A 72,089-nucleotide genomic window follows, 5' to 3' on the forward strand; every position below is an offset into this window, starting at 1 on the left:
TAATAATGTAAGCAGCAATGCATAGAATCATGTACACAAGTTTGACTGCAATGCTAGCTAGCTAGCTAGTTCAGGAGTCTTTTAATGTGAACGTAAAGTTATAAATCAATGGAATAATGCCAGATAAAGTGATATCTTAATAACTCTAAATATTACAATATTGGCTGATCGGGTCCTCACCGAATTTTACTACTGCAGATTGATAATAACAATGGCCGGAGATTTACCATCAAAATCAGGTGGCTGAAAACGAGAATGAGGTCGGTATAATTATGTACAAAACTTGGTCGTATTACCCTCGACTGGCATTTTTGCGATGAGGATTAGAAAGTTTTAGAGAGAGGGCGACCTAATAATGGGTCTAAGCACCGATACTATCATAACTTAACCAAGTACAAGCTCAACATATGTGAAGTTAAGGTCTGGATGCTTATTTGGAAATTGAATGTGATATTTCACCTTAACTTTGTCTCTTACCATGACAAAATGGGGGAGAAAAATTTTAGGTGTGTTCATACATTGCAAGCTTTTTACCCATGATAGATTTCACTTGTTCTTGTCAAGATTTGTTGTTTTGCAGGATCCGTTCCTTCGTTCATCTCTTGAGTATGGGTAAGTAAAATTAGTTTTAGGCTTGGGGTATTTTGTCAAGGAAAGCCAAAGGGGGAGATTGTGAACTCTAGAATTTTAGTTTTGGTTTTCCTTGTCAATAATGTAATATGTACCACACATGCTCAGGTTAGTATAAGGACATACTTTGCACTAAGGGCCGCCATTGTTGGAAATATTCACTCAAGGGTTTGACTTCTCACATCAATGGTTTATTCATGCATATGCATTCCATGCTTATATTTCCAGTTCATTCTGTCTAGTAGTTCTGTCTTGTCAAAACTTCTCGCTGCTTTCCAGTTTGCTGGGCGGGCACACATTTTAAGATAACTCACATGGGTTGATTGACATCTTTTTTCCAAGTGTGGTTTTCTAACCCTTGATATGAAACAATTGCTTTGGCTTTGACACGTGTCTCCTTACTCCCTTTATTTGAAATATCCATGCCTCTCTTTAAAAGGGCAGCTAGGGCTCATTTGGTTTTTGGGGGGCTAAGATTGGAAAATTTTTTAGAGCTTTATTTTTCATCTCCATCTCAGATCTCTTAGGAGCATCAAGCATATTTTATGGTTAATGTTCTTCATCGAATATTTCTAAATCTATCTTTGAAATTGCTTGCTTAAATTTGTTTTATATGCTCATTTGTTTTGGCTAGGAGTTTTACATTTTCAAAAAAGTGTTGTTTTAGCTTTGAGCTACCTCTTTGAGTTCCTCATCAGAAACCCTAGCCACAAAATCACACTCATGCACTAAACACCTAAACCGTTGCATATTAGGGTAGCATTGTCATTGTGATTTGTTTTAAGTTTATGGTCAAGTCTTTCAAGTTTTAAACTGACCTTTTTTTGGATTCGCTTTAGTTTCATCTTTCAAGTGTTTGACTGGTGAAACTGACTAGACATTTTAATCCAAATCTGCATATGATTTTCATATCATCATATGCATAGTTTGTGTGTTGGTCTTGGTGTCACAAGGTGAAAAGTTCAGAAGGAGTTGCCATCTTGTGAAGACTGGAGACGACATCATTTCGGTGCCACAAGGTGAAGAGCTCAGGAGAAGCTGTCACTTCATGAAGACCAAAATCTGTCTCGTGTAAGGTAAGGTTGCACAAAGGTAAAGTTGCTCTATAGATTAGGTCTAGCAATTAAGCTATGCTGGTACTTTGTAAGAATCTTATTTACATTAGTGGATTGGACTCAGTGGAAAGTCCCCGATTTTTTAACCTAGAGGTGAATTTTTTCAGCCAAAAACTTCTTGCGTTCTTTGTCTCTTAAGTTTGTCCACATATCTTATTTACTTTCATATGTTTCATGCATCTTATGAATTGTTATTTTATATGTGTTAGAGATTAAGTTTACACTACATATTATGAGCAATGAACTAAATTGTTGTTGACTATGATAACTTGTAGTGATCTAAGTTTAATTCATAGATTTCTGTTTGATTAACTGACGAATATGTACTTAGTTGACTGGTAAGCTTGACTAGTCAATCCAGCATACTTTAATTCATAATTGCTTTGTCATTGCTATTTGCATACTGGTATGTAAACGTGTTCAAGTTTATGAAGTATTGTTGTGAAACTAATCTGGCATACTCTGATTAGTTGGACGTATTGGTCAGTTAGGTTTTGTTCTTGCAACCACACTTTATATCACTGACCAACTTGTAATTAGTTGACTAGCTCATTTGACTAGTCTACTGTGCAAAGTTAATTTTTCTTTGCAGGATATTCCGCCTAGTACCCAATTTCACATCTTTTACACTTAAATTAGTATAACTTGAATTAGGACCACAAATAGAAAACCCCAAAGTCAAATCTTGAGTTAAGGACAACTGCAGCCCCAAAGTTCGAAGTCCCAAGTTGTGTCCTTGAAATATTTAAAGGTTACATGATATGGTGTTGCCTTCACATGTGGCTCACTAATTAAAAAGTGATCTTAGGTAAGGGTTACATTGAAGCATATGTTACACGTAGAAAACCTCATGAAGTTAAATCCCCCTTATATTGAATGATTCCCCTACTCAGTGCACTAAGGCCTTTATATTAAACCTCACACTATAGTAAAGTTAGGGGCATTATCGATATTGATAAATAATGGTTCATTCAACCATCTTTGAAACTTTAAAGAATTGCTACTTTAATTATTTATGTTTGTGATATGGTGGTTACATGGGGTCATCATGGTCATGAGGTATTAAAATGGTTTTCAATAATACCTTGCAACTAAGTTTGAAATGAAAGAGTTGGGAAGTATTTTCTTGGAATATAAGTTGCTAGATTAAAGCATGCCTTCTTTCTATCTCAAAAAGGAAAAAAAAAATTGGGTCTCATGACTGAATAATATGCTATGTACGTTGGATTGTATTCTATTGAGTATTGACACTCTCATATAGCAAGTTCCACTTGTATCCAAATCGAGTCTCTGCCAATGCGGAGAGATCCTAGGCTTGTGGAATGATTGATGTATTTGTCTCATATGCAACACCACAATTTATGGAGTTAATGTAGTGAGTCAGTTTATGCATGCTTTGAATGTGTTGAGGTAGTTGAAATCTGGTCCTGGTAAAAGATTGATGTTTTCTAATCATTTATATGGGAACGGACACACGTGATGCAATATCAATTATTGACATAGTTTGTATTGTCATATATCGGAGTTGAAGCTTAAAAAGCCAGTTTGTATGATGATAATAAGGTTATAATTGATAGTGCAATGAATCTGATTTAACATTATTGCAAGCTGAATTGGCTTTTCTTTTTTGAAGACTTGAGAGTAAATGGATGATGTACTTACTAAGATAGCCTCAAGTAGAGTGTTTTACATCTCGCTTGACAGGTTGGATATGCGTGATAATTTTGCACCAAGTTGAAGATGGTTGCTGGTCGCACAAGTTTCCTTCATATTTAAAATTGTACTTATATCCTAAAGTTTGATTAAGATTAAAGTATATATAATTACCTCTCTCAATGTAAGATTGTATATATACCACTACTTTAGAGACATATCATATTAGATCTATTGAGCATTGCCTTTACCATTCTCTTCAGTTCTTTTCATTCTTATGTTAATCTCTTAATAGTCTTTCCCACCCGTTATCATCAATTAAATAGAAACAATAGCAAAAATAGAATTTAGAGAGAGAGAGAGAGAGAGGAGACAAACAAATTTACTCGAACCCAAAGCTATGGAGATCCGTCTCATAAAGCCGGACTAGAAGGGTGCAGTGGTTGAGGGATCTTTTGGGTTTTAGAGGGATATGGAGAGAGTGGGACAGACGGAGAAAAAGAGAGATGAAGATGCTTCAAAACTAAGTAAAAAAGAAAATTAATAATAAAATGATATTGTTTTTTTATTATTTATTCATTTATCTAGAAAAAAAATTAATACCAATTGATCGGGCAATTTATTTAACAGGATGCACTCGGACAATTACTATTGACTAAGCTAGTAATTGTCTATTGCCCAATTGTTTAGGCAATTATTATCCGAAGGAGTAGAACTGCAGCTAGTAATTGTCTATTGCCTAATTGTTTAGGCAATTATTATCCGAAGGAGTAGAACTGCTCTTATGTGTAGTGTTTAAAATTTCTTCGACATGGTTGATATTTGTATGGAAATATCCAAAAAACTAAATAAAGGGTGAGGTCTAAACTTCACCTCATATCGGAGAAACAAGTTCAGGATAAAATCAACATAGACACATATTGACACACCCCGACCTAGATCGAGGCATGCTGGCCGTCACGTGGGAGTGACGTAACAATGTGCACAGTGCGGAAGCAATAAAGATATAAGAGGAAAATGCAAAGGAATAAAAACCAAATTACTAGCAGAACTAGCTAAGATAAAGTGCTAATGTGAGATTAAATGTGAAATACACAACCAGAACATAAATATCTTAGATGCAGTCAAGCAGGACAAGTACTAATTATACAACACCCAAAGGGGTGATCCTACATTTATGATGTTTTGTTAGAACCCCTGTCGAAATCCTCGTGATCCACCAAAGCACTTCTACCTAAAACATGGAGGGGCACAAAATAGAAAGTGTGAGTGGGCAAAAACAAAGCTTTTCAAAATCATTTCATTTCTCAAAAGTTCTAACCACTCGCCGTAAAACCTGTATAATTTTCCCAGAAAAATATAATATATGCTATATCAGAAATCATGCTTAGGATGAAAATCCATAGAAATATATCATGCCAAAGTATCACAATGAAATGCCAAAGTAATCCAGTAAAAATATAACAATGCCAGACATCATATCAGCCAGATCCACCTGACGTGACCTGCATGGTTGAATCTATAACTCATAACCAATCTCAATCGTATCAAATCAAATCAAATCTTGCATACGAGTCAGAACCACCTAAAGTGGTCTGTACGACAGGACTAGGTGTAAAATAAATATGTTCTAGTGCTACGATCACGTGAAGACTGTGCGAATAATCGCGGGTCACCTACGAGTCGGAACCACCTAAAGTGGTCTGTACGACAAGCCTGTGCACCTAACTTGGATCCAAGGTGAGCATATGGTGCGGGAGGTGAACATCATGTGAAGGACTGTGCCCTAACTCTGGGCAGGAACACTAACACCGGGGTGCAGGTTTATGAGCTCTCAATACATCACATCATATCTCACATAACTGAAGCAATCTCATACCTTTAATTATGAACTTACCTGGCACTTACCTGTATGTCCGCAGCACCAATCATAATTATATGTAACTACTAATGCATAATGAAATAGACAGATACTTTGCATGGCATTTCAAAAACCTATAATCATTCAAATTCATTTTCTGGGAAAAATCTCCCGTATATAGGTATATACGGTAAACCAAAAGCCCACTCACTAATATGTCGAAGGGTTGTAGCCCTCGAGCCTTGATTGATGGCACTCATCCTCGGAATAGGTCTCACCTATATGCGAAATAACTGAATAAACGTTATTTAAAGCACATTCACAAAACTAGGAAATAACTTCTCATACATTGCTCAAATAGGGTATTTGAGTATACCACCATGATCTACTCAACCTCAGGAACATCCTAATATTTTTAGAAAAAAAATTTGTGACCCACGCGCCCTCACGCGCCGGCCAAGGCACGGCCAGACGCATGGCTCACGCGCAGGCATGTGCCTGGCACACCAAACGGATTCCCTAACGCCGTTAGGGAATATTCCGTTAAAAAGTAGCATATGCCGTTAAAGTTACCTGACGGCGTTAGAATATTCCTTCAACTTTGATGGAATATTCTTCTCCTTCTTCCTTGGTTTGCCGGAGTCCTGCGCTGGTCACCGCTGCGATCACCAAAAACTGGGAAAATTTAAAACTTCAATATCTTTTTCATTTCTTAACCAAAATCATGAAATTTGAATCAAATTGAAGCTTAAGATGAGAAGAACATATTCATACCGCTTTCAAGCCCTAAAATCCACGGAATCTCACTGGAGAACCATCGATAATCCAACCAAAATTTGAAACTCACGAACTGGGAATTCCGGCGTCCAAAACACTCCAACTTTCTCCCGCAAGCTTCATGAAGATGATTTAATGCTTCCTATAACCTTAAACTCCATGAAAACTTCAAAATCACGAGTTCATGAACAGTACACAAAATCGGGGTTCTTGGGTTTTCGAAGGTTTCACGTCCAACCAAAGGTATAGATGAGTTCCTGGACTTGCAAGGAACACAAAGATAGCTTCCAAAACCTCGATCCGTGACTAGAAGTAAAGGTTCAAAGGTTGTCCGTACGGTTGTACGGAAATGGAAGGAAATATGAGATAGGGAGGAGAGAGAAAGTCAACGGGAGTTTGGATGTGTGAGTGTGTGATCCAGTTTTGGGTCACTAATCACAACCAAAACCATCAACTTTAAGTTCCAAAAACTTAGGAACTAACTAAATTAGTTTAAAACCCAAACTCAAGCCATAACACCACATAACGTACTCGACGTCCAAGGGCAAATTAGTCATTTCACGCCGTCGATAACAATAATTCGGGACGGGCTGTGACACATATGCTAAATATCAGATAAACTTTTATATTTCATTCAAATCAATGTTGGATAATCCCTAAAGTTTCATTTTAAATTTTCATCATTTCCAGGGTTAGCCTTGGCCCAGTGCAAGTTGGGCCACAGTCCAGGCAAAAAAATTGGGGGCACCAGAATTATAAGGGTGGTATATTTATATATGTTTTCATAAGTGTATAAATTTAGAAAATTTGGCTAAATGATTAAAATGTTTAACTAGAACTAGTGTTTTCATGTGTGTTTACTTTTCAATTTTTACGAATTTATTTTCATAAGAGTATAAATTTATAAATTTCTTTAAATGATAAAAAAGTTTAACCATAAGTGGTGCTTTATGCTGTTTAAAATTAACGAGGAAGTTCGGGTTCAAAACACTATGCGTGTTTTTTTTTATTTTTCAATTTTTACAAATTTCATTTTATAAGAATTTAATTTATAAAATTTGGTTAATTGAGAAGATTAATCAGAAGCAATGATTTTTGTTGCTTAAAATTAATGAGAGGTCTTGAGTTCGAAATTCTATGTGCATGTTTATTTTTTTTCAATTTTTTTAATTTCTATTTGGTTGTTAATTTCTTTTTAATTACTAGTGAATAGTTACGTAGGTTGCAGTTTTTAAACATTCATTCCAATTTAAGTCTAATCTTCAACAAAGAGTAATGTGTAGACAAAAATTTTGGACCAAATTTGCAAATCATATGAAGTGTCACCAATATGTTTAATTTAGTGCAATTAAGACTCAAAAATATGATTAAGTTCCATTTTGACAAGATTAGTAAATAAGAAAAAACACATCACGATTTGTATAAAAACTTTAAAATTTAGATATAATTGAAACAAAACCATCATCTATCTAATTGTAAATGGTTCCCTTCTCTCAATACAAAAAAAATTAGTTTTTCCGTGTTTGTAATTATTGAGTTTGAAGTTTTTTTTTTAAGTACAATTTTATCGAAGTCTTACGTGTGAAAACAAATAATTTTTCTTATATGAAGTTAGGGTACTTTTTTTGTCATCGTCCTGTGCCTCAAAAATTTCAGGATGGATTCTGATTATTTTCATCGAAAGCAATCAATATCAATATTTGATATATTCGTTAGTATTTTCACAAATTTATATATTGATATTTTCATTGATTTCGATTTCTTAAACACATCCAACCTAATATAATATGTTGAAAAACAAGCCAATAGAAGGCTAAGGCCAATGTTCAGGTGCTGACCACCAGCAATGCAGCGCATATGGCTTGGTGATTGAACCACCCAACCATCATATTTTATTTATTAATTCACACCACTCACCATCTTACATACATACAATGGGAAGGGATCCGGGGGAAGGGATCATCCGGATCCTTTCCTACAAATTCACCAAATCAGATAATCCGTGTCATTGAAATTTGATCCAACGATTAAAGGTGTTATACTTTTTAAAGTGGCCTCCTGTTTGTAGCCGTTAGATCAAATTTCAATAACATAAATTTCTTGATTTGATGGATTAGGAGAAAGGAATCCGAAGAGGATCCCTTTCCACGTACAATGGCCAAAACATATATAAAAAGAATCACAGAACAGGGACAAACACCAATAATGGAGAATAATAAAATATATTACTCTTACATATCATCTGAATTGTTACTCTAGTTCAAATTGATTCTTAATTTCTTTTTTAGTAAATTAATACTTTGAATTATTTAAAATTAGTTAATTAACCCATCACTGTAAGATTCAATAAAATTTCATCTATTTGACATCAAATATTGACACGCGACTAGCATATAATTCAATTTTAAGGGTAAACTCGTGTCAGTATTTAACAGTATGTAAAGTGGATGAAATTTCATCAAATCATACAATGAAGGGTTAACTAGCAGATTTCAAATAGTTCAGGTGAGTTAATTTACTAAAAACATAATTTAGAGGGTCAATTTCAACTGAAGAGTTATTCATGGGGGCAGTTTAATAATTGTAACATAAAAGCCCAGGACCACATTGCGATGTTTTGGACCACGATAGTTTACTGAAAACATAATTTAAAAAATATAATTTAAGGGGTCAATTTCATTCGATCGTCACGGCCGACGGCTCAAAGACAAAATTAATAACTCTTCTTCTTCTTCTTCTTCTTCTTCTTCTTCTCAAACGGCTTCACTTCTAGGTAGTTGCCCTTTTTTACTCACTTCCCAATCCTAAATACAACCAAACCACCGCTTCCATTCCCTTCACTTTTCAAATCCCACATAACAATCCCATTCTCTAGTTCCTCCAAACCGCAGACTTCCAATCCAAGTCCCATGGAATCCTATTCCTCTTCCTCCACAACCTCCTCCACCACCACATACTTGTCCCAAACCACGCAACCCACAAAGGATCCACTCCACTCTGTCCGAAAATCTTCGTCGAAGCCAAGGAAGAAGCCTGCAGTTGCACCACTTCCACCAACCCTACCAAGAGTCTACAAAGTCGACCCCATTAACTTCAGGGAGCTTGTCCACAGCCTCACCACCGCGCCAGAGTTTTTAGAGCCTCGGTCTCTCCAAAGCGTTGCGCCTCCGCCTATCGATACCAATATGTCCTCTCTACCAATTAATGTCCCTTCTTCTTCGCAGATCGAAAATGTGTCCTCTGCTCCAAACCATGTTTCTTCTTGTTGTTCTTCAGCTGCAACTGAAATCAGTTCACCATTTTCCATGATATACAAGGAACTGTCGGATACATTGGAGCTGAGTCCGATGCCTCGCCATGAGAAAGTGCAAGATAGCACGGAGGACTCGAGTTGTCTGAGACTGAATTTGCAGTCGCCGTCTTCCAATCATTGGGTTTCTTGGGAATCTGTCCACCCTGGAAGATAGCAGTGTGGTTTAAGACTAGTTTAAAATCCCAAACTGTATTATTATGTGAGCCCAATTTCTTAAAATTGTGGCATTTTTAATTAATTTTTGTTTTGGTTTTTATCATCCTAGACTCCTAGTATAATAAGAACACAGCTATAGGCTGTATGTGATAACGTGAGTGGCTTTGCATTATTGCAGACAAGCTTGGCCAAATTCCTGTTATTGTTAATGTAAAATTAATTATGAAATCAAGGAAATAATTAATTGAGCATACATTTCTGAATCCTTTATGCAGAATTTGATGAACTTCCACGCAAATGCTTAACTCACACTTCACTTAAGCAAGATCTGTTCATGTGTTAAGTGTGTTAAGAGTGTTTCACATGATACCATTTTAGTTGAGAAATTAATGTGTAAATTCTTATGTTGTCCTAACTTTTATACAATATTTGGACGACGAACTTTAGATCCAACCGTTGAATATGCACTATAAGATCACTACTGATGAATTACTCAAGCACTTTGTTTTTTTTTAATTTTTTATTATTATTTTTTTTTGTGACAAAAGTTTAGGAGAGGATTGGTTATTCTTACCACTAGCGCCAAGGCATACCGACAACCTCGAGCTGAAAGGGTTTCGCGCGTCACCTAACTGTCAGCTATCACTGGTATGAATTTTCGTGAGAATTTACAGATTGCTCACCAACAAAGACTGCTGGCAACGGAAATCAAACCTTGGTGGAGTGACATATAAGACAAAGGTCTTACCAACGGAGCCAACCCTTATTGGTAATTACTCAAGCACTTAAAAACTAGTACTAAAACAATTATAAATGCATAAAACTAATGTCTCATTTGGTGTCTAAAATTGAATTGAAATTAGATAACCCACTATATTTAAGACATACTGAAAGGAGAAATGAAAAAATCGATCTAACTTGAAGGTAGAAGATGGATTACCCATTAAAGAGAGTTATTATCCAAATCCCTACCATAGTAGATTATAAGGGATAAACTTTGAATTTTTTAAGTTACTGAATTCATTCAAATCCTGTCTAATTCCCTCAAAAAAAAAAAAAAAATCACATCTACTTTCAATAAACCTTGAATTTTATGAGTTATTGAATTCATTCAAATCTTAGACGCCAAATGAGTTCTAAGCAAAGGACTTTCAAATGATAGCTTTTCAATTTGTTGTTTGAATGTTCTCCTAAATGTTTTACTTCTAGTCATTTTCGAGTCTCTCTATTCAACTTTTTGTAATGCATCCTGTTGGTACCACGCATATTAGGCCTCAAACTTTGATACATTGGGCCTCATTACCCAGCCCATATGATTATGTAAAAGGAGGAGCCCCTTATTCTATAAAAGGGGACTCATCCCCCCTTACAAAGAGGACCCAGGGAACCCAACAGAGGGCAATACCCTCACAAACTCTCCTAAACTCTCTCTTTCTCTAGGGGACTCCCCATCAACTTTGTAACCCATACATACAGTTAGAGAGAAATACAATCAACATCAATGTGGACGTAGCCCAAACATTGGGGTGAACCACGATACATCTTGTGTTATTTACATCTCTTGCAAATTCACGATCTGATTTACGTTGTTTCAAGACCTCCGGTTTTGTGCATCAACATTTGGCGCCGTCTGTGGGAACGACACTTATTCCCATTCTCTACAACTTTGTTAAGCTGGTTTCCACCATTCATACACTTTCTTTTTATTAGGCATCCCTCTCCAACATGGGGAGCGAAGGAAGCCACAACACACAGAATGACACCCCTCTTGCACCTAGTGCGAAGCAACGAAAGAAGGAAGGAAAGAGGGTTGCTCTTCAAGCTAAAGTCGATGAGCTAGAATCTCAAAACAACAAGATAGCAATGAAGAATGAGGTCATCCAAGAGCAGTATGAGAAGCTCTTTGAGATGCTCCACGAAACTAGGCGTATTCAAACACGCGAACTCGTTACCCTTGTGGACATCAACCATCATCTGGATGTCTCCCAACAAGGAGGGTCACCGTCCTTCGACATGGGTATCCCTGATGAGGAGCGAGCTAATCATCAAAACATTGATCAACATGAGACTTCTCTGAACCCAGCTACTTCGACCCGAAGCAGGAGAAGTGGAGGAAGACACCTTCTTGCAGAAAGGTTGGAAGGATCGAAAGCCATTTATCATGACTGCCGAGACTTCCTAAAGCAACGTCGAGAGAATCCCCTCTACATAAGCTCGAAGATCAATGACCCAAGGGTTTCTAAAAGACTCGGTCCCCTCCCACGTCCCAGGCCGGCTACCAATTTGGGGAAAGGGCAACAAGTCCTAGAGAAACACGAAGGTATATGGGACTCAGAGATGTTTCGACAGACATACCTTAAAAGTCAGTACAGCGAGTCCAAGGAAAAATCACATGCTCTTGATCAAACCTTCCTACTTCCAAGAGAAGATGGAGATTTACAAAAGAAAGCTCCAATGGTACATGACTCCACTCAGGACCCTCTTGTCGTACCGCTTCTTAAGGAAGTAAACAAGTTGAAGGCCAAACGACAAGCTGAGATACCTGATTAGAACCAACCTAGGTCTGGCCTTATTACAAGGAGGATCCTCGACACCCACCCTCAGAGACATACCCATTCAATTTACAGAGAGAAAGAGAAACTCAAGCACAAAAAAGAGCCCCAAAGAGCCTTAAAGATTCTTTCTTTTTTACAGCAAGTTCGCACTGCTCTCTGACTTTCACTGTCCTCCTTCACTCAGACCTCACAGCAACGCCTAGTTGAAACCAAAGCCAAGCAAACACACACACACACACACACACACACACACACATATATATATATATATATATATATATATATATATATATATATCTGCATCCATCCATGGCGACGATCTAAAGCCTCAAGGCTAGGCAGATATTCGACAGCCGTGGCAATCCCACCATCGAGGATTGATGTGATTTGGACTTCAGATGATTACACCATTGAGGACTTGGTTATTATTCTTGGTGAAAAGGATTTGACGACTGTGAGACTTCTCAGTGAGAAGACGAAGGAACTAGTTGACGTGGCATATGCAAACGCCGTTGAAGGCTGTATAGTTACTTTAGCAGCTTTGCTTACAGTAGCTGCGGAGAAGGTGAATGAAGCGGTGTTGGCATATCCAAAGAGAAAGTGATAATATACGAATGCGTTATACGGGAAGCTCTATCCTTGGCCCCTTCAAATACGCCGTTGAGGGCAGCCAAATGCACCTCGACCGCCACAGAGAGCGACGATGCCGAGAAAATGAGGATTTTGCTTCACGCGATAGAGCTGTTTCTCACGCGAGAAAAGAAGGTGATGTCACCACTCATCCGAGCAGCCTAGGAAAACACCAATGATAACAAAGCCTCGTCTCTTCACTCTCTCCTTGCTCGCATTTTGTCCTCGGAGCGGTTTCTATCTTCATTTTCTCACTGGTTTCCTCGAGTTGTTGGATTTGGGACCTCACTCACTGGACTCCACAACGTTTTCCAATGGGACGGCCCTAACTTGCACACAGCTGCTGCTGCTTCTCTTGTTACGTGGTCACTCACCCTTCTTGCTGGCGGTGGGTTTGGCTGGTGAAGTGGTGGAGATGGAAGTCCTCAGTATTCGAAAATGAAAAGCATACCAGAAGATACCCACCAACTGGAGTGTATGTTCCCATTTTGCTGAAAAAGCCTTCACTAAAAGCATGATTACGACTGTGATCACATGCGTTGCCATCCCCACTGTCTGGAGGAAAACCAATAAAGAAGAAGATAAGTTTTTCTAATTCCTCAACTTGTTCATTTTTTAATATTTTATCATTATCAGATACTCTCAACTCTTATAATCTTGACATCGAGCCTTGAAATTGCTTAATGTCGTTTACATGCCAACCTCTGCTTTAACTAGCTAGCTACCATCTAGCCACATAAACTATGCATTAAAACAACTTGCGATTTAGCGTCGTTTATATCGATATTAAAAACAGGTTGTCATCCTAAGTGGAAAAAGGAGCACTCACAAAACTATATATATATCTATATTAGTTGTATACCCTATTGTCATTATAATAAGGTTACATGATTACATTTATGTGCTCATTATGTCGGGTCACATGGCCTTAAACTCTTACTGTTACTACTTTATTATTATTATTATTGTTTGTAACGGTCATCATTACTTTGGTCACTTTATGACCATTATCATAAAACGTGATAAAAGTCTATACATCCACTACATTATTTATATTATGTAATGATTTTATCACATGCTCACTATCAAAAACATTACAAAGCACATCACATAAAGTTATATCTATATATACACACACACACACACATTTAGGCAGTACCTAATATATTGTTGATATATGATACAAATCATTTACCACACGACTAAATAAATTATTTATTTATAGAAGCCACATAGTACAATATTTTGCCTTGCCAAACTTTGTCAATTTGATTTATTCATTATGCGGTCGTACTTATACTGTCATTTATTGTCAGGAATTATTGAGCAACTAGGTCCACTGATCAACATTGTTGCTGATTAACGAAGTCTACCAACTTATAGACTGATAAGCCACGTGCTCATGGTGATCTCTTGTCTGACCGGACACCCACTTGCTCGGACATTCGCTTATTGGGACACCTATGTGCTCGGACCCAACTCGATGACCCTACAGATAGCCCCAACTTGATGACCCTACGTATGGCCCCGACTCAAAGACCGGACTTGCGGACCCAATCCGCGGATCTAACACATAGACCCAATATGCGAACCCGATAAGCGGACCCGAGTTATGTCCAGAATCAACACATACTGAGTGTATGTCGACATAAAGTAGATACTTGCAATGAGGAATACCACGAGCCAAGCCGCCTCGCAGCGAGCATAGCCTCTAGCTGAGCCACCTCGCAACAAGCCTCGCCTCCAGCCGAGCAAACGCCCCGCCGCGAGCATAGCCTCTAGTCGAGCAGCCTCGCAACGAGCATCGCCTCCAGCCGAGCAATCTCGTAATGTGTGATACCTCTAGCCGAGTATTGCTTTATGTTGAGCATTGCCTTGGGTTGAGTACTGGTTCAAGACATCTAGCCCTTCGGCCCGTACATGGATTGGATTTGAAGTCTCCAGCCAAAAGACTCTCTTGACTGAAGACTTAGGGGACTACTGTTGGTACCACACATATTGGGTCTTAGACTTTGATACATTGGACCTCATTGCCCAGCCCATATGATTATGTAAAAGGAGGAGCCCCTTATTCTATAAAAAGGGACTCCTCCCCCTTACAAAGGGGACTCAGGGAACCCAACAGAGGGTAATACCCTCACAAACTCTCTCTTTCTCTGGGGGACTCCCCTTCAACTTTGTAACCCATACATACAATTAGAGAGAAATACAATCAACATCAGTGTGGACGTAGCCCAAACATTAGGGTGAACCACGATACATCTTGTGTTATTTACATTTCTTGTAGATTCACGGTCGGATTTACGTTGTTCCAAGACCTCCAGTTTTGTGCATCAACACATCCCTAACAAATTAATCCTTCTAAATTCTAACTTAACTACACCCTTAGGGCCCATTTGGTATCTTACTTGAGAGCTTAACTCAAAAATTTTATTTTCTCTAAAAACTCATGTTTTGATTTAAAAAATTTAAATCCAAAACCTTGTTTGGTATGCAATTTCTGCGTCTCAAACTAATCAAAATTTCTACCATGCTCTTTCAAAAAAGAAACAAATTTGAACACCTAGGTCCAACATTGATGAACTCATTGTTATCATCTCTCTCACTCCAACCTTCGTTCATATATGAAATTTTGATCTAAAAGCTGGGTTATTTCGTACTAAAATTGATTTACTGAGAAGAAACATAGGACCTGCTGTTTTCGAGCGAAATCTTCCAAGTGGGTTCGGAAAGTGGTAAGATGCTCCTTCATGAGATCGATTATGATCTTGGCAACATTCTCGCCCAATAGACGATATTGGTCCTACAAATAAAGGATGGCTTTGGGTTGGATTCCAGGACTTGGTAGTCAAAATCAATGATTCTTCGTGCAGGTTTCGACGTTCGATGTGGATGCGCCAATTGAGACGACATATCAGACAGAGGATCTAAGAGGCAAGAAGGAAAAGTGGGGATTAGGAGAGAGACGTGAGAGAAGATCCAAAAAGTCTAAAAACACACTTTTTGTGTTTTCAACAAAAGGCTTTGTTTTGAAAAAAATTTGAGTTGTGGTTTTGAGAATTGGATCCAAATCAAATACCAAACAAGAACTTTAAAATTGTGACTCAAAACTTGTTTTTGAGTTAAAAAATTGGATCCAAGTCAAATACCAAACAGACCCTTAACTTTTATAAAGCTTTAAAGTTTCTCATTCACATGTCTATGTGAACCTTTTGAAATTCTTTTAGGTTTCTACCTAAGGTTATCTTCTTCCTCTTTTAAGACTCATAACCACTGACCACATGTATTTCTTTATTATTGTCGAAAGTTTATTTATCATGATCCCACTATTACAAAATCTTGACTCCATCACTATTTATTAAAACGCGGTATTATGGTCAGCATTCACCTTGATGTTACCACATTGGCCGGTGGGGTACAAATGTACAGTATAGTCGCAGTCTTGCAGATCGGTAACCACAACTGCCACACGCAACAATGATTGAAATTTGCCGCCACAAAAGTTTTTCAAAGGACCAGCCGCTGCAAACAAGTGGATGTGAGTCTATCCTACATGGTCACTGAAAAGTCCTTTGGTTTTTTTGGTCTGTGTTTTGTGTGTATTTTTGTTACGAAGATGCAAAATGTTCAGACATTTTACCTCCAATGAGAAAAATGTAAACAACCTATCTTGGCTGAAAGATGTAAAAAAACATGTAGATTACATCTTTTTTACATCTTTTGAAGGTGGACTGCACCATTCAAAAAACAGAAAAATAAATAGTAGCCCAATTTACATCTCTCACTTGAGATGCTGTCAGGGTATTAGATGATGAATTCAAAAAAACTTCTGAAAAGAAACTCGAAACTTTCAGCAACTCAACCTCATTGGGAAGGACAAAAAGCCTGAATTTGATTAGATAAATTGGAATTGAATTTCACACTCATCTTTTACTTCTGATCATCAAATTGAATAAATCAAACAAAAACAACTGATAAAATTAAACAGAGGTGTATAAGATGCTTATCAATTCCATATAGATAAGAGCACAGATGAAACTGAATATGTTCTGCATAATCTAAGAACACCATTCATCTATATATACACAAAGAATAGTACATCTTTTCACAGCCAAAATTACAAATCTGAATTACTTTTATCCTAGGACTTCTTCCTGAAAGTTTACGGTAACCAGTAACTGTTAGCACCAAAAAGTGAAAAACTATCGCAGACGAGTAGAAGTTCCTTGTTTCTTCGTGTCCCTCCTGAAGTTGAGGAGAAATCAGACAGTGTTATGGTCATGCAGAGCTATTGATCCCAGTAGTCTCTAAGTTGTGACCTATGAAGCAAAAGTTCATGATCCACGGGGAGGTGAGTACGCGGTAGTTTTCTTTGATAAACTGCTGAAAATCCCTGAGGTTCTCATCTGCCCTTTTACCTTTGCCGGCCCTTATTTTGTCACATTTGGTGAAGACAAAAGTCATTGGTATCTAAAAGCCGAAAGAGCACACGAATTATGAGCAATTTATGATGAGGGCTAACAGAAAGGTATTTCATATCGGAGAGCAGTGTACATTGTTACGTCCAAGCAAATGAGCGCAGTCTAGGTCGGTTTTCTGAGGCGGAACACTAGCATCAACAAGGAGCAGGACGGTAACAAGATTATGTCTGTTCCAAAAGAAACCTTTGCTGAATGCAGACCAATCCATTCGAGCAGCTTCTGGAGCTTTAGCGAACCTACAAACAAAGCAAATCACTAGACATAAGAAAATAAAAAAGAAGAGAAGGCAAAGGTATTCTATTCAATTACTGTATATCGTTAGTGAAATTACTTGTAAGTTAGAGGTTTTAAGTTCGATTCTCGCAAAAAACAAATATGAACCATATTATTGTTAATCCATTGTGAGGCTAACCCCACCCTCTCCCCATGTAGATAATATTGTTCGTTCATAAAAAAAGTAAATAATATTGTTTGTTAATAAAAAATAAAATATAAAAAGAAAAGGTTTTTTTTTGTTTTGTGAGGTTATAGAAAAGGCTATCTGTCTAATAAGGCCATTTGGTTACAAAGCTTGGATTTTTGCTGAGTTTGAGCTTAAGGATCTTTAATTATTTTTCTTTTTCAAAGATTGAGCTTAATTATTAGTATCATTATTACACATATAATTTTGTTTGTTTTTCTATTAGTTTAATATTTTAATAATCGAATTTGAACTACAAAGATGGAGATTGAGCTGAATTATTAAGAGAAGTTATGACAGTGGTCACAAAATTAGCCTCCCTCAACGCATGATTTTTGTATGGAAAGAGAGAGAGAAACCAACAAGATAACGAGGGTCAACTTCTTATGTTCCTAGGAGTTGTAATCAAATTGCTCATGAGCTAGCTGAATTTACAATGTTGTGCGATGATGTTGTAGTTTGGGATGGTAGAGGATTTGAGTTCGAAAAGCAATGAGTTAAAGAGGAAAGCCTTAGCCATCAGGACAATCCACTACTTGAAAAGATATCAATCACTTAATTTCATCTTTTACAAAGTTTGGTTTTATACTTGATAAAGATTAATTTTGTCGTTGATGCGTTTACTTATTTAGAAGATTCTAAAACTAAAGTTGGTGATCTTGATTCATTTAATTCTTCTTTTGTAGTTGATGCGTTTGCTTATTTAGAATATTCTAAAGCTAAAATTGATGATCTTGAATCATTTTATTCCTTTGGTAGAATTCGTGATTTTTTGTGACAATATAATTGGGCCAAGTTACATTGAAAGTTTGTTAATGTAATTTTATTTTTCAACACAATAAGATGAATTTAAGACGTTTAACTTATATGTAGAAAAACTAAATTTAAAATTTTAAGAGACGAACTACAATACTTAAAATATACCCTAAAATAAATAAAAACAAAGATTACTTATTAAGATGAATGAAAACGACGACGTAAGAGAAACTTTATATCGCAGTTATAGAAGGCCGGCTGTGCAAGTCAGTAGGAACACCATCATTAGCCTTTGGGCTCACACAACTTCGGAATCGCCGATCATCTCTTCCGTCCACAATGTCATGGCTGGCAAAATCCATCGCCAACTCACTCAAGCTCGACGACGACGACGACGACGATTACCACGGCCCAAACCCTAGCTCCAACAATGACACAGACCCAAATTCAACCCGACCCGAATCCGGTTCACCATCAGCTCCCACCGTCAAAGGTGACATCTCCGAGCTCACCAATACCCTAACCCGCCAGTTCTGGGGCGTCGCGTCCTTCCTCGCCCCGCCTCCTGATCCCACCACCCCTCCTGCTCCCAAACCGTCCGACCCTGCCCATCCCTCCGATCCAGAACCCTCCGACGAGGACGTGATCGCCGGAATCCGCAGCGACTTCGCGGAGATCGGCGGGAAGTTCAAGACCGGCATCTCGAAGCTGTCGAGTAACATAGGGGTTTCGGAGTTCACTAAGATCGCGTCGAATTTGCTGCAGTTTGGATCGGAAGAGGAAGCGGAGGCAGCTGGCGCTGCTCTTGGTGTGACCCAGGAAGTTCTTGCGTTCGTCAGGAATATCTCTTTGCATCCGGAGACTTGGCTCGATTTCCCCCTCTCCGATGACGACGAAGATTCAGTTGGTATGTTCTGCTTCGATTTTACCTTTTTTTTGGTAATTCAATTCAATGTGCTTTGTTTTCATGAATCATTTGGCTATCTTGTTGTAAATTAATGTTAATTTTCGGTCAATGGAGTGTTCGTAAATGTTCAATTTGAGGTATTTGTGTTGCCCATGTGGAGTTTCCGATTCGTATTTGTTTCAATTGCAGCTTTGAATTTAATGCGTTGTATAGTGAGGTAAATCTCAGTTCAGATTGTGATTTAATGGCTTAAAACTATAATTTTTTGGGTGAATATCGAAAATCGTCTTTTTCTTGATGTGTTTGATCAATAATTGAGAACTTGTATAGAGCCGAAATAAGAACATTGTGAGTTTTGGTTTTCCAGATTTTGAATTGTCTGATGTTCAACAAGAGCATGCGCTGGCTGTTGAACGGCTTGCGCCATCGTTGGCTGCTCTCAGAATTGAACTGTGCCCTGAGCATATGAGTGAGGCTCACTTTTGGATGATTTACTTCGTGCTCTTGCATCCTAGACTCAGTAAACATGACGCCGAGCTTTTGTCTACACCCAAGGTGAGTTGATTCTTTGCAGTATTGACCAAACACTTCCGTTTCGTTGTTCTTTTTCATTGCCATTGTTTTTTTAGTTATTTTTGTTTGAGCACCTATGGTTTGCTTGACTTGATTATATGTCTGCAGATAGTGGAAGCTAGAGGCATGTTGTCTCATCAGCTGAAGAAGGGAACTAGTGATAAGCCAGAGACATACATTTCAGGAAGTGACTCTATTTATGCGAAAGGAGTTTCTGATTCCCCAAAAGAACACCATCTTTCTGTACCACCTAGTGCTGAATCTGACTTAGCACCTCCCAATACATCTACCACCAGATCAGCTCCTCTCCCACAGGCAGTTGATGTTGAGACAGACAAGCACCCGGTCCAGAGTAGTGAAATCCAAATTATTGACAAGCCTGTTATTGAGGAAGGACCTGTGAAGGAGACCAAATATCAGCTGCCACTCTCTAATTCTTCCTCTAAAGTCGTGGATGAGAAATATGAGGATGATGGTGATGATTGGTTGAAAGAGGAAACCTCAGAGATAGATGGTGTTGGTGGAACCTCCATCCCTATAGAGAATGATGAGGATGTATCATTCAGTGATCTTGAGGATGATGGAGACGTGCCATCAAGTTACAAGAAGGTCACATCTGGCTCTGATTCTTCGGCAAAAGACTCAAGAGATTGGGTTCAGCTAAGCAGAGCCTCTGCCGATTTGGATAGGGACAGCAACTCTGTTGAGATTAGACATTCTGGGTCTGGCCAGGTAAGTGCTCGTAAATTGGAGACCAAAGAATCGAATGACTGGCTTGACATTGAAGACATTGATGTTATATGATGACTTCATAAGAACCCTTTTTAGGTCAATATGGCCTGTTCTTTCCATTCATCCCTAATTATTGTGAATAGATGATGAAATTGTGTTGGCTACGGAAACTGTATTATTGTACATAACGCCTGATACTGCATTACTGTTTCTGGTAAAGAATGTGTCTATAAATGTAGTGAGATACAACAACGTGCAATAATCTTGATTTATTTCATATGAAATTATATTTTGTTAAGCTCATTCTGGTCAATGCTGGAACCCTTAATAGCCGAGGTTTTACTTCTAATCCTTTATAGTTCCCTCCAGGACGTTAGATTTTTTGAGAATTCGTTGATGGCCAAAGTTGAAGATTTTTATAAGGACTAAGATAGTAATGAATGTTTCCTCATTTGTTGAAAGAAACTTAGAGATGCATGTGCCTTTAATTGCTTGATGAAGTGAGGTTCAAATCCGTTTAATGTCCAGTGGTGAGTTTTATTCCTTTTTGGTGCTCGAGTTCTCTCAAGCTTTTACTGTGATTTGCTCATGTTTTTCTTCTGTTATGGAGGTTTACTGTGATTTTGTTTTTCGCTTTTTCCCCTTCTCTGGTTTGTTATTCAGCGATTCTCCGTGCTTATAACTTTTCGATCAGAGAGGCGCATTAATTCGTGAGTTTGGCTACAACTCACTTCACAACATGTTGCGACTTGCAGTCGGAGAAATGGCTGTTTTAGTGTAAGGAGCTAAACAATGCTCTTTCGTATTTGTTTCACATCTTAGATTATGTCCACAGGGAAAAGAAAACGTTATGGTTCGGCAGGCTTTCGTTATGTCCTGTTGGTACCCGTACTGGTGGTGGCTGCGGTGGTGATGATGGTAGCTACACGTATGGGTGGAGACTGAGGAGAAGATCCGATTACGAAAACTTACCTGTACAATAAATGCCCCTTGGGTGGAGACTGAGGTTCATTTTTTCCTAGTAAGTACACAAAAAAGAATAAAACAAAGCTTTACAATGAAACATCAACTAAGCTAAGCTACGAAGAGGAGAACGGCGATGCAGACCCTGATTACAGACTTATTTACAGGCACAACCACACATACAACACATTAAAGTACCACGAAATTAGCAGCAACTTATGATCTTATGGGTCCAAAACTGCTGGAAAGACGCTCCAGATGAGACCAAACCAAGCCTCCAAGTGAAAATCTTGGTCTTTCTTCTTCTTCTTCTCTTCTTTTGGCTGCCTTCTGGTTCGTCCTCGACGAGGAACCCTGAAGAGCCCACTTCTGTGATTTGTGAACTGCGATGACGGATTCTCCAATCTCCTTTGTCACCATCTCCACCGTGCTCGGACTTATATCGTGTCCTGAAGCATCTGTGACATAGATTGATCCTACAGCTTTCTCACCGTGTATTCCAAGTGAGAATCTTGATATTGATAACCCGTACTCTCTCAGAACCCTAGTGATGTCAGAAAACAGCCCCATTCGGTTTTTGGCACAGAGGTCTAGCCTCAGTCCCTGCAAAATGTTTTATTCACAATTTAATCGAGTAACACTAGAAAGATGACATTTTTTAATCGTAAGATTCATAAGATCCAGCGGTTGGATAAATAGACATACCTGTGAGATCCTCCTCTCTATTGCAGCAATCAAGCACAGGGTAAGCTTGTGTCTTTCACTCTCTGTGTTCAAAGTGTATCCGTCCTTGTGCCGTACAAAATACTCCTGTGACGCGACATTCCAACATTCGTATGTCAACAACATCAAACACCATAAAACGTGACAGATTTCAGTTGTCATGTACAAGGTCAATGAAAAGTGTGTACCTGATCAGCCATGGTGCCCCTGGAGGAAACCACCGCATGGAACACCACGTACTGCAAGTCGGTTAGGGCGCACACCGTGTCAAACAGTAGCTTAGGACGGTCTCGGCAGCTCACGTTCACAACCCAATACCCTTTCTCCTTACAACTCTCGATGTTCACATGTGTCCGATCGCAACCCCTCTTGTGTGCACTACTACCACCTCCGTCGCAACCACGACAGCTTTCGTAGTCGTCATCAGCATACATCAACTGGTGTAGCCGCCGCTCCGTGTGGGTGTGGCCGCCTGCCGGGGTGGTCAGCTTTACGCTCCTCTTCTCACCCTCCTCATGATGGGCCTCAATCACATTCTCCAGCTGCTCCTCTACATGGGCAAGTCTTACTGGGTCCGTAATTGGCCCTCCTTTCAGCCCGTCTTCGATGTAGAAAATGCCGGCTGCCCGGGCACTGTGGGTCCAAGCCATGGCAGCAGTAATGTGGCAGCCTAACTCCACAAGGACCGCTGATATTTCGGACATGAGTCCCGGTCGGTCCTTGCTGGTCATCTCTAAGGCCAAGTCCTTCAGTTCCGGTGTCACTTCTCTTCGTAGGCATACTCTCGCCTGTTTTGAAATCTCACCTCTCCTTGAACACAGTGCCTGAAGAATTTTGTTAATTATAATTAACACCACGGGAAGGAACAGAACGAAGAGTATGAGGGTAAGAAGTGAGATGATAAAATTTGTTAGAACAATAAATGTTAGGGATTATGGGTTTTGTTTGGCACTTGCTGCCTGGCTTTATATACTATACATCGTTACAATTTTGTTGGATGTCTCCCAAGGAAACAAACCTTACTCTATCTAGACCTAGTCTTATTGGATAAATTTTCAGTATATCAAGAACAAGGTCCAGTACATCAACAGTTTATCCAAGTGGACACTTGAAAAAAAAAATCGACACTTGTGTACCTGGTCATGTTCCTAATACATTGAAAAATCTCTCAACTTGTTGGGCTCGATTTAAATAGATAGATTAAGGAACCAAAATGAATCACTACACTCTAAAAATCAGTACATAACAGATATAGAAAAAGTTGTATTATACATGTGATTATCAACATGGTGTTACGAAACTACTACAACCCCATCGAGTTTTATGCATATAATTTAGATGAATATGTATGGCACGCCGCCGCGTTGTGTTAACGTCACACACAAAAATTTCTCTGATTGGGAGAGAGAGGGAGGGAGGGAGGGAGGGAGGGAGGGAGGGAGGAAACCTGCTGAATATAGAGTATGAGGCTTTCGTCAGTGATTTTGTTTCCGAGTTGGTCCGTCACGTGGAACACTGCAACAACCATGCAATCAAAACAAACCCACATGAAAATCCGGCAGATAGTACTCGTTGATGACACACATATCTCAGAAAGTTATCAGAGTTATATACAAAATTCTCCGATCCTCAATAGAAATATTCAGAAACATAGTTTTTTATATAATAAAATCCGATGATGTTATTAGAATATAACAAAAGGACTGCATATATGATTTTGAAGAATGATTAAGGGGATTAGGGAGTGTAATTACCGTCCATAAACCATCCACCATCGGATGATATGTACGACTTAGAAATAAGAAGATCAAGATCAGTCAAAACTTGGACCATTTCCAGTAAAATCCCGTGCTTGTTTGCACTGTCAACCTGCAAAATATCAGTTAAAACCGTTAAAAACAACATTATGCATAAAACTCTAATTTCATCTCTTCCTGCATGCGTCTGTCATTTTCTCAGATTTAAGTTCACTGAACCTGTAGATTTCAAGGGTTTCTAACTTTTTATACATGGTTTGTATACAACTAGATGACGTCATCTGGTTAGGGTTCTGCCAGTGCATGCCACGAACTTAGTTGCATATGGATGGACAAAGTTATAACAAAGATGATATCGTGCATGGAACTGTTAACTCTGACGTGGAAACTGAAAAGCAAAAGGGTAAATGAATGACGACAACAACAAAAGCTTACCACCTCCTTTCTCTAGAAACAAATAATATTTGATACTTACTTTTCTAGTGGCCCTCCACTCGGTGGACATCACAGAATAGTCTCCTACATGCATTAAGGAGTTTTAATGAAACATTTCACATATTGTTCACTTTTTAACGAAAAAAATATTTTTATTCTAAAAAGTCACTCATGTTACTATTCATTTACAACACATTTTCGTCATTTTAATTAAAACTTAAAGTTTTCAGGCTATTTTCATTAGTTTTTCTTACTTTATATTCTACAGCTCTTCTCTTTATTTATTATATGCAGGTCAAGTTGGGATTGGAGGAGTGGGATTGTGGGCTGCTAATTACTTAATATTAGATTAGTTGCTAATTACTTAAAATTAGATTAAATTGTTTAATTAGTCTTTAGTTTCTAATGATCATCATTGATCATGACATGTATCAACATAATTCTTTGGAGAGTAAAGATTGTTTAGTAATCTGCAGTAGGTAGTAACTAATCTATAAGTATTTATTTGTCGATAACTTCGGCCTATCAAGTATTTATTGCAAATTCGTATTCAATACTAGCAACGACCTTTGTTTTTAAATCTATGGGTGTCAAACTTTGCCACTAGAAAATAAAACCCAACAAACAAAATAAATGGATAAAGAAGTTCCATAAACCATGTCCATCACCCACCAACAAGATAAAAGATGGACTAATTAATTAGCTAAAAAGATGATTGAATTTATTGAATAATATGAACAATGATCTAACCTTCACAAGCGTGCAATCTTTGTATGAGTCATTATCGATACAAACCCTGCGGATTCCAAACCAACCCAATTATATGATTCTCTCCAGCAATTTCCAATACAAAATTAATAAACTTATGTTCATATACGTACCATGGAGGATAGATTCTTTCAATGAGGTATTCGAACTCCGGATCAATATAGGGCTGGTAAATTATTTCCATATCTTCTTCTTCTTGTTCTTCTGCTCAGAAGATGTATGAACAATTTGCAGCAGCTTTGTTACAATAAGGAGATAGCATCATTTGCCGGAGGTTATTAATTCCTATCTGTACAGATATGTATATATAAGAAGGTGTTTGAGACCATTCAAAACACATGCTGGAAACAACGCGTAGACACAAAATAACTTGTAGAGGTGATAAAAGAGCGGCGTCGTCTGTAGCCATTAGCTTGTTTGTTAAGTCAACTAATAAACATATAGAGATGAATTACGGCACCTAATGATTATCTTATACGATTAAAATATTATCCAGTGTTCGAAGTTACATCACAAATCCTTGAGATACATAGCTTTGTTCTAGGGAAAGACTAAGATTTTCCTAATGGTGGAGGAAATCTACTAGAAAAGGATTGGTTGACCCGGAAAAACTGTGGAAATTAAGAAATCAAGGAAGAACGAAGAATGGAGGAAATCAAGAAAAGAAGAAGAAGGAATAAAACAAAACCAGGCGGATCTTTTATTCAACCAAGAAAGACATAAAAAATTCCTTGCACAGGAGGCCCTGAGTTTGGATCCCCTTCCCAATATCGTATCAAAAAAAAAAAATATCAATTACCTAATTTTGAGAAATTGTATAGTAAAGAGAATTAAATTCTGTTGTAAAGAGAGTATTTAATTATGGAGAATCTAGAAAACCAATAATAAATCCCAGATCAAATCTTTGAATAAGCACTATAAATTCATCGACATTGATCAAAATATACTTTCTATCTCGGAGAAAGATAACAAAAAAATTAACAATATAAATCAACAAACAAAAAGATAAACACTCACATATACAGACACTGCTGCTTGATAGTACAGAAGCGAAATTCACAGAGAACTAGAGAGAGAGAGAGAGAGAGAGAGAGAGAAAGAGAGAGGCAGCTCAGAAGGGTTTGTTCTTGTATATATTCTAAGTTTAGAAAGTTTTTGTTGGTCACAAAACACAGAACCGAACAGATGGGCTGTGAAGACCCACCCAACTCTCAGCTCCTTTTTTTTTTTTTTTTTCATTTTTTTTCTTTTTCTGTTTTAATTTTAGTTTTCACATTCACAATATTATTTTAGTGCATTTGTTGGGGTTTTACTTTAACAAACGTGTTGTTCATAGACTCATAGGCGTGATTGGGGTTTCCTAGGAGGACTCAGAGTTTGGCTGCCAATGAGCCACGTACGAACCGTGCCGCCACGTGGCAGGGCACCGACTCCTCAATTTTACATGGGACTGGAAATCTCTCCCCTCCTAATCTCTCTTCCCTTTCTTCCTCTTCTATATAAACAATTACGATTACATCACGTTTACATTTTATTTTGAACATTTTATATAGAAAATAAGACAAAAAGAAAAGTGTGAGAAGAGGAGATGAAAATAGATGGCAGGATTTCGGGAACCTATGCGAAATTTATAAAAGGGCCCATTTTTAAGATAGTTTTTATTTTTTAAAAAGTAGGACAATATTTTGGTACTAGAAAATAATAACATAAATCAAAACAACCTTTGAGACTCACGGTAAGTTTACAAATGTCATTAAATAAGTAAAAAGAGTTACAAATATAATCTTCACTAAATAATAAAAAACAGTTCAATCTTAAGCAACCAAATAAAGAAAAAAAAAGCTTAAAAAACTCTAACTTTAAAGTTTCACTTGAATATATAGCATTATTATACAATAAAATTGAAAAGAAAATCGTTTTTTAAGGTGTTGTTATTGGCTCTCCTTATTATCTCATTGTGCACTCCAAATTTTTTTATTTAGAAAGAAAAAAAAATTACACTTATAAAAAGTACATTATAAGATTTTAAAGTGCTAATAAAAGTATTTTTAATATATAACATTATTACATATAAATATAAGATAGCAAAAAATTTTGAGGGGTCCTTTAAATTTGGGAGTCCTATGCGATTGCACATTTCATTCCCCCTTAATGCAGTCTCTGATAGATGGTAATAGGAAACGAGAGAATCCTACTTCTCTTGCATGATCGATGTTATCTGAAAGTGCGGCGGCTCGTTGTATCAACGTTTGTAAAAGTCCACATCCATATTTCCAGACTGTGGTTTAGAATCTGTTTCGGGATTACAGCTATTATTAGAGAGACAAGCATGTTTTCTGTCGACGATTGGTTTGGTCATCTTAGGGTTTTACTTGGTCAGCCAAGACTCATCAGCCTTTGTGCGTGGCTCTTTCTCTCCAATTAGAGTAACCATCAAGCCATTCAAATGGACACCGGATGATGATGTGGCAAGATCATGGTACACTGGACCTGGTTGAGTCTTTTCGATTCTTGGATCTAATGCCACTTGCAGTGCGGCAGTCGGCACCTCCCCCGGTTTATGTGTTTATACTTTAAAAAAAATTCTTACGGAGAGATATTTTCAAGTGGTGGGTATTAATATAAGCAGAGAAAATAATGTATTTTTGCGTTTTCCTTCGCTTGTATTAGTTATAATCAAGGTCTAAAATATCGATATTATTCTAATATTTTCATCGAAATTTTTTTGTTTTTGGACTACCGATATTTCCGATATTATCGATATTTTAGACCTTGATAGGAACTTTATATGGTATTAAGTCACTCATGTATTTTACCATGCAATGTATAAAGTGTAAAATATTGTACTAATTGATTATATATAAATGATTATGGTGTGTTTAAACTTCTTTCATTAATTACTACATATTTTCTACACCCACAATGTTTGCCAGCTCGCTATATAATCAACTTAAATCAGTTAAATCCATCATGCAATGCATTTCCTTCCAATTTTTTGTGATAAACTAATAGATAATTGACTAAATAAATATCCTGCAAAGTTTCAATAAAAATTTCCAAGTTTTTCTTACAATTTCCATGGTTTTTATTCAATTTTTATCGATATCAATAATATCCTGATATTTTCATCGAAATTTCCGTGTTTTTGGATTATCGACCCACTTGAATACCAGCACTTTAAAAAATTTCTCGTACTTAAATGATTTATGTTATGTTACTTTACTTATAGTTATGCAGATGACGATTTAGATTCAAAGATATAACATTAGTAAATGAACACTTACAAATGAACTCACATTATGGGGTTTCGATCACATTAAAAAAAATTGATCAATTGATACAAAATATGTGTGGCGAGTTTTGAAATTAACACATGAACAACACATATTAGAGAACGTGGGGCACATGTAACTGTTGGACGTTTCACATTAGACAACTTGTCCTGATACTATGGAGAAAGTTGAGGTTTTATCATAAAACTAATTGACAATAGTAGCCCTGCAACAACTTATAATCGCACAAAAGTTCCTTCTTTGTCCGATGTTGATTTATACTCACAAAATTGAGAAGCTAACATGGAAGCATATGATGTTCCCATCGCAGTAAAACAAGTATATAATTTTCGAAAATATTATAATAACAGTATGTAATAGGTACCTTGCAATACAAGTGACAACAAGGTATTTCAACATCAAATGTCAATTCGTTATCACAAGAAATCAATGCTCATTAATTTATGTAGGCACACAAGTCCATTGTAGAGACATTCAAACAATGGAATAGACTGTGTGTTGGTTTTACATTATATTACTACATCACGTGAGCTGCGCTAGTCCCAGGGCTGACCCTAGGAATTTGGGAGCCCTAGGTGAGCCTTTTAAGTGGGGCCCTAGAGTTCTTTGACTCTCGACCCTTTGTTCATTGACATGTGTAAAAAAAATTCATTAAATACATGAAAAGTCTATTACATCAAATATCATTACAAATTAATATAAAAAAGAAGAAGAAAGATATACAAACATTACTCAAATATTACCCGTCTCGCGTTTATAGATGCAAATGCACTTATTAAGTTTACATAATCTAATTTTTCAACCAATTCAAACTGAAAGAGAAGTCCATACCCAGTACGCTAAATTCCAATCATTTTTCTATTGTTACAATGTTACTTATTACATTCAATAAATGAGTGAATTGTTAGATTACAGAGACAACATCTTACACCTAGGGAAAATACTAGAGTGAAGAGGATAGTTATTTTCGTAGACGAACCTAGTCGGATAAGGCGGATTTGAATAATTTATTATTTATTATATAAACTAATTAATTTGAATATTAAATAATGTCATTTTTCAAAAAAGTGAGAGTTTTAACCTTTTAGGTACATAATAAAGATATATGTGGTGTGATCTTAAAATAGGGTAATAAAACCTCATAAAAGTAAACATAAAGGTGATATTTAAGAGAGAAGAAAAAAAAAGTAAAAAGAAGATGATGGAGACTATTTAAAAGGGTGAAGACGTGCAACTATAAAAAAAAAGATGGTGGGACCATCTTAAGTAAAAGCGTTCAATCCCAGGAATGCAAAAAGATGAGGAGCTTAGGGCCATTTAATAACCATTTTATTTTCAATTTTTGTTTACACTGTTTTGAAAATTGAAAATTACTTTCTTGGGTTTTCAAAATTTGATCTTGAGTTTTTACTTTTTTTTATTTTTAGTTTTGATTTTTTTTTTAACTAAAGGTAGTTATAAAAAAAGATTTCAGTTTTTCAGTTTTCAAAATAATGAAAAGTAAAAACCAAAAATAGAAAATGAAATGATTATCAAACTGTCCCTTAATAAGGCACTTGCTAGCACCGTTCGTGATGCATTAGCTTTCTAGCATGAAGCACGACAATCCTAAGAGTGTGTGAGCACATTATGGGCAGGAAGGGAGGAAGGGACATTGAAGCTCACCTTATCCTTCGAGATTGACACATGCAATGGGAAAGGCCAAGAAAGGCAATGGTGTTTCTTAAGTACCCAAGGAAGGAAAAATACCGATAAGCGCAAATGCATGTTCTACAATAAGGAGGGAGACATGACGAAAGATTGTCTCAACTATAAGAAATGCTTGAAAGAAAGGTACTCCAATTGGATATGTGTGTCATGAATCTTATTGTTTTGAGGCTCCTGGTAATAGATAGTAGATTGGTTCAGCTGCTACATTCACGTTTTCAATGTCATGTAGGGTTTTCTACTCTCATTCTGAAAAACAACTCATATAGAATTAGCTTATATGAATTTTTTTTTTCTTTTGGTAATTAGTGAAACAAGTTATATAGAATCAATGTTTCTACTCCAATTTCAGAAAATTTCAATAAACAACTATAATGGAAATTCATATTTTGATTCTCATCAACTCAGTTTCTTCTAAATCAAATTTCGGTTAAGAATTAATAAACGAGTCCAGAAAGGTTCCTGGATCACCCCTTAATTTCTTCTTTGTTATTGTGTAATGTCATAAAATTTTCAACCCTAACCCTAAAAATGATACCTAGCTAATTGTTTGATAAAAAAAAAAAAAACAGTGGTGTAGCTAGGATTTTAAAATAATGGGGTCATAATATAAACAAAAAAAGCTTCATTAGGTTGAGCAGCTAGTAGGCACGTGCCAGTTCCTGTCAACATATGTCAAAAGTTTATGCAACATATGTCAACAACTAATATTATTTGTGGAGACTTGTCGAGGGTAGATGCAGGATACTGTAGAGTAATATTGAAGCTTGCCAAGGCTTTTCAACTAGAGTATTTTACCAAGCACATGATGCGCAAAATAGAGTCACAAACAAGAAGAGAGAAAAGAAAGATAAATATATAGAAGAAAATTGAAGAAGTAGAAGGAGGAGGTTGTAATTTAGTTTGCCTTAACTGTTTATAGGGGTAAATACAATACACTAACAAATATACATGAGATTTTTGAAGTTGTTGAGATCCAGGACAACCAATGACCCCATGCTGACTCCACCACTGACAAAAGGTTTAGGGAGAGGGAAGGTTACCCCATCATAAGGGCAGACACAAGCCTCTTTGAGGACTTACAGATGGGGTCTTAGCCATTTTTTGGTTTTTATAGATCCCCACCAAAAGAAATTGCATGCATTAGGACTCTAACCTAGACCTTTAAAAAACATGAGTTGGTTTTATAGTCACAAAGGAGAAGGCCTTTAAGGAAGGGATTCCCATTTTTTTTTTTAAAAAAAAGGGGAGATGTGTGGCCCACACCACATCGAAATTGAACGATCCGAACCGTCTATTTTTCAAGTTGAACTTCACAGATTATCCTTACACAATATTAACGAAATCAGAAATATTTGAGGCATTAATTGAGTTCAAAGAAATTGACAAACACTTTGTTCTAAGAAAAACATTAAAATTTCATCGTGATAATTGAATAGTCAAATGGTTGCAGATCGAAAGAAATTTTTGTAAGGATGATCCATGAATCGAGACTTAAAATATAGACGGTTTGGATCGTTGAAGTTCGATGTTGAGTAGGTCCCACAACCAGTGGCGAAGCCAGGATTTGGCGAGGGGAGGGGCGAAATGCAAAAGAGTGTAAGGTTCAATCGAAGCGGTTGCTTTTACATTGAAAAGTACAAAGTTTTGAGTCAATATTTATAGCAAAAAACAATATCTCCACCAAAGCGGTTATATCAAAGCCAATATAAACAACTTAAACTGGTTAGGATTAGATTCGAAAAAATGTTAGGCCCTAGTCAGGCAGCAAAGTGGGGTCAATCAACTACGCGCCTAGGCGAGATTTAGGCAGGAGCCTAGATGAATTTAAATTATTGTAAAATATGCATTAAACAATATTTACATTATTTTTTAAAAAGTAATACAATATTTATAGATAATGTGATAGTTTAAGATAAATATGGCGGGGGTGTTTGAAGAGAAAACAAAAATACATACAAGAATATAAAACATTAAAAAAAAAGGAGAGAAATGGGCAAAGTGGGGTTAGAAGAGAAAAAAAGGGGGGGGGGTGGGGGGATGGGAAAACAAACAAGTGGGGCAGAAAGGTAAAGACTAGAAGAGAAATGGTGGGTCTGGGTCAGTACAGTGTTTTAAGAGAGAAAAAAAGTAAACAAATGATCAGCATAATGAAATTGATTTTTTTTCTTTTGCCAAATGACACCGTTTTGTACAGGGAGTATCAAACTCATAATCCTTCATCTTCTTCCCAAGTTCACCGCTCTGCAACCAATGGCGGATTTAGGATTTTAACATTGGGTGGTCCTAATATAAAGCGCCAGAAAAATTAAACGAAAGCAACATTGAATAATTAAACAATGAATTATAGTTTTTCATTCATAATATTTGTACAAACAACATTAGAAGCTACAAGGACTAAATTTATCCACGACCAGATTATACTTTGAAACGTGTGATGATAATTTCATTGTCAATACAAGAAAATATATATTTCTCAATGTGAACAACAAAATTATCATTTAACCATTGAATCTCCATTTTATTGCAGAATGAATTCTTAATGATATTTAGGACGGAAAATACTTTCCACCCAAACACTTACTTAAATTTTGGAAATGAGGGGATTATTTGGTGTAGAAAAGAAACAAAATTAGAATTTGATAAATTGAATAGTTAATTAGGAAGTGGACCGTATAAAGCACAACACGTGGCTTTTTTGAAATTTTTTAATAACAAATGTTGAGGCTTTCAGCCTCCCACGTAGCTTGGCAGAGTGCTTTCAAACCTATACCAAAAGCACACCGTTTTGCTTAAATGGTTAGTCTCCTTCTTCGTCTTCTTTTTCTCTTTCTGGTTTGCAGACAGCCATAACACAGCAGCCGCCGCTGCTCTTTCCCTCCATCACATACCTAGACTTGGGGTCCATGGAGGTCTCACAGCCATTGATCTGAACTTCTGGTTGGTCCCGGGACCACCCAGGTCCCTTAATAGATCCGTCCCACTGAAGCGCGAATTCTCATTTCCGACAAGAGCGAGGGGCTGAACCAGCGCTCCTATGCGTGTTTTCCGGCGAGGGGAGGGGCGGCCGCCACTCCTCGCCCTCACGTAGCTTCGCCACTGCCCACAACTAATCCCCGTTTTTTGAATAAAATGAGTACCTATTCCCTTAAAAGGCCTGCACAAAAGAAACCTATTTTCTTTTTGGTCGGATTGTTACATAAAACTTGCATACACAAAATTCTTGTCATTCCGTTCTAGGTAGTCGTGTTAAGAAATGTGTTGATGTCCCATTCGTCATAAAGTGTGCATAGCACCCCTTCTGAATGAGAGAAATTCTCTTATATAATTGTAATGACATTAGTCGTCCAATAAATATTTATTATATGCTTAAAAAGTACTTCACCTATCCAATAAATGTTTAACACAAAGCATCTCTTGTTACACATGAGAGCTTCTCTCCATTTGAAGGAGAAAAACGAAGTGATCTTTTTTTTTTTTATTATTTATTTTTATTAAAAAAAATGTAATAATCCTTGGCAATAATGTAAAGTTTAGGTGCGAAAATAAAAGGCCACAAAAATAAATTGCTTACGGTGGTGGTTGAAGAAAGAAAATGACGCTGAAGATCGTTTGCGTTCTCACCTCTAACCCTTTCAGAAATCAGAACCAGAGAAACTAGTACACGCATACTCTCTCTTTCTCTCTCTCTCTCTCTCTCTCTCTCTCTCTGCAACGTAGTCTTCAAATTTGGGATAAAAAGACCCCCAACTGTTTGTTGAAAAAGCCAATGACCATTTGTGTTTGGTATCCATAAAATAATAGAAATCTTGATGCTTTCTTTGCTCAGCTATTGGTCTCAGTTGAGGTAAGTACTTCGTCTTTATCTCTTTAAATCCAACACCGTGAGACGCAAGCCGTGCACACTTTTAGCAGGAACCAAATAGCTGGTGAAAGTTTGAAGCAAATATCAAAACTGGGTCCTCGAGATTTCGAATTCTTGATGGACCTGCAATTGGCGATAAACGGTGTCGATTTTTCCCGGAAAAGGACGAAGTGGCTCGTTGTAGCGGCCGCTTTAGGCTTCTCCGGTTATGGTGTGTATAGGTTATATCACTTGCCTTCAGTATCTCAGAAAAGAAAGAGAATTTTAAAGCTTCTAGGGGCATTAGTTTCCGTAGCTGAAGTAGTTTCTGACTCTGCTGAGTCAATTGGAGTTGTGTCTAAGGATTTGAAGGACTTTCTGAAGTCTGATTCTGATAAAATTCCAAATAGTTTAAAGCAATTATCGAAAATCGCTAGGTGTGACGAGTTTTCGGAATCTGTTGTTACGGTCACGCAGGCTGTAACTTTGGGGGTATTGCGGGGTTATGGATTAAAAACAACGAGTGATGGGGATGGTGGAGATTCAAGCTTTACAGACCAGGTTATGGATAAGCTTTTTACCAAGGCCGGGTCGGGTTTTGCTTCTGTTGTTGTTGGAAACTTTGCTAGGAATGTGGTATTAGCTTTCTATTCAGATGGGAAGTCTGGTGGAGGATCTAACTCAAACAATTCGTCGAGTATGGACGATTATGTGACGGAAATGGATGATGTTCCGAGATGGGTGGATGTGGTTTCGAGCGAAAAGTTCAGAGACTTGATTGGTGATTGTATCCAGTTATTTGTAAGCACAGCTGTTGCGGTTTATCTTGACAAGACCATGGGTATCAACACCTATGATGACATCTTTTCTGGGTTAACCAACTCCAAGCATGAAACAAAAGTGAGAGACATGCTGTCGTCTGTCTGCAATGGCGCGGTGGAAACTCTTATCAGAACATCTCACCAAGTATTAACAGATTCAACTTCAAATGCAAACCCTTCGAAATCAAACTCGAGTTCCTATTTGGCAATTGATGAAGGCTCAACTCCAACTAGAGACGAGGGCTTGAGGCAACAGGCATTATCGTTGCATTCAAAGGCAAGAAATGTGGAGAATGAGAGGAACAATAGCGGTTGGGTTGGTAAAGTGTCCAATACTTTGGCAGTGCCAAGCAACCGGCGGTTTGTTCTTGATGTCACCGGGAGGGTTACATCTGAAACAGTCAGATCATTCCTGGAGTTTTTGTTGGACAGACTAAACGATGGGATGAAAAAATGCGTTAATTCTGTTCGTGAGGAAACCGTGGACAGGGGTCTTGAGGTAGTGAGATATGCTGCTGCAAAATCTTCTGTTATTGCTACTATATCTCTGTCTTTGTGCTTACACATACTTGACAGTCCATGGGCATTGGTTCCATCTTAGTTTGCCATGAATGTTATCTTTTGGAAACTGCTTGTACATATTCCGTCTAAGGCCGTAAATTTCATTTGGATATTCGATCGAAGAACTGATTAAAGTCGGCTGGTTACGACAGAGGAGAATTTATGTTTGGGTGATTCAACTTTGATGACATGCTGCTCTGCACCGGTCGATGTTGGTGAGATCAAACGTTTCAGAATTTGCAAAAGAAAGAACCTTCATTGTTGTTTAGATGAATCATAAACAGTATACTTACTTATAGAACATAATAATTTTATGTTATATGATTGCTGCTATCTATTACATGTTTGTGCATCTCATTTGTTCTGACTGCAAATATATTCAACCATTTAATTCTTGTAGATTAGTACTGTTGTTGATTTATTGTACATTTGTAGATTGGAACTTGGGCTGTTTGGTGCTTAGAATTAAAGTGGATAGGATAACTTGATATATTTAAGGTACGTTGAAGGCAGAAATGTGGAAATTTTGTATAAATTAAGGTAGACGATAGATTACTTTGGAAGAAAACTTACCCCTTCCAGTCCCACAAAATGGGAAGATTAGAAGGGATGAGTTTCCTTCACTGTCTAATCCCTAATCCTCTCAATAGAAAAATCACTTAACTCTACCTTCACTTATAGCTATGAGTTATCCAGCAAAAAACCAGTACTCTTGATATTTCAACCGTTAAATCTTGATTTTTGTATTTTTAAACAAAGATCTCAAGGTTAAAACACCGGAAATATCCAGTACTCAAGTATTGTAGAAATTTTCGTTATCTAGTCCAATCCATTTATAGACACCAAATGAGTCTTGCTCTTGAACTTGGTTCTTAACCTGAATGTCTGATGCAAGAGAACTTGCTTGCCTTGTTGGTAAGAAGAAACAACGGAAAAGAATTCGAATTCGGTTGAGAGGTTAGAATACATCCAGGGTCAACAAAAATTATATTATTTCCAAATCCATAAATGTCATCTTTTCTCAGAGTAAGGTCATTACATTACGTGTTATGGATAGTTTTGCCTTGGGATTTTGGATCATCATCCCGGATTTCATTGATAGAGTTCCAAGAAATTGTCCAACTAAATAAATAGTCAAGGTTTGCAAGAGTTGTAGTCGTCGATCACTTGCTTCGTCACAATCCACAACAGGAATTCAACTTTGGCCTCCCTCTGTTTGAATTAAAAGATTTTGAGCACCCTCACTATGACAGTCTCAACGTGATGGAAAATGGAAAAATATTTTAACGTGTTAGAAACACAGCCCGATACTCCAGTTGTCGTGACATAAGTGGTTGAAAATTTTCAAGTATCCAATCACTTGTATTATTACATTTGGTGTACTGATAGTAAAAAATCTCTTTGAAAGATGGAATACAAACAAGATCGGAAACCGATGTCGAATTATCAATCACAATGGTGTGTGTGAATGTCTCAAAGAAGGGATGGAATGAATTTTCTCTGACAATGGCATCAGTTTTATATAGCCTTCTTCATGCCTCTTCAGTATAAGTCTATAAGACTGATGGCAGTGTCAGAGGAAATTCATTCCAATGCTTAATCATTCCATCCCTTCTCTGAGACATATCCACACACACGATTGTGATCGATAGTCCAACGACATCGGTTTCTGGTCATGTTAGTATCCCGTTTTCCATCCCAACAAACGTACGGGATCCCACACGTAACGTGTTCAAAAAACTAGCTGTTAGCTGTTGCCATGATCCTACTGTTTAAGTGCAAACAAATGAAATAACAATTCCCATCCCATCGCTTTACTCTATGAAACGACCGAACATGAGAAGTTTCAGTATACATTGGTTAACTTGAGTTTGCATCAGTCTCCTTTGCCGCTGCATCTTCCTGCTGCTTCTTTTTCCAGTACTCATCAAGTGGGGGTCCAAATATTGCCTTGCCTGAAACAACTCCAATCCTGCAAATTTCATGTACAATCGTCGGGTTAGCTTGAATGTCACTCAAGATCAGATCACAAATATGCATACAAGTTTCTATAGCTGACTGAAAAATGGGGGGGGAAATATTGAGGTACACGAACAGGATACCAAGTACCATGGCTCTCGGGACACTATATTAAATGAAAAAGGGTAAATCCCAGCATTAAAACTTTGTTAGGCCATTCATAGCTGAAATTCAGGCAAGAAAATAAACTAAGCTCAAATTGCTATCTGATACGAAATGCAATTTTTTTTAATGATTCTCTCATTAACAATCAACTAGATGACTGAAGGTCTCCTAGTCTTAATGTCAGATCATTTTCTCTACACACAAAGGACAGATAACACAGTAACAAGATCAACAAATTACACAAAAAGAACCGATGGGATGTAATGCAAATATTGGGTTATTAAGGAATCTCAACACAAATTACAGATTCTTCATTCATATATATATCTGTAGTAAAAAGAACAATATACGCAATCTGGAAAAAAGTGTAAATAAGATGCAGTTGTTTTTGGTAATTCAATTGCTTCTACTAAAGTCACTGCACTTTTTGTGTACCCGAATGCTTCAAGATCTCCCTATCCCTATCTCAAGGATTCAGTAACCTCACCAATCCAGTGAAGAGATAGAAGAACGAAAACAGACTACAAGACTATGCTTGCAGTTAAGAACTTAAAAAACCACAGCACAATCACAATCACAAACACAGAGATTGAAGTACTTCTATCACGAGAGAGTAGACTCACCAATCCAGTAAATAGATGCCAGAATGAAAGAAAGGCCACAGACTATCATTTACTTCGTTGTGGACCTAGTGGTTCCATAATATCAAATATATTATATGCCTCATGAATGGAAATAAGAAAGTGGAACCTGCAAGAAGTTGCTAATGGCCAGACTTTTTCCATAGGACTAAACAGACAGTTGCAGTTTTGAATACATTAATTTCATGCAGGGTTTAAAAATAACTCATCGTGTTAGCCTGTTAGGATCTCGGCTATCAATTTCATGCAGGGATTACCGTTACAAAATGTAAAGGAAAGGCAAATGATGAAGCAAACTAACCTTATAAATAAACAAAGCAAAACAATGTACACATGAGAAAACGAGGGTTGCTGCAGACAATCATTGCCATTGAAGAAACTACTCATGAACTGCACATAGCTGTCCTACGAGCGCAGCATTGAAAGCCACGTTACGTATTGCCTATGAAGCGTTTCAAAGAAGGAACGTCTCATGTCTTGGCACCCTAAATACAAATGTCTCATCTTATACCAATACATAGCCCATGATAAACAATAACAAACACCACATAAAGATTTGTTTTCCCCTTTTATCGATTTATCTGCAACTACTGCACATTCCAAACTTCCACATTGCCGTTTCCTACCACTTTACATATCGAGTTGGTTATGTCAATCGATCACAAAATTAACAATATCAGAACTTCAGGCAGGCAGTCACACCCAAACGCTTTTATACAAAAACAGCACAAACAATGAATCAACAAAAATATCATGTATGCATCTCCAAATCAATCTGGGCCAAAGACCCAAACACCAAATGGAGCGTTCTGAGAGATAAAGAAAGTGCAGGATCGCCGATGAACACAGTAAGACATAAAGGGTATTGCTCCATTTTGTTAATCAACAGACTCGACTTGAATCGTAAAGAAAGGGACTTACACGGCTGCTCCAATTACCAAAGGAAACGAGAGGAATCGTCTTCGAAACATTTTCTGCACAAACACTCTGGATCTCGTTGCAATTTGTATGCTTGCCAAAATTCAGGGGTTTTCAGCTTCTTGCTTTTGAGGGTTTGTAATTTAGACCGGTTTGCTGCAACTTTTGGAAGAAATCGGTTTTCCCCCGGTTTGCCGCATGTTTTATTCAAAGACAACTTTACCCCTTTTGTAAAAGAGAAAACTAGGGTGCATACGTGAGTTTAGTCGAGTTGATTTGTGTGTGTGTGTTTTTTAGTACATCGATATTTTTATACTAAGAAGAGAGAGATAATTCGGCTAATTCACACAATGAGTAATCTAATTTGGTATCGAATTCGCTACCAATTTTTGTGTTATATCCTCTGCACCCAATTTTAAATCTTTATTATCATAACTTGGTGAATTTAAGATGCAAAACGAGTAAAGTAATGTGTAACTTCATTGGCATGACGAAATATGAGTAACCGGTGACATGTAAAAGAAAAAATTTCATCTTTGACATAGCCAATGCTAGTCATGTTTGAAGTCGAATCTTTAAAGCTGAAAGGATTTAGAGTGATTCACTCTGGAAAATTTATAAGGTAACACCTTGTACAAGTACAACGCCAAAGTTCTCCCTTGCAACTAAGGTTTGACGAGCTGGGGAGAAAAAACATTGTTAAAACATGCTAAACCATCGAACAAAGCTTTCAATAAAGTCACGAACAACAACCCCTACACACTCAACCTCTTCGTCACTCTCCCAAGCACCATTTACATTAAAATTTTAAGAATCTTCTGAATGCTTGGACCTTATATTCTTGTGTACTTTTTATATTCACGACAATCTTAAGTACTTGGTTTTGGGGCATGACATGTTACAATAGAGAGCCGAGTTTTAGTCACGATTAAACCCGAACTGGGACCACAAATTGAAAAATCCTACACCCTATTAGATTGCTCTTCTAGGCTGCCCAACCCAGTCTAAAAGAGGGAAACAACATGCGGTTAAGTTTATGATATATCGTCGTTGATTAGTAGTTGGATTGAATCTCAAACTCTAGGTTTAAGACAATATCGATGTTGATTAGTAGTGGGTCATGACACGAAAGGAATATCGAAGATGATAGCCGTGGACCCCACCCATGCATCTACTTTATGTCCAATTTATCTTATTGCACTTTTCCATTTTTAACTACATCATTTAGATTCTTCCTGGCCTCTATTTCTAGCCGACTAAAAATTGGAGGACCATCTATACCGACTTAATGTATAGAGCATGGGATGGTCGTACGCGCATTGGCAAGTCGCACATCTACCGCGTACTATCTTGAAGCAGTTGAATACAAGGAAGGTCAAAGGTGAATGAGCTTCCACATTCTAATTAGTTTTAATAGGGATGTGCTATTCACAAACCTCATTTTACTTCTCACACACCCCTTGATAATTTATGTCCGTTGATCTTCTTCAATTCATCCGATCCGACGGCCGAAAATTAAAAAAGTGTGTGAGAAGTAAAATGGGGTGTGTGAATATTACACCCCGTTTTAATATTATATCACCTCAACGTAGCTGGAGCAACCTCATATGAGCTTTCTATAATCATATGGACTTCACTACCAAATTCTTGCAAACCATCCAAGTGTGTCCCGCCAACACGAAAAACATCCTTGTCTGAGATCAAAATTCTGTTTACCTCATTGTTCGATCATTGATCAATTTTTATAGACTTTGTACGCGTTTAGACTTAGGAGCTATGCGACTTGCAGATAAAGTTCAAACTGATGCAATGCAAAGGACCATAAAATCGGAGCGTGCAGCGTGAAGAGTCATAGTCAAAAGCTATATAGAGTGGTGGTAGTGGAAAGTGGGAGAGTAGAGCCATCATGTTTATGTAGTTACAATCCAACTAACTTCATTCGTCACTGATTTAATTTTAGTTTAGTGCTGTAAAAAAGCCAAACTCCACTAGCAAGGGTCAGAACTATTTTTTCAGATTTTGGAATATTCAAACCCCAAACCACATGCGCTTAAAAACTATCTAAAGGCTTCTTATTGGTTATATGAGCCTACCTACAATACCAGCTAATCATTTTTGCGAAAAAATTACCAACATGATTATATATATGACTTTTTAATACAAGTATATGTGTACATTGTAACCATTGGTATGGAAACAAATTTAGATTTGTCTCAGTTTTGGAGTTCAACTGGAGAGTTAAAAGAAAACAAATTATTTAGTTTGGTTAATTTATACCTTGCCTAAATAGTTTGTACTTGTAGTGGTGTGAGTTTGTAAGCACTAAAGTGATTGGTTGTGTGGAAAATAAGTTAGAGGAGAAAGATTTACTATCATGTCATGTTGATGTCATATTAAGCATGTCTGAAGCTCCTTAGGCTTGTACGACATAGTCAAACCTCAATGGGTGGGTAGCAAATCACTTCTCATTTTTCATGTTTAATCAACAAAAACAAAAGAAAAAAGAAATGTAAGGGTTCTCTAATCTTGTTCAAAGATTTATTGTAAAACACAAAAAATATAGCATCCATGAGTTCTAGTATAGATAGCTTAGTTAGAAACCAGAAATTGCGCAGATAAAAACAGATAGAATGATCTATGTAATGTTGCTATGAATGACATAAATACTTTCACCTAATAACTTATAACTTTTGAGTTGGACGTTGTCCAATTTATCACCGATGAGAACAATAATTGTTTTTTGTTGATTTTCACCTTTGGTGAAAATTAAACGAACCCCAACTGAAATTACTTTTAAGTAGTTGCAGACATTCATGAATTTCTTACAGGTGTAGAGATGAGGAAGAGGAAAGCATTCAATTCACACGCAGTTCAACCACACTCACTTCTATTGGTTACTTCCCAGGGGATTTAGATCCTCTACGGATCCCATCGCTGGGAATACTGGGAATCAATGCATATTTACCGTTCATCAAATATCATGTGGTCACAATTGAATATTTTTTATATGAGAAAATTATAGTTATGGTCCCTTAACTTTAACTCAATTAGAGCAATGATTCCTCAACTAAAAATCCATTACCATTGGTCTCTCAACTCATCAAAATGTGCAGCTATAGTCTCTTAATTAAAAATTCATTACCATTGGTCCATAAACTTTAATTCAACTGGAGAAATAGTCCATTAACTCTAACCAAATTGTAGCAATGGTCTTTCCAACATAACTCATTTTGACAAAATTTTTTATGTAGTTGACGAAAATGACCATAATTACACATTTTGATGAGTTGATTGATCCTAATTATATAAATGGTTATTCCAACATAACTTATTTTGACAAAATTTTGATGAAATTGATGAAAAGTACTATAGCTACACATTTTGATAAGTTGAGGGACCAATGGTAATGAATTTTTAGTTGAAGGACTAATGCTCTAATTTGATTAAAGTTGGGGGATCATTACTACAATTTACTCATTTTATATTTTTAAAAGTAAAACAACCTCGTTTTGCTTAAAAAATATAAAAAAGAAAAAATTGTGGCTACACGATCTTTGATAAACGATTACTATGCATTGATCCACAATATTCCCAAATGGGATCCAGAGAGGATCTAAATCCCTTCCCTGGTTACTCTTAATTAAGCTTTGATAAAAGCAAAAGTAGGAAGTTTGAAAGCAGCAGCTAGCTTCGGAGAATAATAAACAGATGGTTGGTTTTAAACAGACCATGTACTGTTTCATTTTTTTTTTAAAGTTAATTTTATATAGGTTTTTTAGTCAAAATGGTCTTTGAAATTTGTATAACATATTACTTTGATCATTGAGATTGAAAATCAATAGAAATGGTTTCTGAGATTGTCCACCATCCATTATTTTGGTTAAAAACTACGTTAAGTGTCCCGGAGCTCTTGGTCGAAAGTTTAGGCAATTTTCAAAGTTTCGTAATTCAATCGTTAACCAAATTCGACCCATAATATATCAAAATAAAGATAGGAAAATATAGAAAAATATTATATATATTTGGAAGCCCAATGGTTACCGGAGATGGCTGGAAAATAGTCTGAAAAGTGACCGTTCTGCAGGAAAACTGGAAAACTCGCCAGAAACTGAGCAAACTTTAAACATTCATAACTTCTTCAATACTTAACGAAATCGAGTGATTAAAAAACAAAAATCATACTTATTGACAAGATGAAGAGAATGATATATTTCTCGACAGCTAACTCGCCGTATTTTAGCAGGAAAATGGCTGTCTTAGTCTAGAGTTAGCCATTTTCGGCTAAACCACTGCGAATTATCCATCTCAAAAGATACCATTCTCTTCGTCTCATTGAGGAGTATGATTTTTGTTTTTGAATCACTCGATTTCGTTGAGTATTGAAGAAGTTATGAACATTTAAAGTTTACCCAGTTTTCAGCGAGTTTTCTAGTTTTCCCTCGAACCAGTCACCTTTTAGGCTATTTTCCGGCCATATCCGGCAACCATTGACCTTCCAATTGGTATAATCTTATTCTACACTTTACTATCTTCATTTTGATATATTATAGGTCAAATTTGGTTAAGAAACGATTGAGTTACGAAGCTTTGAAAATTGTCCAAACTTCCGAGACACTTAACAGAGTTTTTAACTGAATGACTAAACTAATGGATGGTGAACAATCCTAGGGACAATTTCTAATGATTTTCAATCTCAGGGACCAAAGTCATGTGTTATACAAATCTCATTGACCATTTTGACTAAAAAACCTTTTATATATGGTGATGTAATTATAACAGTTTGTAAAATGCTGCATGCGGAAAAGTTCAAGATGTATTCTGGAAGATAAAGTTTCTAGATTGCATGGTATTTTAATCTCACTTTTAATGCTTTGACATATAGACCAAGGACTCTGGGGCCTCATGCTGGCGGACTTTCAAGATTACCAGAAAAACAAAATATAAATCTAGATTACTGAAGGTTAATAGTAAATGGTCGTATAAGCAGGGATTCATGACCTATGGTTGGCTTATTTTTTTTATATCGTCTTTTTACTTGGCAATAATAACAGAACATCATTCTTTACTACTTTGGCAATGAATTAAATATATAAGTTTCACATTTATGTGTTCTTTTGCAGGACTAATTTTGTAATGTTCTCTTACTAAACATGTTGCCAGATACATATTTTGTCAAAATATAAATTTTGGATGATACATTTGAGCAAGAACCAAACCGATCAATGGTTCAAATTTACAGTATGTATTACCAGAGAGTATGATGGAGAGAGAGAAAGACAAAGAAAGCACGGGATACTTTAATTATAATATCAGCTAAACTGCTCTGAATATTTCTTGTTATAACAAACAAGTATTTCGTACATATTCAGTACATAATCACAATACATGTAGTTAACAAAGAAACTTCAAGGATTATGCTTCTGTGTATAGATGTAATCGACATGAGCAGCCAGAGTCCTTCTCATCAAGCACTCTTCCTCTGCAACTCCTTCACAGCTCTCACCCATCACCTCATCAACCTGTTCTGTTTCAACACCCTAATTAACACACACACACACACACACACACACACACACACAAACTATATATCAAACTCATAATCCCAGTACTAAAACATTATAAAAACATCACAGTGTAATACTAAAACACAATAAAAACGTTAAAACTTAACAAACCTCGAGTCGGGTTCTTGCATAATTGACTGATGAAAAAGCTGGTTCTGGTCTTGCTGCATAGACTAATAAAGTAGAGCACAGGACGAGAGCTAAGAAGAAGAGGGCTTTAACTGATCCGGCCATTTCTCTCTGTGTTATTGTACCACTGCTATATGCAAAGGGTAGGGGCATATATAGGGTGAGAGATTTAATGAATTCTAGAAATGGGATAACAAGATGACCATTTTAGGCTCTATGATTGTGTGAACTAAGGGCGATAGAAGGACGACTTTATGTAGCAGAATTTTAAGGACCCAAACGTTTTGTACGTAATAGGCCACATTGTATTGGATAAAACATAATTAATTAAAGGCAGACTTTTTCTATTTCTTTCAAATTTTGATTATTATTTTCATGCAATTCTAGCTTATGACCAAATTAATTAATTGGTAGGAAAAAAAAAAAAAAAAAAAGCTACCGCTGAAAGAAGTATTAATCAAACATAAAAAGGTGTGAAAACTCGTCTTGCTGATATCGCCGGGGATTTGTTTCATTGCATGTTGTTGGTAGATTAATGGCTTTAGCCGACCTACACTTGAACATCTTGAAGAGGCTTTTCGGTCATTAAACATGAAAGAGGCCAACGAATCCAAAAATGATTCTTTGTTGGTTAAGAATAAACTGAAGAAGAAAACTATATTTAGCTAATGATGTCATAGTTCAAGCAAAATAAAGTATAATTCAGTTTGATGTTTGATTTTGAAAATAATTTGCATGCATAAGAAAATTTGCGTGCATCCATTGCACGCAGCATCTGTTTTATAATTACAATACTTTGTGATTAACACATGTTCCTTGCAATGTGTGTTTAAAAAAGGTTTTTTTACAATGTGTTATAAGGTAATTAAGTTTGGAGAAGCTTATATCAATCCTCACTATGATACTATTGTTTCCTGTATTCTCTATTATGGCATTAGAATGTTCATTTGAGTCGGTGTTGAAATTTTCAGATCAACGGGCTCGGTATGCCCATTATAATTACCACATGCTTAATCTACCGGTTGTAGGATTTTATCACAAAAAAATTCAGTATTAATTGGAGTGGAGTAATCCTATTTAAAGTCACTATTTTTTACTTCCCCCACCGATGTGGGATAGCCAAAAGTTGGCCCGTTTTCATCTCCTGCGGCAATACTTCTATGTTCAATTTTTTCACTAGCTTTAAGGATTTGACCTTTACTTAATACATTAACCATTTAACAGTCAAAGCAAAGATTTTTGAGTATTATATCAAAATTGAGTTCAAATCTTCTACATCTAAAAATCTTTATGGCTTCTCTATGACCTATATACTGAAGTGACACGTGTTATTTGACTTAATTTATCTTTAGTTTTTATTTTTTATTAAGAGTTAACAATATGTTAAGTAGAATTCAAATAAATAATAAGTGTCAACAGGTTACAGGAATGTCACAAAAAATTTTAGATGGATTTAATCTCACCGAAAGTAGGGGTCGACGACACTGGAATGTTCTTTAGCTTTTTACTCTGGTTGATTATTCAAAAGAATAAAAACCATTTGACAGTCATATTCTAGAACGTCATTCATTCTTTCGTTTACCATTCATTCTTTCGTTTTGCAGTCATGTTATAAGTCACCATGACATGTGCATCATGCATGGTTTTCTTTCATTTTTTTTTTGGCAGCACCAAGTATTTATGCCGTTCGACTTCAGTATCTTAGATCTTGAGATTAATTACGCGTAATTATACCTGTTGACTCAATTCATGAAAAAAGGGTTCCTCCTCTAACAGTTTTTCTTACAATACCAGCCTTTTGTCTATTATACATCAAGTATCACTATAATGCAGTAATTACACAGAGCCGACTTCAAACTAAGGAGTGATATAATATATATTTGATACATGAGGAAAAACTATTGCATCATGAAACAAAGTAAGAATAATACGATATGTAGTAATATATTTTCTTCCATCCACACTCGGCAGTCTAACAATTGACAATCAATTGCGCCACTTGTGCCGTACCACTTTGACAGAAGAAATAATCTAGGTTAATGAAAGTACAAATTGATCTTAATTTACACAGATTTTTTTAGAATCAATAATCTTGTTTTTGCTGATGAAGGAAGAGAACAGAAAAAATATACCTATCTTTACTGAATTTGACCAAAGACGGTTATAAATAATAAAGCACGCTCGAGCAAAATAAAGTAAATAAAGAGAATAATGCAAGTTTAAGGCCTGCATATATGTTTAGGGTTTTGTGCAGCCGAAAGGCAGTACTTGATTGAGTCAAAAGATTTCGAAGTTGAAATTCCTTTTGTTTTTTGGGAAAATTAATAAAAATGGTTTGAAAACTTTGAGTTTTAATTATAAGGACAAAATAAACGATAAAGTGAATAGTACCATGATTGACTTTTTAATGTAAAAATGTGATTTTTTGTTAAAGTGAATAGTACCGGAAACTTTTCGTTAAAGTTCCATTTGTGTTTTTTTACTAACAACGATCAAATAATTTTATTAATACGAACCAAACAAATACACGAAGGTGCTATATGAGTACATTTTTCCAATCATCAATTACTTAATGTAGAGATTAATTTACACAACTGATAAATAAGTTAAACCCCCTACATGCTATCACAAAACTACCGCAAGCACACACAACACCACAACTAAAGCCGAGTGTTGGACCAAATTCGTGCACCACCATGTGGAGGAGATGCACAAACTTGACAAACTATAAAAGAGCAAACACATGTAAGACAACTTTGTCATCGGTGTACTAGCCAAGTCTCTCCAACTGTCAAGTTAGTAAGAAATATATGAAACTCAAGCAGTGGGCAAGAGAATAGAGTATGCGATTGTATTGCTAGAAAATCCTAAAAGTGTATATTTATGCTAGTTAGGAGAGAGACCTTTTAGGATACGGAATCTGTATTATACTGGGATAATCCAAAAGGATATTGTTAACATATGGTCCTTTCCAACTACTACAATAGTACAGGCCCTAAGGAAGGAAGAAAGACCAAGGCCCAACAAAACTACAAAGGACTATTTCGAGCATTACAGTTGACTACTCGGTGGTTTGGTTTGCCTGCTAGCAACAAAGCCGACTGCTTCCGCATAAAGTACTTTTCGGTCATGATGGCAAGTTGACATACTGACAACTTGTTTGGGCCCAAAATATTGGTTTGGGCCAAGTTTAGGATTGTTCTCGGCCCATAAGTGTTGCTCAGGGGCCGGCCGTGTCCTATCAGGATCAGGTAGTTGAATCTTGATACAATAAGGAGTCTCGGTAGGATGGGGATGCTGAAACTTGGGAATGAATACGGCCTGATAAGGGGATGAATTCAAAGTCCTAATAGGAGTAGGACTGGCCGAGATAAGATTGGATCGGGGTAAGAAGTCCTAAGCTGAGTATAGTTTTGATTTGATCAGAAACAGGTTTGCTACTATAAATAGAGGGAAGGGTGTAACATTCAAACCCCCTCCAATTCAACACACAAATTGCCCTGCGCAAATTCTCGCTCTACGCGAAACCTCTCAACAACCTTGAGATTTTTATTTTCTTTTTCACCGATACATATTCAGTTTGGATAAACAACACTGTGAAGGTAGCCGGCGAACATCTTTAGTTTGGATAAACAGCACTGCCGCCGTAGAATTAGCCGATCGCGAAACACCTTCAGTTTGGAAAAACAGCATTGTGTCGAGGCCGGCTGGTTATTTATCCAAGTCTCAGTCGAGGAAGACTTTCGGGTCTTTATTGGCAGATGTCATTTCATTAGCCTTTTCGGTGAAGTGAGGTGTTACGGTTTACTAGGGCTTGTCACATTGAACACCGAATTGTTTTATGATTGGATACTCATTAGTTGGATTTAGTGTTCGTTATTCTAACGGTCAAACCACGTTTACGATTAAAACGTACATCCGTTTTGAGTATCTGTGCCTCTATACTCTAGTGTTGATTCGACATGCTTATACCCTTACAAATATAATCACCGTGACTGAATCCGGAGCCGACGATTTGTGAACTTCGTAAAATTAGCAGCCTTATCTTCAGGCTCTAGAACCCGAAGGCCGAGAGTGTTTCTTCCTCGACTGCAATTGCAAGATCGAGAAGTCAGCAGCGTACCCAACATAACATTAACATATTTTACTCATCGGTCGAGCTCGGCCGACGAGTTGGCACACCCCGCATCAACCGAAAGACGTAGTTAGCTCACTAGTTATTCGGCCTGCGCGCCACATAGGCTTGGTAGTTTTTAGGGTCAACATTCTGGCACGCCCAGAGGGACCAAGTGCTAAAACTACGAAATTCATGACCATCGAGACATGATAGGTTAAAAAGAAAACAATCATGGGAAAGTCAACGGCCGATCTGCCAGTTCAGAGTCATGGACAAGAAGTGTCACATGCGCGAAATCCACTCGTTGCTGTGACCTTTGAGACTGCAAGTGTGACACACCGAGAAAAGGAAGTTTGTCTTGGTACCCAGCCCCGAAACATAAAAATACCTAACCGAACATCATGCGTTTTCATTGAAGGAATAATGGAGGATTGCGACGAAGATGGTGGTGAAGGTTCTGACCCTCCAACTAGGCCGTTTCTTCGAAGATGACTAGACGAGCAATCTCGGCAGGTTGAACAGACAGTTATCCAAAAAATGAATAGTTTGCTCGAGGTCATACTAAGTAATGGTGAGACACACACTCAATTGCTCGAATTATTAGTTAGCAGAGTCTTTGCAGGGGGACCTGTTGATCAGTCTCGACAATTTCCACTAAAAAGTAATATGCTACAAGCCGAAGTAGAATATATTCGGCCCAAAACAATTGACTTGGAAAAAAAAGGAGTATCAAGTAGTAGGTCAGACGGATCCGAGTAGAGAATAGAAATAGCATCCATCGATATTATCGAGGTTCAAAGGATGATAGATTCGGCCATGAAAAAAGGGCCGAAGTTCCCGAAATTCATCCATCCATATCCATCTTATGTGGAAAAATTCGAATATCCTAAAGGCTTCAAGATCCCAGATTTCAGCCATTTTGCTGGAGAATCGTCTTTGTCCTCGTTATAACATGTGGCCTGGTTCACTGCGCAATGGGGAGATGTTAATAGTGATTTCCATAAACTGTGCTGTTCAACTTTTCGTTGACGGGCTCAGCATTCGCATGGTATATCAACCTCTCACCTAATTCCATCCAAAGTTGGGAGGAGATGGTCGAGAAATTTCACGAACAATTATATCGACCGATGATGGAAATGTCAGTCTCTTCATTGGTTAGGATGACTCAAGCATCTGATGAGTCACCAATTGACTATTTTACCAGGTTTAAATTGGCTAGGAATTGGTGCTGCGTACCTCTTCCCGAAGTCAAATTTGTTAGGCTCGCTCTGAATGGGCTAGACGTGGAGTACAAAAAGAAATTCCTAAGGGCAAACTTTTGAGATATGTACGAATTAGCCCAACATGTCGAGCAATATGATTATTTGCTTCGAGAGGAAAAGATCTCGAAATCCCTATACCAAGGAACAATTTACAAAAATCCCACGATCAGCTACGCATCAGCCGAAGGCGAAGATTCCCAAGGCCGATGCAATTTTTAACCAATTGTTGCTAGCAAAGATTATTAAACTTCGGCCAGGACATAACATTCCCAAGGATGAAGAGCTTAAAGGAAAGAGGTATTGCAAATACCATAACTCGACTAAGCATACCACGAGCAATTGTGTCGTGTTCCGTGATGATATTCAAAGCTGGATTGACAAAGGCAAGCTAAAGTTTCCTGAAAAACGAATGATGGTCGATGTTGATCCATTCCATTCAACAACAGTTGGCATGGTAGACGCCCATTTTCCCAAAAGCAAAAGGAAAAGGAAGGCCGAGTTTGTCCCAGTACAACACGTCCCAAAGCAAAACTTTTAGCCATGACTCAAAATTGATCTATTTGCTAATGAACCACTCATCTGTCAGACTCCAGTGCAAAAGAAACTGACGAGCTGATGGTATTGTGCAGCAATTGTAGAGCACAAGTCGTATTAACCGAACCGAAGGAGAAACCAACGCCATGGTAACCATCCAAGTCCGCAACGACACCTCCAAAGGAACTTGGCAGAGGCTAGTACCAAAAGTGTTTGATAAGCTCGACCCTCAAGAACGGACAGACGACCCTACCTCGATCAGAAAGCGTCTTGATTTCAACACGTCGTTTAATAACAAGGATTATTACTCGAGTAATTCTAGCAGTTCAAGTTCATCGGCGAATTAAAAAACCTTCAAGCCGCCTGAGCCACGTGACCAACATTGGTACATTGATAATTCTCCCTCTGGCATGTATGTTGCACTATCCAAATCTCAAAAATGTCGATGCCAGCGGATAGATTGTATGGCTCGACGACAGGTAACACAGGTTACTCCAACTACCAAGTGGCAGTTGAAATAGGCAACAGGAAACGAAGATGACCAACAAACCCCGACCATCATGGCCGAATTACTTCAAGAGAAAAAGGCAGTTGATCGCGATTTTGAAACCACTATTGAAGAGTCCGAGAAACACATCAAATTCCTTCTTCGGCCCAGGGAGATGAAAGCTCATTTTGAGCATTTCCGAAAAGAAGCCAAAAGCAAGCTTCCGTCATTGCCCCCGCAAGAGCCATTAATAAAGGTCCAGCTTAATCTACACCCTTCACTCCATGGCGAATCCTTGGAGTACATGCGAGAATTTCACAAGGAACAATATGCCAATGACTTGTATGGCCTGCCCAAGGCATGTCAAGAAGTTCTTGACCTGGCACTAACTTGCCCTGATGCTGAACAGATTATCCAAAAAACCATCGACCTAATAATGAAAGCCAGGTTCCAGCATATACGAGAAGCTAGGGTCCTTGGCTTCAAGGTCGATCCATACATGGACATTAATATGGTTGAGCTTCTTTTTTCTCTTGAAGACCTTTAATATTTACGACGCCACTTCGAAGTCTTTTTGGTCGTATCTTTCTTTGATCTTACGGTCGATGAAAAAGATCAGGTGGCATGTCTGGACGCCTACCTAGACACAAGGGACGCCTGGATCGTCTATAAAGAATGAGCCCGTAAAGCACTGCAAGGGCAAAGTCAACTAGAGACGAACGGGCTCGAAGACAACAATTAAAAGGAAGCAAGGTCGGGTTAAATGGTAGAATAGCAAGTACCCGTTGAGGCACACGATAATCAGGCTGATGATGCTCTAACACATGATGCTGCAGTCCTCGATAACCTGAAAGACGACGACCAGAATCCGATGGGCCTTTCAGTTATTGAGAACATAGCCAAAGATGGACAAGCAAATAACAACGACAAACTTAAAACTGCCCTAGCCATATTGTTTCCCCACTCATCCTCGGCTAATCTTCAACATTTAAAGCCGTTGTACAACCCACATTGAAGGTTATCCAATCTCCAAGATTTTCTTCGATGCCCATATCGGTCATGAAGGCATTACGACGATCTAACGACGAACTCATCCCATCAGGAATAACCATAAGCAGCTTCGTCGGTGACAAATCTCAAACCAAATGAGTGCTCCCTTTGGAGGTAAACATCACAGCTTCGTCAGGATTAGATTCATCAAATGAATTGCATTCCCTCTTCTTTATACCAAGTTCTCATTTTTTGGGACGGTAAATTGGTTGTGGTTCACCCAGCCGATAATCAGCCATTCAAAACCAACATGATTTAGGCTCGCTATTATGACGATCACATCGGCTACATTACCCTGCAGGGTTTTAATGAAGATGGACGGTCGACTCGGATCTCAGTCCAGAAAGCTATCGAGGTAGACGCCGAGACTGTACACCAGGATTCGGCGGCTTGGCTGACTTAATTACCAACATTGATGACTGACGCCAAAAGAGAAAGGCATCGGGCCACGGTTTCATCCACTATGGAACGTTTGCTGGCTCATTGGTATGCTATTTCCAAGCATCCACATTCAGGCATAAACTTAATCAAATTTTTGGCCGAGGGAGACAACGGCCCCATACTATCACTAGACAAAGTTCAGGTTGCACCGGCCGAACTCGAGGATAGTCAACCTCAAGTTAAAAGATCCCTTAGAGGAAATAAATGTTGGAATGGCCGAAGAGCCACGACCTTTGTTCATTAGTGCTTTGTTACCCCAACATGTGAAAATTGAGCTTTGTAATCCGCTAAAAGAATTTAAGGATTGTTTTGCTTGGAGTTACCATGAGATGCCTAGTCTAGATCATACACTAGTTGAACATGAATTGCACATCAAAATTGGGTGTAAACCATTCCGCCAACCACCTCGACGATTCTCGACCAAAGTACAACTCGGCATAAAAGATGAACTCTTTTGAGTTTTAAAAGCTCGGTTTATTCGGACATCACTGTACGTTGAATGGCTGGTGAATATCGTCCATATTTTAAAGAAAAATGGTGCCCTGCGCATTTATATTGATTTTCGAAATTTGAACCTGGCAACACCTAAAGATGAGTATCCAATACCAGTTTCAGATTTGTTAATCAACACAACAGCACACCACGAGATCTTATCCTTTATGGATGGACATGCTGGTTATAACCAAATTTTCATCGCCAAAGCTGATGTCCATAAAACCGCTTTTCGTTGCCCCGGGGGACTCAGCATATACGAATGGGTCGTCATGCCATTCAGCCTCAAGAACGCTAGTGCCACATACCAATGAGCTATGAACACTATTTTCCATGATTTGATTGGTACCATTGTCGAAGTCTACATCGACGATATTGTAATCAAATCAGAATGTCGACAGACACATTTGGATGACTTCCGTCAGGCATTCCTGTGTATGCGTTGGCACAATCTTAAGATGAATCCCACCAAATATGCTTTCGGCATATCAGTTGGTAATTTTTTTAGGATTCCTCATACATTATTGTGGTATTGAAGTAGACGACAACAAGGCTCGCACAATCATCAATGCTTTATCCCCAATGACTAAGAAACAACTACAATCATTGCTCGGCAAGATTAACTTTCTCCGTCGATTTATTGCTAATTCGGCTGGGAAAATGAAAGCCTTATCCATGCTTTTGAAACTTAAGGACTTCGACATTTTCAAATGGCGTGCAGAACACCAAGAAGCATTTACATAGATCAAGGTCTCTTTAATAACTCCACCTGTCCTTGTCTAACCACGATGTGGCAGACTTCTTAAGCTATATATCTCGGTGGCCGAAGAATCCATTAGATGCCTTCTTGCACAAGATAATGACGCTGGGCAAGAACGGGCCATTTTTTACCTTAGTCGAAATCTCAACCCACTAGAGATTAATTACTCCGTTGTCGAGAAACTTTGTCTCACCCTATTTTTTGCTGCGTCAAAACTCAGACATTACATGCTCCCGTCAGTCACTCAGGTCATCGCTTAAACTGATGTCATTCGTTACATGCTCACTCGGCCGATCGTGAAGGGCCAAATTGGCAAGTGGACGATGGCCCTCTCTGAGTTTAGCTTGCAATATGTGCCCTAGAAAGTTGTCAAAGGTCAAGCGTTGGTCAAGTTCGGGGGTGATGATGTTGAAATCGGCATGGTAGAAACACGTGATAAGTATTGGACGATGTACTTTGATAGTTCTAGTACTTCAGTGTCGGTTGGCGTTGGGATTGTTATTCAGTCCCCCACTCATAACCGCTGGTATTTTTCTCTTAAGCTCGATTTTGATTGTACGAATAATCAGGCCGAATACGAAGCCCTTGTCATCGACCTCGGTGTACTACACGATTTACGGGCGACTCGTGTCCTTGTTCTTGGTGACTCTGAACTTGTCATTAATCAACTCAATGGGAATTTTCGTTGCATGAGTTATACTCTGGCACCTACCATATGATTACCAGCTATTTGGCTAAGTCTTTTGACGGCGTTACTTTCAAACACATTGCACGAGTTCATGACACTGATGTCGACAAATTAGCTCAAATAGCCTCCGGAGCACAACTCCTGGGGGGCAAATTAGGTCGAGAAATACATGTGTCACGACAAGCACACTCGGCCTTGATTAATCAGCAAGTTTTCCAACGCGATTGCATGATCCGTACACGGGTCATGTCTTTACCTTCGTTATTAAAATGGAAAGACACCATTGAAGTTTGTGTTGTTGAGGCATTACCAGACGATTGGAGAATGGCGATTATGCAATATATTGATAACCCCAACGAAAAACACGACCGACGGACAAGGGCCCATGCCTCAAACTACGTATTATACCAAAATGAATTATACCGAAAGGGTAAGGATGGTTTATTACTGTTATGCCTCAAACCGCAAGAGGTTACTCAAGCAATCATAGAAGTTCACAAAGGGATTTACGGAGCTCATCAGTCCGGCTGAAAGATGCGATGGTTGCTTCGCTAACAAGGCTATTTCTGGCCAAGTATACTGAAGGATTGCATTGAGTTTGCATGAGGATGTGTGCAGTGCCAAATTCATGGTCATATACAGAGGGTCCCAGCCAAATCACTACATTCGGTCACTAAGCCATGGCTGTTCAGAGGATGGGCCATGGATGTAATTGGTAAAATTACGCCGTCTTCCAGGTCCGCAAAGCATGCATGGATACTTGTCACGATGGACTACTTCACCAAATGGGTCGAAGCGAAGTCATATGCTGAGTTAACGTCTAAAGAAGTTTGTAATTTCATAGAAGAAAACATCGTGACTAAATTCGGCGTACCAGAAACAATCATTATAGATAATGGTACGATCTTCAAATCCGACAGGTTTAAAAAGTAGACAGTGAATTTGAAAATTTGACTTGAATAGTCTATGCCATATTACCCGCAGGCAAACGGGCAGGCTGAAGCAAGTAATAAAGTTTTGATTGGTATTCTTGAAAAAAATGGTGAGAGAAAGGCCCGGTATGTGGCATCTAAAGCTAAACGAAACGTTATGGGCCTATCGAACTTTTCTTCGGTCAACCACTAAAACGACTCCATACGCATTGACTTACGGACACGACACAATGTTGTTGGTCGAGCTAAGTATAAACTCGTTGCGAGTAATTGAACAAAGTAGTTTGTTAAGTGCCGAGTACAGTCGGGCTATGAGATAAGAGTTAGAAGATCTAGAAGAAGCTCGGCTCGATGCTTATAACTTATTAGTGGCACAAAAGAAGATCGCTGAACGAGCTTATAATCAACGGGTCAGAGAAAAAATGTTCGATGAAGGGGAGTTGGTTTGGCAAACCGTATTACCCGTAGGAATTAAAGACCCCAGGTTTGGCAAGTGGTCGCCGAATTAGGAAGGGCCATTCGTTATTCATAAAGTTCTCAAAAATGGGACATACCGTCTTAGGGATTGAACTAGTGTAATTCACAAGTTTCCAATGAATGGGAAGTTTTTAAAGAAATACTATTCAATCACATAGGAAATGTGAGAATAAAAGTTCATTTCATTTGCAAAAGGATGTACAAATAAAGTTGGTCGATCAGTTTACAAATAAATAATTCTAAGGTGATGAAGGAATGAGAGATTCAAGAACAGCTTTCAACTCCAACCACCTCACCTCGCCCATAGTGACCTCAGCTTGCCGATTCCTCTTATCAATCTTCAGTTGTTCGACCTACTTCACACTAGCCACGTATTCGGTTAAGCAAGATTTACCGCGCAACTCAAAATCCTTTGCAAGCTTGGAAGCAACTGCCGACCTCCGATTTTGGAGATTGGCAATTTGACGGTCAAGGTCGGCCAATGTTGCTTTCTTCGCCTTCAAAACTTTGACCTTTGGACGAAGAGCTTTTCGAACGACCATTGTAGCTTTCAAGTCATCTTTGGCCCGAAGACCTTTCTCGAAAATACCAAAGCATTCTCTGGTTCTTTCCAGGGTAGAAGATACTCGAGTAATAGCTTCAGTGCTCAATTGATCGTCAGTTGCAAGATCATTCAGACATGCACCCATGGAACTGAGACCCTGGCATTCGAGAACTTGTGAAGTCGATAGAGACAAGAGCTCTTGTAGCCTAATAAGAGCATTTGATTCGGTCGTCAGTATGGATGACCCGATTGTAGCTACCGAAGGGCCGGCCATTCTCGAAGTATTCAAAAGAAGATCATCGAACTTGACTTCACATGAAAAGATTTTAGGCAAAAGGAAAACGTAAAAGAATATACCGGCTATGTCTCCTGGTTCATTACTCGAACCTAGAAAGCTTAATGGCCAAGCCCAATGTTTTAGACTGCTTCTTAGTTCACGCGGCCGATGAAGGTTATCTACATTCGACGGCCACTGAGGTGGCTAGGAAATATAGATAACACCCTTCGGCGCATAAAATTTTTGATGAAAAGAATAATTGGGCACCTGACGTGTAATATTTTTATCAGTTCAGACTTGTTATAACAAAGTTAACAAGAAAGAGTAATCGAGTCCTACAAAAGCCGAAGTCACTTCTTGAGGAGGAATGCCGAGGTCTTGATCCTGTGGATAAATTGGTGTTTCTGCCGTCACTTCAGGCTCAACTTGAGGCTTTTTTCCATGATTGGCTACAGAAGGATCGACTTGGTCAGTCGCCTCAACCACAGGGGGAGGCTCAATGGAAGGAGGTTTGGTTAGTCGATGACGACTTGCCAGCGGAGTTTCGTCGTTCTCATCATCTTGAAATAAAAAGCTGTTAATACTTTTTTAATTTAATGAGAGAAGGGAGTTATCGACAACATAATCATACCTCTTCCAAGATGATTGGTAATTATTTTGGATTTTTGGGGGGATTTTTCCTAACCGAAGGGGTTACCTCCTCTAAGATGGGTGCAAAGGTCGGCACCGAAGCTCCAAGCTTTTTGACCAGCGGTGTAGCAACTTGTTTGATCACGGCCTCAAGAACATCAGGGGTGGGTGGAATTTGAGGTGCTAGATTAGTCGGAGTTGGTCGCTTCTCTGTTGAGGCCTGGACAACATGAGCAGAATGAGAGGCATTAGGAGTTGTCGCTCCCATGGTCTGACTGGAGATAACATGAATTTCTCGTTCCCCTTGCTTCGCCAATTTCTTGATGCATTTTATGGGACGAGAAGCTGCACCTGTCGTCTCGGTTCCCTGGCTAGGCTATTTGCTTGGTGGGGTTTACGTGGTAGTCGTAGTTTTCTTGGAGGAAATGGGTAATTGTTTCTTGGTCGCAGCCACGACGATCATGTTTGCTTGCTTCAATACTCGACCGCCTGGGAAAGTGAAGTCAAGTTAGTAAAATCAAGCAAATGTTTGAAGAATAAAGGTAGAAATAGCCATATACCTTGGGTCGTCTCTATGGATTGAGAGGCAGGGGTTTTTTTGGGTTGGTCACCAAAAAATTTATTGATCAAGTCATCGACCGAAGTGCCAAAAAAGTCGTGAGTGTATCATTCCCACCAGTCGCTGAAGGTGTCAGTGCCGAGAGATTTAGGAACAGTTGGTCGGAGATGAAATTTTTTGCATCGTTCCTGAAACGTTTTCTCGGTATCTCGGCACTCCCTCTCTGAGGGACCAGAGATGCGTCATCGGCTTATGAGGGAGCGGGATGTAAGTAAAGGCACTAGGCAACCTTAGAGCTAGCCGAGTTATTGGGCAGCAAAGTGGGTGTGGTAGACCTTCCAGCTCGCTCGGCGAGCGTCGTAGCCAAGGGAAGGGTCGTGTGTTATCACGAATGATCCCCAGTTTTGACGAAGACCAGCATCCTCACTTTCATTCCATGTTGATGATGGAAGCCTAAGGGAAAAATGGTACTCTTGACGATGACAGATCAAAAACTCGTCATTTGAGATGACATCTAGGTTGAAGAAGTATTTGAAGACTTCTTCAGCCCGGTGATGAGGCGCCGATCGAGAGGCTAACTGAAGGCTAAGCGCTGCAGTGGACTGAAAGTTGGGGATCTTTGGCCAAAATGTGGAAAAAATAGACTTGCAGCCAAATTTGGAATACCCAGAGAGGTCCACTCTGGTACGGGTTGATCTTGTTGATGGTTGTCTTGGCCAAACAACGCAGGAGGTTAGCAAGAATAGCTGGACTGAACGCTAGAGAGTGACCACTAGCCAGAGCTTCAGCTACCGGCATATTTTTGACCAAGCATTTATTTGACTTGGTACAACAAATAAACTTGTCGTACCAGTAAAATAGGAAAGCTTCATGTTCCCTATTCCACAGACTTTCTTCCCATCGGCCAGCAAAATGGAAGATGAGGGTGTTGTAGTTGAAGAAGTTTTTATGCAACTTCTAAACTTCTTCTTTTGAAGGCTCTTGACCTTCTTGGCTCAGCGTCTCGACAGCCCGTCCGTCGAATAGTGCTTTAAGGTTGAGATTCGACAAGCACCTAAAAAGGATGGAATCTACTGGGATGCCCAAGGGAGAGGTCCCAAGAATGGTTGAGATGTCGAGGTTGGTAGGGGTGATAGGGCCGAAAGGAAGGATCATGGTGTTGGTAGCCGAGCACCAGAAGCTTAGAGCTGCCATAAGGAATTCTTTATCTATGGCAATCTCCATCGTCGAAAGTCTAATGGAGGCTTGGATGCCGAAAGCCTCCCATTCTTTGCCGAAGAACTTTTCCATCCGTTTGACCCAGGTCGCCCATGTTGCATTGGTCGAAGGCCAGGCTCTTTGGGGCTTTGTCAAACACCATTTCGACCAATAAAACCCTTGTAGCAAATGTGTTAGGTAATGGTCTTTGAAGAGGTTGATGATGGACGATGGCACTGCATCCTTGAAAAGTGGTCCCAGGATTTGATGAGTGGCGTTTAAATCATTTTAAAGCGTAAAATCTTGACGGCGCTCCGGTCAATGAAGTCCTTGCACTTGTTGCATTCGTCGAAAAGTTAGGAAATGAATGAGGCCATTGATGAAAGCTCGAGGATTTCTGGGTTGAGAGCTTGGGGTTTTCTGCTTTTTTTTAAACCAAAATGGCAAGAAGGTTTCAAGGGTTTTAAAAAGCGTAAAGTACGAATGGAAAAGATTTAGGTATTTATAGGCATTTTAGAAGGAAGGTTAAACGTTTGATTTTCAAAATTGGGGATAGAATCGAGCGGGAAGTTGCTAATCATTGTAGATATTCAGAGAATCCAGGCGAAAAAATAAAGGTTTTCGAGGTTTGAGGTTGCACGATTGCGTGTTGCGACGGGTTTAGTGTAAAAGAGACATTTTGGCGGTTGCACATTTTCGAGGGTCATGAGTAAGGGCTGCTAGGTTAGCCAAATGACCGACCATGGCAGGACGGTTGGGAAAACGGAGATCGTGGGATCATGTCTCATAAATACGCATTGTGGTATTTCTTGAGAGGGTTCAATGTTTGTTTTAGGTCGGTTTCACTTCTTCAAGGTTGAGGTTAGGACCAAGGAGTGTAGGTCGACAACCTCAGAAGCGAGGGGGTAAAGTTTGGGCCTAAAATATTGGTTTGGGCCGAGTTTAGGATTGTTCTTGGCCCAGAAGCGTTGCTCAGGGGCCGGCCATGTCCTATCAGGATAGGGTAGTTGAATCCTGATATAATAAGGAGTCTCGGTAGGATGAGGATGTTGAAACTTGGGAATGAATACGACCTGATAAAGGGATGAGTTCAAAGTCCTAATAGGAGTAGGACTGGCCGAGATAAGATTGGATCGGGGTAAGGAGTCCTAATCCGAGTAAAGTTTTAATTTGATCAAAAACAGGTTTGCTACTATAAATAGAGGGAGGGGTGCATCATTCAAACCCCCTCCAATTCAACACACAAATTGCCATGCGCAAACTCTCGCTCTACACGAAACCTCTCAACAACCTTGAGATTTTTATTTTCTTTTTCGTCGACACATCTATAGTTTGGATAAACAGCACTATGAAGGTAACTGCCGAACATCTTGAGTTTAGATAAATAGCAATGTCGCCGTAGAATCAGCCGATCACGAAGCATCTTCAGTTTAAATAAACAGCACTTCGTCGAGGTTGACTGGTTATCTATCCAAGTCTCGGTTGAGGAAGACTTTTGGGTCTTTATTGGCAGAGGTCATCTCATTAGCCTTTTCGGTGAAGTGAGGTGTTACGGTTTACTAGGGCTCGGCATATTGAACGTCGAGTTATTTTATGATTGGATACTCACAAGTTGGATTTAGAGTTCGGCATTCTAACGGCCAAACCACGTTTACGATTAAAACGTACATCTGTTTTGAGTATCTGTGCCACTATACTTTGGTGTTGATTCGGCATGCTTATACCCTTACAAATATAATCACCGTGACTGAATCCAGTGCCAACGATTTGTGAACTTCGCAGAATTAGCAACCTTGTCTTCAGGCTCTAAAACCCGAAGGTTAAGAGTGTTCCTTCCTCAGCTGCATTAAACGATGGGGTAGCTAGTAGGTCATGTCTACATACTTGGTGCATTAAATGCAAAGGTAGTGGAAGACTTGAGCCCAGAAACTTAGGGCTTATTAAGGACTTATATAAGGAGTCCTCCTTTATCGAACAAAAAGAGAAAGAAAAGAGACCAGATTACTTTGACCGATATTTGTAACCTTTATCTTGTATATTCAAGCACCACAGTAGACATGGTCAAATTTTCAGGGGTGAACCACTTAAATCTTGTTATTCAGTTCTTATCATTTCAACCCCAAGTCCACCAAGGGCCGACAACACTAGTCATTATTAACCTCCCAAATTTGAGCCCCAACGGATATCTTGGATTGTAGGAATCTCCAAGAATACAAGATACTTATTTAATCCTCAATCAGATCAGGTTTTCGTGTCATGCGGAACAAAAATGGTTAACTCAGCAAAGTCGGTGAAGGAAAATATTTGATAAACTAAGTTCATTAAGCAACATACTATATCCATTTAAAATTTAAATGACGGAAGCATGCTTGTATGCACTTAAAAAATAAAAAATAAAAAAAATAAAAAAATAAAACCTTAAACCATGAAATTCAAAGCCTAGTGGTGGTGGTGAACCAAGACTCAACTCAAAGAACAAAATGGCTTGAGAAACATTATACTTTTGAAGCATCTCTTTGCCTAGCAAATGTTTATCACCCATAATAGGGCCTTCTTTCTTTTGCCTCCTTGCTCCTTGGCTCCATGGATATGGCAGTATGAATTTTGTTTCTTGGCTCCATGACTTCTTGGATATGGATGATGGAATGGGTTCTCCAAAAGCCTTCAAAGTTGAAAGCCTCTAAGTTCCTACACCAAGGATGGTTGAGGAAGAAGATGAGTGACCATGGAAGAACAAAATGCTAGCAATGTTCTCCATGGTGGCCAACCTCTCTAAGGAAAGAGAGAGTTTTTGTTTCTCCCTCTTTGCCTCATAGAAGACCCTAATGAATGATGAAGCTATAAAGTTATCTTTACACCTCATTCTAAGTGAGTGGCAAACTTGTAATAAGTGAACCATCACTAATTTCTCTTTTTGGCCGGTTTTGCTAAGTGTGTTTGGGTTAATTCCCATTTTGTTTTAGTTGTCATACAACTTAAACTCAACGGGTCTTGTGGACCAAAACCTATTTGGGTTATGAAACATGAAACTTACTCTAAGCTCGATATGAACCTTACGTATGATTAGTTAACATATTAATTAATCATTGCCATATACAATTAAATTATCCTTACCTGTTTTCATTATATCCTGCAATCATTACCTTACACAGTGTGTGATCCATTAGGTTCCTTTTAGTAAGGTAGTGGCAATTAGAACTCTTACTAATCGATTGTGAATTGAAACTTATTTTCAATTCTTCTTTTAGTGATTATACATCTTCAGGCTTTCACAAACCATGAGTGGTACTTAGTAGCTTGTCATGACCACCCACGCTAATCAAAAGAGGTTAAGGAACTTATTTAATTTAGGATTACAATGCAGTACGATATTTCTCTAATTCAATACTCTTGATCACATTGTTTGGTTTGATAGTTTATTCATATCTACTACCCAATATGATTCTCTTACTTGTATGATTACCTTGAATGTGATTTGGAATGACTTCTCTGGCCAGATATTCTTAATCATATCATAGAGTATTTTCCCTTAACGGTTTCAAGGTTAGAGATCCCTTTGTTGCACATTCACATGTCCTCATGATTAAGTAACTATGCCCTAAAACTAAAAGCTAAAACTAAAAAAATTGTCTAATATAATAAAGGACTACCAATCAACTCGTCTCCATCACGAGGATAACACTGCTAAAAGAAAGATTCATAACGTCCGCAAAGGGTCCATCATAAGTTTGTCTAGGTAAGGCAGGACAACCATGGGTTGGCTGATGAGCATTTAAACACCATGGAAGATGGATCATAGGAGGCGGATCCAATCCACCACCACAAATCTTACCTACAAAAGTAGTCTAATCATAAGGCATAGCCCGTATTTAAGAAGATTACTTCGTTGAATTCTGAAGGGTTGTTCGCAAATTGGTGGGGAAGAGAATGGAAAAGGGGAGATGCATGTTACAATTAAAGAACGATGAGGCACAACCTTGGAGAAGAGATGAAGAATAGAGGTAAGGTGCATATGAGGTAAGTGATGGAAAGACACGATGCATGAGTGGGAAGGGAAGAAATTTGGTGGGATAAGAACTAGGAAATTGGCTGCCATTGGCCCCAAGCCAAAGCAAAAGGCCAACGACTGATAGGCTTCAAACTTAAGTTTTTTTGGGGATGGAGAGCAGTTGAGAGAATAAGTTTATCAACCCAAAATGAAGTTGTAATTCTCTTGGTATAAGTAAACTGAGCGTTGGGTATATATACATTTTTTGGATCTATTGATTGAGAACTAGCTTTAGAAATTCGTACAAGAACTCATGCTAGTATATTAGAGGAATTAATAGTTAGCTAGAAAAGTATATGGTGTGAATGATAAAAGGAATCCCACATTGATGAGGAAATGGACCTATGATAAAATGAATCTCACATTGATGAGAAAAAGGACCTTGCATAAGCTTATAAGTAAATTAGGCTACTGCTTATGTTGCCAATTGGTTTTATGGTTAAACCTCAATATTCTTCATAGTATCAGAGTAGGTTGTCCGACGTGTGAAACCTGATGGCCAAACGTGCTCCACATCATGTCTATTGTGTTGTCTACGTGTTTGGCTTGAAAATTCACCACACGTGAGAGGACGTGTTGAAAATGAATCTTAAATTGATGGAAGAAGACATTGCATAGGCTATAAGTAAGTTGGGCTACTTTCTATATTGCCAATTGCTTTTATGGTGGAACCTTAGTTGTCTTTATGATATGCTTTAGGAAACTAAGGTTTACAAGAAAATTATGACACATATTTTGTTGTGTGCACATTGCTAATGTGTAAACAAAATTGTTAAATTTTAGAAATGAGAGAAATTGAGAACAAGGTAAATGGATTGTTCTGGTAGTAGAGTAATTATCTTCAAACTCATTACGTTTTGTGTTCAAATCCTTTCATATCCCTTTTAATACATGTTAGTGTAATATCATTTCTAATAAAAATAAATGAAAAATCGAGTACAAAGCACTTAAAGATCAATGTTTCATATGGCCGATGAATCATAGAAAGTCAAAGTTAATTTATATCACATTTAATACCACTTCTAACTTGACCACTCTTTTGTGCACGATGACAAGCAACAAACTGGTGAATAGTACTTCACCCAATTGTTACAACCCCAACTGGAGCCCCGCGCCTTTTCTCACCTAAAAAATTCAAAATATGAATCCTCATAGCTGCCGCCCCTTGCTCCAGCTTGAGGTCGGCAGCAAACCCTCCCATCATCTTTTAGTCCTCCCTTTTCTTCCCCTTCATCTTCCATTTTCACCCTCTGAATCTTTTATATTCCCCCACCTTCCCTATGTTTCCTCCCTCATATCACTCCATTTCTAGTCTACTCCCTTCCCTTATTCTCTCGCATCCATCCTTTTATCCACCATTTCTCTCCTGTTTTTCCCTTCCCCTCCCTCTTCTCTCTTCCTTTTATTTTCCCTTCTCTCCCCCCTTTTGTTTTCCCTTATTGCTTGTTGTATTTCAATTCGGTCAAGATGGTAGCTTGCCCCATCTCCCCAATGATGGTGGCCTGCCCCATCTCTTCTCAAATGGTGGTGTGCTCCAATCTCCGAGTGTCGGTCTTTGTGGGCTTCAGAAACTTTTCAATTCGGAAACTTGATTTGCCATATTTGATTATCCTCTAATTTCTCCCTATTTATGTAACAAATTTTCATTAGCCCCAAATAAACCTCAAATCCTTAATCCATACTACAGATCCAACCCTCAAGACTATCTTTTACCATCATTTTGCCCGCTTTCAATTAAGAAGTCCAACTGTGCTCCTGTGTCCGCTGCCCACCTTAAGAGCGAATCGTCGCCCATTCAGGTGAAAGTGTGCGAAACAAAGACATTGGTTTTGAAGTGAAGTTTTGCCCCGCCACCTTCTATGGTTATGAATTCATGTCCTAATTTTCCGTCATTGGAGCTATGTTCTTGCTGGTCCCTATACGGTGGATATAATTGTGAGGTTTGGCTGCTTCTGTCGGTTTGTATGTTAATTGGTGACAAATTTTAGTTTTTTTTTTTAATTTTTTTATAGGGTATTTGGGGCTATTGAAGGTCTTTGTATGGAAAGATGGGAAATGAACAAATGTTATTTTGTGGTGCAGAATTGGTGGTGTGAGTTGTTGGCCACTTCTGGTTTCCAGGTAGCTGCGGCAAGTCATCTAGCACCTGGGCTTTTAGGGTTTTCTTTACTAGCTACCTTTAGGTTGATGACTAATCATCTTGGGTTAAAACGCATTTATGTTTTTTCATTTATGTACTATTTTGTAATTATTGCAGTGAAGAACCATTACTCATGCTTTGTTTGCATAAGTAGCATCTTTTTTCTATATGCCGGTTCCTTCCAAACCATGTAAGATGGAATTCATCCGTCTGGACTTGGTTTAATGATTATTACCTACCTTTGACAAAAAAAAATAACAATAATTGTTGCAACATTCAATGCATGTGAGTTTGATAAGCAACGAATTTCATGATTGTATTTGTATCAAACAAACAAAGGTGATCTCACGACCAAAAAAAAAAAAAAAAAAACACAAAGGTGATCTCCAAGTTAACTAACGATAAATCCACGTTTCATTACTTAAATACACGTGATATTTTGCTTTTATCTTCAATTATTTATCAGGTCGCCTTCCAATCACTGTATATCCTTGAGGCCGTACACATGAATATAGTAATTCTAGCACTAACATGTATGTGTGTGTGTATTGGAAATATTAGGGAGATTATATTTTTGTATCACATTAATGTGGTAAGTGGTGTTTATATGTCACATCAATTCATGAATTTATCTTATTTCATGTTGGTTGTATGTATTAATTGCCACATTAGATGGTACACCAATGTGATATAATATATCATCTTCCTAGCGTTACTTGTATATATATATATATATATATATATACACATGTGTGTGTGTCAAAAGTGAGCTAACCAGTTAATATTTTAATTCGAACATAACCATTCTTTGGTACTCAAGAACAATATTTTTCATAATCTAAACATATCATTTTTTAGGTTTATTGAAAAATTATCCTTGCAAAAATTCACTGAATCAAAAGCCGGGTAATTATTTAATTGTTGTCAATTGTTGATAAATAATAATAAAATGTTTACAATAATAGTTAAGAGTTAAACGATTTTTGTTTCAAATGAAATTTTGCAAAGATAATCCAATACTGATATCTGAAATTTCTAATGATTTTGATTATGGGATTACACTGTTGAGTAAACTCAAACAAGTAATTAGCGCCTTATTAAGATAATAATTAATTAGCTCTTAGACTGATATATATATAGTCATGAATTAACAGAGAACACATAAAATATAAAGGGTTATCCACAATGATGTATAATTGCATTGCAAGTAATGGCCGTGGGCTCCATTACAGAAAACACCCAAGGTTCCTTTCCCACCTCTGCTGAATTCACACATATGAAACCAAAACCGGCTTTTGACTACAGCAAAGACAACAACAAATCTTGGCTCTGTGTCTGCATTCCATGCTGAGATTTTGTTCAAGGAAAATATGTGGTTTCATGTCCTTTACCCAGTTGCCCTTTTTCAGTGGTTTGCCTTATTGAGTATGATTCACATTTGCAGGATTTTGTTATATAATTGTCTTTCAGCTTCATGGACATGTCTTTCAAACTTTTGCAATTGTCGCTGACAATTAGCAAACCTCAGTGTTGTCTCATCGTCGCATTGTGACACAGAGCCGAGCCTAAAGTTTGGACTTGACCAAAAAAAGGTTCCATCATTTGCATCGAAAAAAGGGGAATCTCTGAAAGTTATGTGAGGACGCTCTAGTGCAATCAGTATGCAATAATTTAGCAGTGGAGGTTTTGATCAATGATTGGAAACATTATTGTGGGAAGGTAATACTATATGGTGTCAAGCCCAAACCATAACAAGTACAATTACTACAAGAGATGAGTTTAAACGTTTAGCTAGGGTTTACTTTTGGATACAAGAATATTTCTATTCTAAACTACACTAAGAGTAGGGGGGAGAAGTTGAACTTCAAATGTAGTGGGCTGAAGTTAAATATTCTAACCATTGAAATAACTCATCACTTGCGAAAAAATAAAATAAAAAGGAGGATGCAACACGAGGGTTTAACTAGTGCTCCTATATTGATAACTTGACATTTGTGAATTTGTAACACCAATACCACCTTAATGTTACTGTCGTACAAAAGTCTCTGAAATAATTGGAGAATAGATCGATGAAAGCTTGATCAATGAATGATCTCCATGTATACGTTTAGTGCAAAAGAGTCAAAAGAGTGGAAATGGGTTTCTGTTTTTTAGGGTAAGCACAAAGTATCAAATCAAACCAGAAGAAAAAGAGTGATTCTCAACTTATGTTACACATCTTTAATATAAAGTGCGCGCAGAGGACAATTATGGCGAAGGGGATTTAATTTATTAAGACAAAAGAGGGTTCATCAGTTGTGTCCCACACTCTTACTGCACCAATCAACAAGGCTTAAGGGGATGCAATTCAGACGAAAAATTTCAACAAAATGATAAGTTTAACCAGCAGTAATGAGACTAACGATATGATTTTCAGAATCCATAATAAGCTTTGAGCTCCATATGACAAATAGTGGATAGGAGAGCTTTGAAGAAATTTGAGGTCTTTTTTTCTTCTTCTTATCCAGTGAACAATCATCGTTATATATTTGAAGGTCGTTCGACTAAGAAAAAACAGTTATACAGTGAGAAGTTTGATTAGCGGGGGTTTATCTATATAATAAGGGATTTAATTCTTTTTATGTGAGTGGATTTTGAAAAGGGATAGTCATGTCTACTTTTATCCATATAAAACCAAGACCAAGGGTTGAAATAAGAAGACAGTTTACCAATATATAGAGTGCGAATGATCTCTGTAACTGACAGTTCATGTCTAGTGGGATTACGTCTAGGATGACTCTCAATGTCAGCAAGCAACTTGGAAATGGAGCTTCATTTGATCGTACGTATAGACCAATTGTGCATACAAGGCCCTGGTGGGGGAAATTTTTTTTCTTAAAGACAACGACATTCTTGACATACCTTTGAAGCTTTAGTTTCTTCTTCATTAGCCACCAATAATTTTCACTAACATTAAATGTCTCGAAATTTTTTCTACTCTGATAAACTTGAATATGCAAAAGAGAAAAGGAATAATAGTTGCTGTGTAATTGTATGAATGAATTGACTAACCTACAACAGAGAGAGAGCTAGCAATTTATAGGACAACTAATCACCTTGCTTTGCTCTCTAGACACATACTTAACATACTAACAAACACTAACAACCTCTAAACTGATCAGCTGAGTTGGACCGTTAACCTCTGTTTATATCCCAGCCACTCATCCTTCGGCACGTATCAATGCTCCCGTCTATCTCAATTGGAGTTTTCCCAGTTTGAGATTGCAGCAAAAGTCTCAATTGAAGTGGACTCATTACAGTGTTGTTCCATTGCATGCTTGTCTCATTGCAACAATTCTCAAACAATTAATAGTAGTAGACTTTATGCAGCTAGAAGACATTGACCAGACCCGTTTCTTATACTTCGAAATATTGTGACCAAGAGCTTGAAACGCAATCAAAGTTTGATGAAAAGACTGAAACTTCCCATGTGAATGGTGCTCGTGACTTTTCAAAATTACAATTAGAATTCCGACACCTGTCATGTTGTGCATGTGGTAAGATAGAAGTAAAGAAAGTTGAGGTTCCACTAGCCCAACTTAGTTCTAAGGTCTCTCCTCACATCAATGTGAGATTCATTCTCAACACGCCCCCTCACGTGTGGTGAATTTTCAAGCCTAACACGTGGACAACACTATAGGGTGACATGGAGCGCGTGTGGCCGTTTAGCTTCACACGTGGGACAATCTGCTCTGATACCATGAAGAAAGTTGAGGTTTCAACATAAAACCAATTAGTAATATGGAGAGTAGCTCAACTTACTTATAAGCTCATGCAAGGTTCATCCTCTCATCAAGGTGTGATTCATTCCCAACAAAAAGTTCAGGGAAACCAAGAAAGTATTGGTGTGGATAGTAGTATCAGTTGCACATATGACTCACTATTTAATGGTCACACGTGAAGAGACATGTTAGAGAACATAAGAATCCTACAATAGAGAATTGACAAAATTAAATACGACTTAGATTGAGTAGTTCCACTTCCAAATAAATTGAGGTTTTTTGTTTTTATGAAACCCCACAACCGCCAGATGTTATGCAGGTGTCAAGATGCAACTGAAGCAAGTTAAGACTGATTGGTGAAAGGGTCAACCCAAAATCAATCTAGCATTGTAACATAATTCAAGTTAAGGCTTAAGTTCAACTTAAGTGGGTTAAAAAACAAACCGTCAAAGAAAACTTATAGAGAAGATTCTCCACGGATCTACATTATCGAGCCAATTCCTATGTGTTTATTGTGTGTGTGTATTGATTTGGGCTTGTCGCATAATAGAGGTATAACTGGACCATCTCTAGAGTATACCCTGAAAATTCAAGTTTATCTCATTGTTGGAGCATACAACTTTAGGTCACAAATATCTTCAATCCATGTTTCAGAAGCACGTCACTGTTTTCTCTTGCCAATTAATGAGGGAGGACTACAAAGCGATTCATTAGTGCAACCTTGCGCTTCGATTTGCCAACTAGTGCTGGACAAAGAATGTTTTGCAATTTAGGTTTTGATAACTTCTACGTAGTATGGCAGACTACCAATTTTTATTTGCGTTGCCGCCGTAACTATGCTTACTTGATACTGCTGCTTTGATCCTTAAACTAATTTGTAAGCAAAGTATGGCTTCTAAACTCCCTAGTGCCAAAGTTCAGACAGTGTAAATTCGTTAAGTTACTCCAATATAAAGCCATTCCTTTTCCTGATTCTCGTCTGCTATTTTATTCTCAATTCATAGCCACGTTTGAGTGTAGCTAGGTCCACTTGCTTGTACCAGTGCAATTTTATGAGGCATGAATATTCTACCCCAACAACTATTTACGTTTCAATTAAATTATAAATTTTCCCATTATAGCATTTTCGCAATCTCATTAATCTGATTTGTTGTAAGGATGATCGCACAATAAAAATTTGAAAATTAGACGAATCATTAACCTTAACGTGAAATAAACATTTACAAAAGAAGAATTTGAAATAAACACCACAATAAAAGTCATAGCTTTCCCTACACCTAACATTCCATGTGTTAGCTTAAAATTACCACAACCGTGGCTTCTTTTATGGATTCCTCATTTTTATATCGATAAGGCATATATCAAGAAGCTTCTTGATTTAAACACATCACAAAAACCCATTAAATTGTTTCGCACCCTCAAGTCCCTCTATAGCTCTTAGCCTATGGCTTGGTTACCATCGTACTCATTTTCTTCTAAACAATGGATTCAACAGCCAATTCCAAGAGCTGCAACTTGTGCTATTTCAAAGCCTGTCAAGACCCCAACGTGGAGGACGACCCCAAAACCCTAACAACATCAACCAACACAAGCTCTTGTTGCATTCCTGTCTACAAAAAGCTCGACGGATTGGCTGGCTGGCTGCTTAACAACATGGCAGCAGCCTTTTTTGCGTCTCTGCAGCACTTTTCATGCATTCATATTGACACCAAAGACGACCCTGCTGATGATTATATTTATCTTCCTCTTAACGGCAATGGATGCCAGGAGGAAGTAAGTGCCATTGAAATCCCAATAGCGTCTGAGATATGTGAGAAATACTAATTCTGATATATTTGTATTGTATAATTAATTTGTAAAAAATGTAATAATTTACAATAAAAATGGTTAACTACTATATATAGGGGAAAGTATATACTTGTGCATGTAATTATATGGAGCTTTATCGCCATAAATTGTACAAAGGTCATGCAGTGTACAAATTATTATTTGTGGCTCTGAAGTGCAAATAAATATATACGTTATGTTGTAGAAGAGATTGAATTTAGCACCAAACTCTAAAAAAGTTGAATTCGGGAGGATCGAGCAAAGTTTGCGGGACTCTTTTCCTCTTGACGAATTTGTCATTTTCTCCAGGTTGTTTATTTCAATTCTCAAATCTCATGTGCAGTTCAAACATTCTGACGACGAAGAAAGTTTTGTGCTTAATTTGTCCATCATATTCTTGGGATCCTTATCAAACCATAAATCCGTTGTAGGTTTTACTTGTTTCTTTTGGCATCACATAGTTATAATAGAATAGCGCACTCAGTTGACTCTTTTGTCTCTAGATATGAAACATACATCGGTAGAATTTGATTGCACCTCGCTAGTTGTCATTCCAATATCCTAGTGGCATCCATTTTCAAGATCTTGATTGTTGCACATAATTCAGTTAATTTTTTAAAGAATTTCAATCATTTTGGCCTTATTAAAAAGACCTCTATATTCAACTGGAAAGTTTTTCATGGTACATGAATTGGGAAATACACTACGATTGCTTTCTTGTGTGGACTTGTGCCCTTTTAAACAAAAATTGCCCGATCCTTGTGCGGGATTCATCACCAAATATGTCAAGTATTATATGGGCACCTGGTGGAGGATACAAGAGCTTTGGCATTCTAGATTACTGGAGTTTGTTTTACCCATATTTGTCGGCGCGTTACGGACTTCGTAGTGGTGTGGTTAGCTCTTGGATCGGAGAGCCCCTGATTTAATTACTGATGTTATTTCAAAAATTGTAATTGTTGATTTTGTTTGGAATACGTTGAAGGGAAGGGGTGCATCTCTATATCGGGAGGTTGGTT

General features: G+C 37.9%; 5 protein-coding genes and 2 long non-coding RNA genes across 7 annotated transcripts in view; 4 read left to right on the forward strand and 3 right to left on the reverse strand.

The window, feature by feature from the left end:
- Window positions 1-128, forward strand: part of LOC126588364 (uncharacterized) — a 1,045-nt gene extending 917 nt beyond the window's left edge. The window contains exon 1 of the mRNA XM_050253457.1: window positions 1-128. This exon is cut by the window's left edge and continues 917 nt beyond it. The gene's annotated coding sequence lies outside the window, so the exon portion shown is untranslated.
- An 8,587-nt stretch (window positions 129-8,715) lies between these two features.
- LOC126588375 (uncharacterized) lies at window positions 8,716-9,768 on the forward strand. Its single transcript, XM_050253465.1, has one exon. The coding sequence runs from the start codon at window positions 8,946-8,948 to the stop codon at window positions 9,501-9,503; it is 558 nt and encodes a 185-aa protein (XP_050109422.1). The 5' UTR covers window positions 8,716-8,945; the 3' UTR covers window positions 9,504-9,768.
- Window positions 9,769-18,638: 8,870 nt separating this feature from the next.
- On the forward strand, window positions 18,639-20,902 carry LOC126588343 (uncharacterized). The gene is made up of 3 exons (XM_050253429.1): window positions 18,639-19,294; window positions 19,662-19,849; window positions 19,976-20,902. Exons 1-3 carry the CDS (start codon window positions 18,727-18,729, stop codon window positions 20,669-20,671), a joined length of 1,452 nt encoding a protein of 483 aa, XP_050109386.1. The 5' UTR covers window positions 18,639-18,726; the 3' UTR covers window positions 20,672-20,902.
- A 632-nt stretch (window positions 20,903-21,534) lies between these two features.
- On the reverse strand, window positions 21,535-26,510 carry LOC126588347 (ACT domain-containing protein ACR1). Its single transcript, XM_050253443.1, has 8 exons — window positions 26,263-26,510; window positions 25,359-25,534; window positions 25,228-25,273; window positions 24,040-24,154; window positions 23,733-23,800; window positions 22,474-23,109; window positions 22,268-22,372; window positions 21,535-22,165 (listed from the first exon to the last, which is right to left on the reverse strand). The coding sequence occupies exons 2-8, from the start codon at window positions 25,427-25,429 to the stop codon at window positions 21,779-21,781; spliced, it is 1,428 nt and encodes a 475-aa protein (XP_050109400.1). The 5' UTR covers window positions 25,430-25,534; window positions 26,263-26,510; the 3' UTR covers window positions 21,535-21,778.
- A 7,297-nt stretch (window positions 26,511-33,807) lies between these two features.
- Window positions 33,808-35,870, forward strand: LOC126588355 (protein PHLOEM PROTEIN 2-LIKE A10-like). The gene has a single exon (XM_050253452.1). The coding sequence runs from the start codon at window positions 34,228-34,230 to the stop codon at window positions 35,509-35,511; it is 1,284 nt and encodes a 427-aa protein (XP_050109409.1). The 5' UTR covers window positions 33,808-34,227; the 3' UTR covers window positions 35,512-35,870.
- An 862-nt stretch (window positions 35,871-36,732) lies between these two features.
- Window positions 36,733-39,990, reverse strand: LOC126588390 (uncharacterized). The gene is made up of 2 exons (XR_007611445.1): window positions 39,158-39,990; window positions 36,733-37,443 (listed from the first exon to the last, which is right to left on the reverse strand). It is a non-coding gene; the product is annotated as an uncharacterized LOC126588390 (long non-coding RNA).
- A 4,565-nt stretch (window positions 39,991-44,555) lies between these two features.
- Window positions 44,556-45,520, reverse strand: LOC126588384 (uncharacterized). The gene is made up of 2 exons (XR_007611442.1): window positions 44,830-45,520; window positions 44,556-44,691 (listed from the first exon to the last, which is right to left on the reverse strand). It is a non-coding gene; the product is annotated as an uncharacterized LOC126588384 (long non-coding RNA).
- Between the last annotated feature and the right edge of the window lie 26,569 nt (window positions 45,521-72,089).

The sequence above is a fragment of the Malus sylvestris genome, chromosome 2 (genome assembly GCF_916048215.2).
Source record: "Malus sylvestris chromosome 2, drMalSylv7.2, whole genome shotgun sequence".
Lineage (NCBI taxonomy): Eukaryota > Viridiplantae > Streptophyta > Magnoliopsida > Rosales > Rosaceae > Malus > Malus sylvestris.

Bases quoted from the DNA above. Each gene is read 5' to 3' on its own strand.
- LOC126588347 (XM_050253443.1), bottom strand. From the start codon at position 25,429: ATGGAAATAATTTACCAGCCCTATATTGATCCGGAGTTCGAATACCTC. The intron at 25,274-25,358 runs GTACGTATATGA...TGGAATCCGCAG, and splicing joins GAAAGAATCTATCCTCCATG to GGTTTGTATCGATAATGACT. The intron at 22,373-22,473 runs GTACACACTTTT...GTCGCGTCACAG, and splicing joins GGGGCACCATGGCTGATCAG to GAGTATTTTGTACGGCACAA.
- LOC126588375 (XM_050253465.1), top strand. From the start codon at position 8,946: ATGGAATCCTATTCCTCTTCCTCCACAACCTCCTCCACCACCACATAC.
- LOC126588343 (XM_050253429.1), top strand. From the start codon at position 18,727: ATGTCATGGCTGGCAAAATCCATCGCCAACTCACTCAAGCTCGACGAC. The intron at 19,295-19,661 runs GTATGTTCTGCT...TTGGTTTTCCAG, and splicing joins TGACGACGAAGATTCAGTTG to ATTTTGAATTGTCTGATGTT. The intron at 19,850-19,975 runs GTGAGTTGATTC...ATATGTCTGCAG, and splicing joins AGCTTTTGTCTACACCCAAG to ATAGTGGAAGCTAGAGGCAT.
- LOC126588355 (XM_050253452.1), top strand. From the start codon at position 34,228: ATGGACCTGCAATTGGCGATAAACGGTGTCGATTTTTCCCGGAAAAGG.